This window comes from Taudactylus pleione, unplaced genomic scaffold, assembly GCF_031769625.1.
Source record: "Taudactylus pleione unplaced genomic scaffold, aTauple2 ptg000366l, whole genome shotgun sequence".
NCBI lineage: Eukaryota > Metazoa > Chordata > Amphibia > Anura > Myobatrachidae > Taudactylus > Taudactylus pleione.
In genome coordinates this window covers 6,295,176-6,367,264 of record NW_028284767.1, presented here as the reverse complement: position 1 = coordinate 6,367,264, position 72,089 = coordinate 6,295,176, and the positions used below count along the sequence as shown (strand labels likewise).

The 72,089-nt window shown below is 45.7% G+C and overlaps 2 protein-coding genes across 2 annotated transcripts in view; both read left to right on the top strand.

Moving 5' to 3' along the window:
* The window catches only part of MPV17L (MPV17 mitochondrial inner membrane protein like), a 26,072-nt gene extending 10,900 nt beyond the window's left edge, over positions 1–15,172 (top strand). The window contains exons 2-5 of the mRNA XM_088444565.1: positions 7,391–8,015; positions 10,101–10,171; positions 11,223–11,252; positions 13,961–15,172. Coding sequence (XP_088300691.1) covers positions 7,709–8,015; positions 10,101–10,171; positions 11,223–11,252; positions 13,961–14,161 — 609 coding nt within the window. The 5' untranslated portion in view covers positions 7,391–7,708 and the 3' untranslated portion in view covers positions 14,162–15,172. The remainder of the gene's footprint in view (positions 1–7,390; positions 8,016–10,100; positions 10,172–11,222; positions 11,253–13,960) is intronic.
* A 6,101-nt stretch (positions 15,173–21,273) lies between these two features.
* IZUMO2 (IZUMO family member 2) lies at positions 21,274–70,915 on the top strand. Its single transcript, XM_088444513.1, has 7 exons — positions 21,274–21,457; positions 42,513–42,587; positions 50,348–50,434; positions 52,607–52,627; positions 53,752–53,832; positions 57,830–57,953; positions 70,849–70,915. The coding sequence occupies exons 1-7, from the start codon at positions 21,274–21,276 to the stop codon at positions 70,907–70,909; spliced, it is 633 nt and encodes a 210-aa protein (XP_088300639.1). The 3' UTR covers positions 70,910–70,915.
* The last annotated feature ends 1,174 nt before the right edge of the window (positions 70,916–72,089 follow it).

Below are 72,089 nucleotides of genomic sequence, written 5' to 3'. Positions count from 1 at the left end.
CCTAGAGAACTCACTGAAATTCTTGAGTTTCCAGATAATAGATATTAAGGGGTATATTTACTAAAGCGTAGATTTTTACAAGTGGAGATGTTGCCCATAGCAACCAATCAGATTCTACTTAACATTTATCTAGCACCTTATAGAAGGTAATGTCTAGAATCTGATTAGTTGCTATGGGCAATATCTCTACTTCTAAACACCTGCACTTTAGTAAATATACCCCTAAGGCAGAATGGGCAATATTGATAAAACTTAAGGGACCCGAAAAGAAAACCCTGATAACTGTGCTGTTATCGGGTGATAACAGCCAGTTGATGCGCAAATCCGTAAACAGATTCGGTGTGTTAACATCCGATAACCAGTGTTAATGCCAGTTAACACGTTCATTTAACGGGCATTAACAAAGGTTTGGGGGGAAAGGGAACCTAATTTAATAGCCTCGGGCAATAAAGCTTTGATGGAGAAACCAATGTTTCATCTAAAGAGGCACCAAGCAGTATTTCAGCATGTAAATTCACTCAAAGTGGCGTGTCAGTCCTTGCACATTCATACGTGTGGATGTACACAAGGGAAGGGCTTGCAGTGGTATTAGCATAATTGTGTCATACTAACTTCCTTGTACAAATGCATGTAGATGGCACTTCACATTGGCAGAAATTAGGAGTGGTCTCTTTCTTAATTTTGATCAATCACTTGTTATAGCTGCTGAATGTAATTATCATTATCTGGTTCTGGTCTTATTCTATTCTTAGGCTATTTACTGCATGTTACTATATCTTAAACATTTGTATTTAAAATTACAATATCAAATATAAATAGTATTCCGATGATGTCCAGTGGTCATGTCATAGTACAGTGCTGTAAGTTCATGATGATTTCAGAGGGCGTGATGTGTATATATACACCCTGCAAAATGTACTTCGGGAATTGTATTTATTTGTTGAATTGGGCACATATATTTTTCTATAGTTTATGCTTTACAATCAAATGCATTTTCTACTTCAGGGTCCATAGGGTATCCACAGGATACCTTGGGGTATAGGTGTGACGTCAGTCATCGGGCACCATAGAGTTAAGCTTTCAGCCTCCCAGGATGCACTAGGCTCCCCCTCCTATACCCCGCCCCCGAGCCAAGGCACCTCAGTTTAGTTTGGTGCCCGGCCGGAGTCGGGTGCACCTGTTGGAGTGGGGGCTAAGAAGAGCCCCTGAAGTTTTCTGCAATGCAGCTGTGGCTGCACATCTGGATGTACAGCATGGACAGTCAGTCCTGACGTCCATGCTGTCTTCCCTACACCCCCGCCGGTACTGATCCGGGGATGCTGGTGAGCATCTGGGGTCACAGCTAGCGGTGACCCCAGATGTTCCGAACCATGGCCGGAATCAAGGAGGACAGCAAGGTAAGCAGCGGGGTCCCGCGGTGGGTCCCCGCTGTTACATGGTCCAGAGTCCCCAGGCAGGGGGCTCCCTGGGGACTGGCTGCAGCGTGGAGCCAGGTATATAACCTGCGCTTCCACTACCCCCCTGGGACAGCAGACCGCAGCAGAGCAGTAGCGCTGCGGCGTCCCGGGGGTTAAATGCATGCCAGGGGAGCGCGCCTTCCCTGTCTCACAGCCGGCGCCTCCCCCGCTGCACACAGCCCTCTCTGCACACTGCCGACTGGCCCTGTGGCAGCGCTCCTCCCCCAGGCCAGCCTCCTCTAAGCTCCTCGGCGGCCATCTTAACAACGCATGGTGAACGCTGCTGGAAGCCTGGAATCAGAGGCATCGTGGTCTGGGTCCCCCCGCACACCTCTCCTCCGATTTGGTCCAGGTCTGTGTATGCAGCGCTGTGTCCTACCAGACTCTGTGTCTGTGTAGTTGATTGATCAGCGCTGGTTAGTGCAGGAATTGAGTTTCTTTGCATTGTATGTGACTGTGCTAGCGCTACTGCCTGTACTAACTGTCAGCCTTATTACTGTCCCTGTTCTTTCTGCTAAAAGCCCTTGCGGTGCGGTGCTGCAGGGTGGTCTCTCGCCTTTTTAAAAAACAATTGGTGAGAGGGGTCACATACTTTGTACCATCATGTCTGAAAGTGACTTTCCTCTCTGGCTACAGTGTACTACGTGTAAAGTACCTTTAGCGGAGGGGGAGGGTAGCGCGGAGGGCCTTTGCCGGCAGTGTTTGTCAATGGCGCGGCCTATTACGGTTACAGCACCGGTACAGGAGCCGCCCTGGGCTTGTTTCGCTCAGGCGCTTACAACCTTAGTGGGCCAGTTAGCTCTGCAGCCCGCGTTTACGCAGATGGGTTTGTCCCAGCAATCAGTGGTGTCGTCACCCATGCAGGATTTCCCAAGACAATTGGTGGTACCCCGCAGTCTCCCTATTTCCCCTCTCCCGGTTTCTCAGGAGCCGGCGTGGGTTGACTCCTTGACGAGTTCTGTACAGCACTTGTCGGATGTGTTGCAGGGGGAGGCTGTGATGCGGCCACCTAAACGGCCGGTGGCGTCTCTGTCGGCTCCTTATGAGGATGACGAAGGGACGTCTGATGATGGGGAGATTCTGGATCCTTACGAACAGGAACCTCTCCATACTAAGGACGCAGACGCTAAGTCCAAGGTATATATTCCTGGACTTATTCGGGCAGTCCGCACAGCCTTGGTGATTGAGGACGAAGTTCCCCCAGCGGCTAAATCCAAGTATGCCTTTTTTAAGGATGTGAAGGGTGACGCCACAGTCTTTCCTCTTTCGGGTCAGTTGGTGGACCATTTAGAGGAGGCGTGGAAACAGCCTGGCAAGCGATACCAACCGCAGAGGCGCCTGGCGGTGGCTTATCCGTTCGCGGATAATTATTTTGCTAAGTGGGAATCCCCTCCACAGGTGGATTCTCATGTGACACGTCTTGTCCGTAGTGCCACATTGCCAATGCCATCCATGTCCTCCCTTAAGGATGCTACGGACCGCAAGGTGGAGATCTGCCTGAAGTCCGCTTATTCCCTTGCGGGGGGGCAGCGCGGCCGGCTTTGGCAATTTGCTGGGTTGCCAGAGCGATGGAGCGCTGGGCGGATTCATTGGAGGCGTCCTTTGATTCCGACTGTCCGGCCGAACAGGCGGAGTTGATTGGTAATCTCCGTGATTCGCCCACTTATATCAACGAGGCGGCCTTAGACATTAGTACCCCGGTGTCTCAAATTTCTTCAGCAGCGGTGGCTGCTCGTCGCACCTTGTGGTTGCGATCCTGGAAGGCAGACGCTGATTCCAAAAAGGGTTTGGAGGCGTTGCCCTTTAACGGAGAAGTTCTCTTCGGTCCAGATCTGGACAAGATTGTGGCCACGCTGGCGGCAGCCAAATCGGCATGTCTCCCGTCGACCGCTGTTCCTTCTGGTTCAGGACCATCGTCCTTTCGGTCTTATAGGGCCCAGGGCAGGCCCAAACCACAGTCTTTTCCCCGACAGGCTGGTCCCAAGAAATCGGCCAAGCCCCGGAAGCAGGCATGGAGTACCAGACGTCCGGCCCCTAAGCCAGATGACAAGCCTGCGGCCTGACGGTCCGGGCCTCCCTTTGGGGGATCCCAAAGTGGGAGGCCGCCTGCTGCAGTTCGCCCAGTGTTGGTCGGTCACCACGACAGACACTTTGGTTCTCGAGGTGGTCTCCCACGGTTACGCCCTCTCTTTCCGGCACAGACCCCCGGCTCGATTTTTCACCACGGGTCTACCATCAGACCGGAACAAGGCCACGGAGCTGCGGAAGGTCTTGCACACTATGCTCCAGGCTGGAGTTATAGTGCCTGTTCCATTCTCCCAGAGGGGCCAGGGTTTCTATTCCAATCTTTTTTTGGTGCAGAAACCCAATGGGTCGTATCGTCCGATTCTCAACCTCAAAGCTCTCAACAAGTCTTTGCGGGTGCCGAAGTTTCAGATGGAGACCCTACGGTCCATCATTCTGGCGCTGGAACCTGGGGACTACATGGTGTCATTGGACATACAGGAGCTTACCTGCATGTCCCTATTCTTTTGCGCCATCAACAGTTCCTCAGGTTTGCAATCCGCAGCGACCACTTTCAGTTTCGGGCGTTACCTTTTGGCCTGGCGACAGCACCGCGTGTGTTCACCAAGGTGATGGCGGTCATGGCGGCTTCTCTGCGGCTGCAGGGAGTCCGCATTTTGCCGTACTTGGACGACATTTTTTTAGTGGCAGGATCTCCGGAGCTCCTTCTGCGCCACTTGGACCTGACCATTGTGCTACTGCAATGGCACGGCTGGTTAATAAACTGGCAGAAGTCCACTCTAATCCCGTCTCGGCAGATTCTGCACCTCGGAGCCTTATTGGACTCGGGACAGCAAAGGATCTTTGTGACGGGGGAAAAGATCTCTGCTTTACAGTCGTGGGTGCGCAGTTGTCTGCACAGCCGCCGGGTGTCTTTACACTCGGCGATGAGGTTACTGGGCTCCATGGTGTCGGTGTTCGACATGGTGGAATATGCCCAGTTTCACTCCAGACCTCTGCAGCACCTGATCCTGTCCAAGTGGAACGGGCTGCCTCAGTCTCTAAAGTCCCAGATGATAGTGCTCACCCCGGAGGTTCGCCTGTCCCTTGCCTGGTGGTTGCAGACGACCCATCTCAGCAAGGGACGTCCGTTCTGGGTACCAAATTGGGTCCTGTTGACAACGGACGCCAGTCTTCGGGGCTGGGGAGCAGTTTCGGGTCCACGCTTGTTCCAGGGCAGGTGGACTCCGACAGAAGCGGAGCTTCCAATAAATATCTTGGACCTCCGTGCGGTCTTCAATGCCCTCCAGCAGGCACATCGGGTTCTCCAGGGTCGCCCAGTACAGGTCCAGTCGGACAACGCTACCGTGGCCTACATAAACAGGCAAGGAGGAACCCGAAGTAGAGGTGTCTCGGATCCTGGTATGGGCGGAGCGCAATCTTCCGGCCATATCAGCTGTCTTCATCCCGGGAGTGCTAAATTGGGAGGCGGACTTTCTAAGTCGCCAGGACGTTCATCCGGGGGAATGGTCCCTGCACCCGGACGTTTTTCAACTACTGGTGGACAAGTGGGGTCTTCCAGAGATCGACCTTATGGCATCCCGGCACACCAACAAGTTGCCGGTGTACGGGTCTCGCACAAGAGACGAAGAGGCGTCTCTGGTGGATGCTCTGTCCGTCCGGTGGACGTTCCGGTTCGCTTACCTGTTTCCTCCGGTTTCCCTTCTTCCACGGGTAATCCGGAAATTCAAACAGGAAGGAGGGACGCTCCTGTTGATAGCTCCCGCGTGGCCCAGACGGCACTGGTTCTCAGACCTTCAGGGTCTGTCCGTGGACAGTCCTCTGCGGTTGCCGCTACGACCGGACCTTCTGTCGCAGGGTCCTTGTCTTCACCCGGACCTGACTGTCTTTGACGGCGTGGCTGTTGAGACAGCCATGTTGAGGTCCAGGGGGTTTTCCAGCTCTGTAGTGCGTACCATGTTACGAGCTCGGAAACTGTCTTCCGCGAGGATATACCATCGCGTGTGGCATACGTTCTTCCAGTGGTGTCGACCGAGAGGTTATGCACCGCGGGAGTTTCGTCTGTGTAGGATACTCGCCTTCCTACAAGCGGGACTAGATCATGGGCTTCGCCTTGCTTCTTTGAAGGTACAGGTTTCGGCCCTGTCTGTCTGGTTTCACCGTAGGATTGCTACAATCCCGGATGTGCGCACCTTTATGCAAGGTGTTCTCCGCATTCAGCCGCCCTTTGTTCCACCTGTGGCGCCTTGGGATTTGACTGTGGTCCTGAGGGCTCTCCAGGAACCGCCGTTTGAACCACTGGGCTCAGTGGATCTTAAATGGCTAACAGCTAAGACTGTTTTCCTTCTGGCCATAGCTTCGGCCAGACGTGTTTCTGATTTAGGGGCTCTTTCTTGTAGACCCCCTTTCTTGATTTTTCATGGCAACAGGGCAGTGCTCCGCACTCGGCCTGAATTTCTTCCCAAAGTTGTTTCCCAGTTTCATGTTAACGAGGAAATAGTTGTTCCAGCCTTTAACTCACCTGGTCTTTCAGTGGGTGAGGCCACTTTGGATGTTGTGCGGGCCTTAAGGACTTATGTTGACCGCACTTCTTCGTTTAGGAAGTCGGACGCCTTGTTTGTCCTCTATGGCTTCCGTAAAAAGGGTTGGCCTGCTTCAAAGCAAACTTTGGCAGCCTGGATCCGTATGGCTATTTCTGAAGCTTATCTTCATGAAGGTCTGCCGGTTCCTCCTTCTCTGAAGGCTCATTCCACTAGGTCTGTGGGTCCTTCGTGGGCAGCTCGACATGGTGCCTCTGCAGTCCAGATCTGCAAGGCTGCTACGTGGTCCTCTGTTCATACCTTCGTGAGGTATTACAGGTTTGACACCTTCGCCTCTCAGGATGCTTCCTTCGGGCGGCGGATTCTCCTTTCAGCACAGGAGTGTCCCCACCCTTAAAGGATACTGCTTTGGGACATCCCCAAGGTATCCTGTGGATACCCTATGGACCCTGAAGTAGAAAATATGAGATATGGTAAGAACTTACCTTTGTTATCTCTATTTCTACGAAGTCCATAGGGTTCCACAGGACTCCCGCCCTGTCGCACCTGTGCTGCAGATGGGCTTTGTTCTGGTCACCGGTTTCCGTCTCCCTCTGGTGTGAGTGTGATTCTTGTGTGTATCCAGATCTTCTTTCTCTCTTCCTTCTCCTCCTCCGGCCTATGGCTTGGTAACTAACTGAGGTGCCTTGGCTCGGGGGCGGGGTATAGGAGGGGGACCCTAGTGCATCCTGGGAGGCTGAAAGCTTAACTCTATGGTGCCCGATGACTGACGTCACACCTATACCCCAAGGTATACTGTGGAACCCTATGGACTTCGTAGAAATAGAGATAACAAAGGTAAGTTCTTACCATATCTCATATTTTCACACACTATCAGCAATGTGGCTGACCAAGGGCATTCTGAAACCATATTAGTAGTCTTGTATAGAACATAAATGGAGGTTCTTTCATAACACTATGCAATGGCCCTAAGGAGCCTATTTATCTATTGATATTTGCCAGCTATATCACGAAAACATCTGTAATATTAATTATCCCCGGGACATATCTGTTGCGGCCCTCCATTTTCGACTGCAAAAGTTTCTATGGGGGTGGCTTAATTGCCGAATTTACTATTGTAGCCTATGAGCAACCTTCCGCAACATTTACCGGGAGAAGGATCCGTAGAAACTTCTGTCCCTGCATGTGTTTAATGGGGCATCCTGGAAATTCATAACTTCTTATTTCCACAACAAGTGGAGATAAGGAATTATAATTTTTGGGTCTAGAACCCCTAATAAATAAATATTACCCCTAGTGACATACATACACTTACTATATAACAGTTATGTTGTACATTCATTTTTGTTTTTGTCGGGTTTTTTTTAGGACTGAAGAAATCTCTGACTCTAAATACAAAGAATAATACGCAGCATTTTCAAGATTTACAAAGCCCTATATCCGTTTATTTTTTGTGGTCTATATATTTTTATTCTCGCTATACATTTATATAATAAGTAGACCTACTATTTATTTATTTTAAAAACGGTGTGGAATAGAAAATTCCTAATCCTTAAAGTTCAAAATAAGCTGCTCTGATTGTTCCTAAGCAGAACAAACAACTTGAAACTGAAAGCTGATGAGAAGCGAGCGTCTGTATCCGCGATTTGCAATACAGTTCTTCTGGTTACTTTTCTGTGAATAAAAATGCGGAGTCTTATACGTTTCACAAAAAGACATCCCTGGCTGGCCAATGTGTCAATTTACGGCTCTCTCTTTGCAACAGCTGATATTGTACAACAGCGACTTTCAAAAGGACCCAATGAGCCAATTGATTTTAGGCAGACTGCTAAAGTGGGCATTGTGGGTTTCTGCTTTCATGCCAATTTTAACTTCTTCTGGCTGAGATTCATAGAACGAGTGTTTCCAGGGTCTGCAGCCCGGAACGTCATAAGGAAGGTTGCATGTGATCAGCTAATGGCGGCTCCTATAACAATCAGCGCTTTCTACACAGGTAATGTACCTTTTAGAACAGTAGTGTATGCGTCACTTTGTCTGTGTGAGGATACATACATTTCAATGCTATTATATCACAGTTAACAAATCAATACCAACCTTTGTAGTGTCAGAACATGTTTATATCTGTATAAAAAACAGCATAGGTAAAGTCTGCTACTGTTATCCATGCAACATAAACAATAAAAACTTTGCAGTTAAAACAGCAAAAAATAAGTAACACCTGCAATTTTTGGATGTGATATGACTAATCGACATTCAAAATGTTGACACCAGAATGTTGACAGGTTCAGAATGTCTATATGGACGTTAGATCGACAACCAATATGTCGACATACAATTATTATTAGGTGTCAGTGGCAGAAGCCTTGGACTATGGAATAGAGGTGCCCCCTTCAGGCATGTCTAGGAGACTTTCAAATATTTGGAAAGCCTCCCAGAAGAGTAGATGGCGCTCCTGCATCCCAACCAGTACCTTGTGAAATGGGCAATATAATGCTGTGACTCGCGGGTCAGTAAGGGGGGGGCTGAGCCTAATGATGCACAGTGCTCGGCCCCCATCACCACAGCAGTCATCTGCATGTCCCCTCCAAGCTTCTCAAAAGAAGGGAGATTTAAAAGACCTGAACCATACTTGTCAACTTTTTATAATAGTTGCCATCTGTTTCTAATTACTAGGAATAGTCCAACATGTTAAAGATTTTTCCAAGGAAATATCACAATTTTTCAATATTTATCTCTAGTTCTGTTATTCTCGGATGTATGTACTGGGCACTTTTATAGGTCAGTATATCCTGACATTCTGTAACTGGGAAGAACAAAATCTGGCAAATTCCATTTTAACCACTTAGCTGATGATTTTCCCCCAAACTGGTCAGAAATAGTTTTTTTTTTTCTTAAATAAAGATTAAAATATATATCTTTAAAAATTAATTCAAATGTGTTACAGGTTGAGTCTCCCATATCCAAAATGCTTGGGACCAGGGGTAGTTTGGATATCTGAATATTGCGTTTTTTGGAATATTTGTATACCATAATGAAATGTCGTGGGAATGGGACCCAAATCTAAACATAGAATGTATGTATGTTTATATACACCTTATTCCAGGGGCGTATCTGTAATGGGTGCAGGGTGTAGAGCTGCTGGGTGCAGAGGTAAGGTATTACTTACCTCTCCGAAGTCCCGCGTCGGGTCTCCCAGCGCTGTCCAAATGCCGGAATATGGGCGCCACGGCCATATTTCCGGCATTTTGCACATGCGCTGTGAAGAGATCGCCAGGTAAATGCGCAATAGACTCTAGTGCCCAGAGTCTATTGATTCTGCGGTGGCCGGCCAGCCGCTTCAGTCGGCTGCCGGCCACCGGAGTGAGAGTGAGAGGAATGCACACGGGCCTACCCTCTAAAGATGCCCCTGCCTTATACACACTGCCTGCAGGTAATTCTATACAATATTTTCCATAATTTTGTGGCACAAACAAAGTTTGTGTACATACATGAAATTCATTTGTTTCATATACACCTTATACACACAGCCTGAAGGTCATTTTATGCAATAATTTTGTACCTTTTGTACCGGAATATTTGGATATGGGAGACTCAACTTGTATTTAAAAATATGCCTATGGGGTGTCTCGCTCCCTCCCATGTCCATAGGCCCCCATTGGATATTTACCTACCACCCCCCCCCCCCCCATTGACAATAAACCCTCCAGTGGCAATAGATTAATATTACCCCACCACCTTGGTGGTAAAAGAGAACCTGTTGTTTAACCCTATACCACCACCACCACCTCCTCCACCACCCCTAGTGTAATACATCACTGCCTGGGGGTCCGGGGAGCCAGAGGAGATGCTTTCTGTACATGTGCAGAACAGATCTATTCTTCAAAAACCGGGAGACACTGTGTGCAATGTGGTCACATGTGATACGACCTTGTCAGATGAAGCACTGCTGGCTGCGGTCTCATCACAGGCCACCACGCCACATAAGTGGTTAAGAATTCAGTTGCAAATTGATGGCTAATATCTGTTTTATATAGTTCTGTTTCATGTTTTATTCATTAAAACCTGTCCTCCGTTGTAGGTTTAAGTCTTCTGGATGGAGAAGAAGACATTTTTAAAAACTTAAAAGAGAAATTTTGGCCAACTTACAAGGTAATGAACTGTCTGTATTTCTTATGATCATATTATGTCAAAGTTCCCAACTACCATGATTTCCTAACTCTTAACTAACACCTCTAAAATCATTTTTGTTTTTACTAATTATAAAGAAAGATTATTTTTGTTTTTCAACTGCATCTATGAGCATTGAAAACAATGTATGTATTATTTTCCAAGCTAGGACGCAGATTCTCATGTATATAAGAATAGGCCGGTTGATTAATATTAAAAGTGCATATATGTCCTTTAGTATATTTAGTTTTTTACCGTTTTTGGTAGCAATAATAATAATTATGGAGACTGCGCAAATACTATTTCTAACTCCTGTGATATTATATAACTATTTTGTTCACACATATGTTTTTACTGTTTAGTCATACTTGCCTACTCTTCCAATTCGTCCGTGAGCCTCACTAAAATCGGGTGCCGCTCCCGCCCCCCCCCTCCACCCCCCGGAAAGGCAGGCAAGGCCACGACCCCTCCATCCCCCCCCACCCCCGCGGTTACACGAGAAACCCCCGCAGCGGGGGAGGCTGATGACGTGATTCACTCTTTTGGCCCCGCGCCCCTGCTTCACAGTGGCGGTAATCTCGGCATTGTGTAGCGAGGGTGGGGCCATAATGACGCGATCGCATGGCCACACCCCCGCTCCACCCACAAATGCCGAGTAAGCTGTCTGGCCGTGCCCCACTATGCCGATCACGCCCCCCTACTATGCCAATCTGTCTTGGAGGGGCAGCCAGAACGTCAGCAGGTATGTGTTTAGTACATCAACATGGCGTCTATTTTAGGGCAGCAAATTTATGCTTCTTCTAATTTATGAAGCAAATTGGTCATTTTAAGAAACAAGTTTTGTTAAGCAGTGGAGATATTGCTGCAGTAGATACAAACCTTTGTCTTCCAAAAAATCTACTCTGATAGTCCTCATTATTTTGGATACTTGACTCTAGTAATACTCTTATTTTATAAATAAAATCTAGATTTCCGAAATAAAACATTAAATTATTTTGATAAATGTTTTGTCTTCCATCTTTCCTCGTTACAGACAGGAGTGTTGTGCTGGACAGTGTTTCAGGTAAGACCTCATTGCTCAGGAATGCACACATTAAACTAAAATCCTTTCATTTTATATGTAGCCCATGCAAAAGTGTTATTCAGTTTAGGACACAGTATTATATGAAAGGGTAAAAAGCCTCGTAATAGGAGAAAATTTGTATTTTCACTGGTAAAAGTATTTTCATCTACCCCTCTATATTATAGTGTTGCCTTTGGTGACTAACCTATTTATCAAGCATTAAGTTGGTACACCATGTTTTGTTAACACCAGCCACTGGTGACATTACCAGAATACAGGGATTCAAAAAATGCTTTAACTTTTTTTATTGCAGTACTGTTTATTTTACCTCTCTCTATACAATGCTCTGCCCCCCTCTCTGCTGATCTGTCCCGTCCAATCCCGCCTCCCCCCAACTCAGTCCAGCAACCTCCTCCGCTTGGTTCTACCCCACTATCATACTTACCTGCTTTTTCTTCTATGCTAGGTCTGTCCCGTCTCACTCGCAGTAGGAGCCTTTGGGGCGCATGCCTCAGTTCCCACCGCACTTGCTTGTTGGAGACAGGACAGACTTTACACAATTATTAGATAGATATGCCCATATTGATTTGTAAAGAAGAAAAGTGCTTATTGATAATACAGATGTCACTGTAGCTTACTAGCGTGGCGCTCTTTCTTCTACTTGTATCTCTCGTATCTGCCAAGGTTTTCAAAACTGCTAATGCCTGGTTTAAGTTCATTGAATAATTCAGGTAATAGTCAATTGAAATAATAATCACTTCAGTCAGGCAGCAGTGAGCTACGGTGGTGACTGTATAATTAACAAGTACCAAAGAAAAAAATTAAATGGGTTACTTAAAACAAACACATTTTACAAATTCTACACTATGTAGACAAAAGTGATTGGACACCCCCACACAAGCGAAATGCATACCATTGCACACAAGTTCCAAATAGCCACTAATGTGGCGGTTTTGACAAAAACACTTTACAGGGAGGCCCATGCACTTGCAGTTCTACTGAATCAACAAATGTTTTTATCAGAACGACAATGTGACCTGTCATGTTTCCAGGGCTATGCTGAGCTGCAGGGACATGCAGCCAAGGTCTGCCTTCCCTGTCATACTCCTGAGATTTGATATAAAAATGATTAGGGGACTGCAGGAAGACGAGAGATGAGGCAGCGTCATCTCCAAGTGCCACTGAAGCCGGCCAATCAGGTGGCATGCGGCACAATCCGGGTCATCGTGACCCGAATCGTGCCGTTTACACTGCAGGGTGCCAATGGAACGTCCCGTGGCCAATCCTGTAAAGTAACCCGAGTTGGATCCCCGGGTCCCTGGACCCGGGTGAATCCACTTACACAGACAAAAATCCTGGGTTGATTCACCTGGGATTTTTAGGTCGGTGTAAAAGGGGTATTAGTTAGCCCTCTGTGTTTGCATGCAAGGACGTAATTAGAACTTTGAGGGCCACATAGCAAGATCTTAAAAGCTCCCCCCAAAGGTAAAAAAACACATACATTTGCCCCCACACAGAGTCCATTCATGTTATGCCAAAAAAGTAGTACCCCTTATACATATGTCATGCAGTAGTACTGTCTCTTGTACATTATGCCACAGAGTAATGCCCCTTACACATTTTACCACACAGTACTGCCCTTTACAGAATATGCCACATAGTAGTATTGCCCCACATAACACATTATTCCACACAATAGTAGTGCTCCTTACACATTATGCCACACAGTAATGCCCCTTACACATTATGCCCCCCCCAACAACTCACCTCTTCGTGTCCCTTCAGCAGCTTCTTGTCTCCTCCTGTGAGCCATCAGCAGCCAGCTGGTGTGGATTTGGGGCCAGGCCACCAGCTAATTACAGCTGGCGCACCAGAAGGCAGAAGCATATTTGGACAGACAGCGCAGACGCAATTTGAATCTGTCACCAGTCGCGAGCCAATCAGGTGCCGCCAATGCTGATTGGCTGCCGGTACATGAGCTCTGCTTGCCTTGCGACCGGCGGCGCTGTCTCTTCATGTCTGCCTGCCTATGTGCCAGCTGTAATCAGCTGGTGGGCCAGCACCAAATCAACACCGCTGCCACCCGGGCCCCCCTCGGCGGCCCTGACTGGACTGGCCCACCTTGTGTGCGTAATTGGGTGCAGGGAAGGGGTGGGTCACAGAGGCAGTTCGGGCACCATAGCAGCCACACTCCTTGCACCCAGGGTAGTTACGCCACTGTTTGCATGCATGTTAGCAAGCAGTGGGGTCATTTTCAGGATCAATGGAATGGGGTTATAGGCGAGGACACTGTAAACAAATAAAGACTGCAGGTGTACTTCAGGGTCCAGTCTTCAATCCGGGCAATGCCAGGTATCCCAGCTAGTGTTCAATGGTGGATGAACAAATGTGCATGACGAAGATCGACCAGGATGCCCATAACTTGTTGCAGTATTAGGTGGGAAGTTTTCGATCATCCACCCTGTAGTTCCTGGGCAGAAAATGTTTTGCAAGAGATGAGGAGTTGAAGCTTGTAGGCAACAACGGTTAAAAACAAAAAATAGAATTTTTTTTTATGGCCACATGGTCTGTACTTTCTGGATTACCCTCGTATATAATGAATATTAAATATATATTTCAGATTTTAGTTCTCCTTTTAAAATGTGAGATCTCCATTGTGTTATGGTATGTTACATTTTGTTTATTGTGCTTTGTATCTATATTTGCAGACAATAAATTTCAGCATTATACCACCATTTGTCAGAACTGCCTACATTGGGGTATGCGCCTTTCTGTGGACCACATTTCTATGCTATATACGTAACAAAGATGTTGATCAGGTCACTACACGATTCCTGCAGACCTTACCGATCATTGGTGGTAAAATGACGACCCAAACCGAGAACGAAGAGAAGAAATCTGCCAAGTAGTGAGCTGACTTGATCTTTTCTGCAGCAGGACTTGTATATCTCATTCTGCAGACGTGTACAACATTTGGGCCATGACCCCAAGTGTGGCCCTCATATCTGCACTTGTGGACCCTTGATTGTCTCATGCAATATGTTCGGAAACCACCTCCTGTGGGATTACAGAACAGCAGCATATTGTCACGTTAGGTCAAGTTAAAAATGGCTCAGCACCACAGTGATGCTGAATTGGTTTAGTAATTATGTCAATGGTGCTATTAGCATACTTTAAATGCGTTTAAAGGCATTTTAGAATGCTGAAATATTTTGACCAGAAAACCATGGCATTAATGAGCCAGCAATGATATGCACACATCTTGTGAATGGGGATCACCATCTTACTTAACTGACAAATCTTTCACAGCAAAACCAGTCAGAAATTGTTGGTGTTTATTTAAATCTAATATAGTTGAAAACGTTTTCTACAAAATACATATATTTTATTAAAAAAAATATATATACATAGGGGGTATCTTAAACCACCCCTTGTCCTCCCCCCCACCCCCATTGGCAATAGACCTCCCCAGTGGTCATAAATCCTAATTTACATTACCCCTACACCCCCTTAGTAGTAAAATAATCCCTGTTTTGTAAGCCAACCACCTCCCCTGTAAAAAGCCTGTTTTTTGCACCCGCCCCTCCTCCTCCCCTGTGACCAATGTCATGTTAAATGATTCCTTTGCTGCATGTGTTGTTCCCTATTCACTTTCATGTTACACTAAGTGTGTCATCGCTTTAGAACACCACGGTTTCCTGGTCAGAAGACTCTGGCATTCCAACGCACCAGTTGTCCTTGAGCTGGCCATTTGGGAACAAATTGTGAAGAGTAAACATGATTGTCTATACACTGAAATATTCATTCATTGTGCATTGTGTTTTGCAACTACTGTATTTAGTGGGCAATGTGTGCCTAAAACATTCAATTACTGTTTTAGGAAAAATAATTCAGTAAAAAAACTACTTCTAAAACCATAATTGTCTTTTCACTGTGTGTTTAAATATGTTCCTGTTACGCTAGGTCGTCTTGCGGGACAGGGATAGCTCACCTATTTGAGTTTTACACATTTTACCATTAGTCACTCAACTATCCCCACTTGTGATCTATTCTGATGTTAGAATTATTTTATCCTAGTGTTTGTGAAACGCCAACATATATTTCACATTGTACAATACTTAGAGGTGGATCACTACCATACATACTTCAGTACTGATTCTCATATCTATCCTGAGGCCTCAGCATTGATGTGGAATGATTCTTCACAGTCTGATATAACTAGTAGCCTAAGGATAGATGTTAGAGCACTACCTTTAGCACCTTTATGTTAATATAACATATATAACTGCCGGCTTGCAGTACAAACTATTGTATCGGATCTTAGTCTCATAGTGGCTGAATATCATGGACGTCTTTTGCGAGCTGCAACCTTGCAAGCTGTTTTTTGGGTTGCATAATTCTGATTCATATGTATTGTTATTGTGACAACTACTTTATATTTGAGATGAGCGGATGCATTTTTTATGCTAATTTGTACATTGGCATTAAAGTATTCTAAACCTGGGGAGACTTGAACCGACAACTTGCTCACAAGGAGCTGTTTGCATCTCTTAAGATATATAGGCCTGATTCAGTGCGGATCGCTATTGCGATCGCATCTGCGATTACACATGCAGTCTCACTGTGAAAATATGCTAATGATTGCAATCGCAATGTCGTCGCAGCACAACATAAGGACGCCCACTTCCCCTTACATCCATAATACTTAGCAAAGCAACAAATCAATCGGTAACATCGAGTGCCATCGCAGCCTTACGCACACTTGCACAAGGTCTGATAACCTCATCGCACGTAGTGAAAGCCCAAGCTGCGTATGGCATTGCAGTGACTAATTTATGCACGTCCCTGTAACAGCGTTCAAACGTACTGACACGCCTGCATTTTACCGACCACCCCCCAGTCACGACCCCCAAACGGTCACTTCCTGTCAATCACTCTGCGTAGTCACTGCAGTCCGATCGCAGTGAGACCTTCATGCATGCACATTGCGACGCATGCACAGAACGCAACAATCACCAAATTGCGTGCGTGCACAGTTGCGATCGGTAATGAATCGGGCCCAATGTCATTTTAAAAGAACATCATTCCCCTAGGATCATGCATGATTGCTAAAATGTAGTGACTCAATTTCAAGATGCTGCAAACTCTTAGGTATTGGAGAAGTGAATAAAGAACTGATTTCGAACGAACTGTGCATGCGATTGAATTTCAAACCATAATGTGCGAATACGCTGCAGGATGTGTACAAAGTCACAAGTAGGTGAAATTGAGTCGCATCTTTTGTGAACGGAGACTAATGTGAAGGAGGCGTTTCTGGGTGGCAAGTATCTAGACGCAAGGAGAGGCTGTTTCTGATGGGAGAGTTATGGGCGTGTTTCTGAAGCTCTGTGAAATTCTGAGTCGTGCTTACGGGGAAGGGACATCTGTTTTTTTTGTTTTTGCAATAACATTTTATTGAGTCCCAATAAGTCCCAAAAAAATCACCATGAAGGTGTCGTTCAAAGCAGTGGCATAAAGAATACGTACAATTTTAACAATTACACAAATACAGCTAGTAAAACCCAATGTGAACGAATACAAGTATAGTGGCAAATTTGGGTATAAGACCAAAATACTAAGTCAGGCAGATCCAGGTTCTTCCCGTAACATAGCAAAATAGCCGGACCATCAGCTGACCAACCTGCAGCAGACCATCTCTATTCCAGGGAGTAAAGAAACCCTCTGAAATGGAAGAGTTCTGCATTAGACAGGTAAGAAGAGAGATTGATGAGGAAATAGTAGGCAGGTTCCTAAGTTTCTTCCAGCAGGCCAATGTAGGGCCCACTGTGGGATGAGTGGAATGCGGGAGGACCGGAGTCCAGGGCAAAATCTCTGCTCACATATGAAGTAAAGCACCCTCAATTTGGACCTACTGCCTGGTAGAGGACGTTGTCGACCACGTAGCAATTCGGGCTTAATGAGTCATATATAATAATATTGTAAAATGCCGGATAGATGGAGCCTACCAAGAGACCTGCGTCTGCATAGAACCTGCAAAATTTATTACAGAGTGTGCACCTGCACTTTTTCCTTTTGTATGTGGGTGTATTAGGCCAGGAAGTCAGACTTTCAAGCAATTCGCTATCAACTTCACAAATAGTTTAGCGCCCACATTTAGGAAAGAAATTGGACGGGAACTAGAGCACTGGGTTGGGTCTTTACCCTCCTTAGGTATAACCGTAATATGGGCCTTTATGGCTTGTGGGTGAAATTGATGGGAGTCAGAATTTAAAAGCCTGGGCCAGCATAGAGACCCGCTTTTCATGAAAGTATTTATAATTGATACAGTAAATCCATCAGGTCCAATCACCTCCTCTGGCAACGTGGTCAAATTAATGCTTTATAAATAAGACAAAAATTGAGCGGAGAGACAGGACCAAGATGTAGAGAGAGGGGTCAGGTTATAAATCTTACTGTGGAACAATGAGGAGGAATGTACAATTGCTCCCTGATTAGTCTTCATCTTAGGGATGATGAGGGAATAGTGTTGTTTCCTCAGTGCTAGAGCCAGAAGCCTACTGTGTTTGTTCCCCCACTGACAGTACTTGTATCTACATCTCCTAAACGCTTGTTTAACTTTGTTGTTAAGTAGTTAGTTAAGCGCCTGGCGCATTGCCATTTCTATATACATATCCACTGTCCTGCTTTGGCCCTGCAGCAGCAGCAGCGGAAATCACAGGGAAAATGCCAGAGATCTGCGCATGGACAGCAGAGAAGTCATTTGGAACATGATGCAGACGCCATATTCCTGAAACCATGCGCAGGAGACTGGCACAATGCCAGAGTGGACTTCTGATCGCTCCAGCTGTACAGTCTTAACAAGTGATTGTTTATGCTGCAATTTTAAGGACTTCATGGTATTCAAAAGTGGTGACTTCGGGGACCCGGGGTTTTTTTAAGTTCAGACCATGACCCAGAATGCTCCAGGAAAGAGCGTCCGCTATATTAGGCGATGGATCTCTTGCAGCTAACATGAAGCTGGTTAAAGTGCATATACTAGTGATGACTGTCGCATCTTTTGATGCTAGACCAGTAGGTGGGATAGGCTTTCACTTTCAGTCGGATTGCCGTTTTAGTATATAAAAGTAAGTACAATACCGTAGCTGTACGGAAAGGCGTCCACAGGAGCGCCCGAGTCAGAATCAGCAAGGCATGGTATACAGTGCAAGCAATGGTATATGTTGAAATTTGCCCAATCATAATGCACACACCGGGGTAGATTTACTATGATGCGGTTTGTCATGCCGCCGATCACCTGTGGCCTTGGCCAGTAGTTTTAAAACAGCAATAGAAATTCATGTTAAATCAGACTTGTTTAGCAATAAAGTCTATTGCCATTCTAAAACTTTCAGCCAAAGCCGTGGAACATTGATGTGACATTTACATTTCAGATTTTCCACACACATAGGGCCTGATTCTCAGTCGCATGCAATCCGCACACAAGCCCCTTATTCACATAGTTGAACAATTTTCTTGGGACTGCACATATATAAAAATTTCTAAAAAGACCTATTGTGCATGTATAACACAGAGTCTACGCACGAAGGTGCTGTTACAATCGGTAAAGGTGATATCAGAAATTTGATAGAGAAGTAATGGGCAGTGGCTAGAAGCACACGCAGTATACTGTATGTCCGTCACATGGGCGTGTAATGGGAGTGTTACGGCGGTATCAATGCAAGTGGCTGCATTCACAGACGCATAGCTGCAACCATAGAGGAGACCATAGTCCAGTGTTGGCTAACCTTGACACTCCAGCTGTTGTGGAACTATATATCCCAGCATGCCCTGCCACAGTTTTAGCATGCCCTAATAGCAAAACTGTAGCAGTGCATGCTGGGTTATGTAGTTCCATAACAGCTGGAGTGTCAAGGTTAGCCAACACTGCCATAGTCAGACAAACAAACTGCATCTTCCATAGGGCTGGTGCACGTGTCGATGCTGCGAGTGATGGTGCGCCAATGGTGTGTTGTCTAAAGAAACACCTTGGGTATTACAGTTTCCAAAGACACTGAAAGTGGGCATCTCAGTACTTGCACATTCATGCTTCTACACCAGGAGAAGGGCAGATACCAGCATTTGCATATACCCACAGCCGCAACTCCAGCAACAGTCACAAGAGCGAATGCAGCTACAGCCATTACTTAATCAAGCACCTAGTATGCAGAGGTGTCTCCTGAGAAGGCATAGTAAATGCAGTGGTGTCATGATGGGGGTGCGGATCGCCTTCGGTGTCACCAAAGTGCCGGCTTTTCTGCAGTCACAGGAGCAGAGTACTGCAGTGTGACATTCTGCTGCACCTGGCTCCTGTCATAGAAGAGGAGCTAACAGTGCTGACAGCCCAGTCTGCAGGAGCAGCCCAGCATCTCCGGCGTAAAGTCATCGGGATCACCTGCGAGGCCACGCCCTTTGTTTTAGGCCATGCCCCTTTTCAGGTGCAGCCGCACCTCCGGTGCGCAGGGATAGTCATAGTGCGCATCGGGTGTCACCAGACCTGGGGATGCCTCTGAGTGGACGTACATAGATGTGCAATTTATGGACCATAAAAGCACACTGGTGCAATTCTTAGGGGTCTATTTACTAAGCAGTGTTAGGAGACAGAGTGAAAAGTGATAAGATGCCAGCCAATCAGCTCCCAACTGGGACCTTATCACTTTCTTATCACTTTTCACTCTGTCTCCTAACATTGCTTAGTAAATAGACCCCTAAGAGATTTTGCTCTGTGCAACCAGTGTTCATTGTTATTAAAGTATTCTGTATCTAGCCAATAGACAACATGGTATGGTAACTTATTTTATTTTCTATATCACTGACTTATAACTTGAAATAGTTTTCTTTAAAGTTATGGTACCTCATTTAATTTATTATATCTAACTTGCTGCCCTGTACATAGTTTCAAGCACACATTTTGTTGCTTTGGTCAAAACGAGACTGGGGGGGGATCCGGTCAATATCCCAACCGTGGGGATTCCAACGGTCAGTATGCCAGCACTGGAATCCCGGCGCCAGCATCCCGACTGCTGGAATCCGGGAGGTAAGTAGCGGCGTTAGGGGGTGGGTTACGTTAGGGTTTAGGCACTAGGGGGAGGGTAAGTGTTGCTAAGGGGGGAGGGTTAGGTTTAGGCACTATAGGGGGAGGTTAGGTTCAGGCATCGGGGAGGGTTAGGGTAGGGAGAGGGGGAGGGTTAGGATAGCGACCAACAGATGTCGGTATCCCAACCCTGTTGGGATGCCGGCATTGGGATTCTGACCGCCGGGGATCCCGAGCGCTGGCATCCCATAGCCATCCCGACAGTGGGGTATATTTACTAAAGTGTGGGTTTTTAGAATTGGAGAAGTTGCCAATAGCATAGTTAGATGGATTATATATATATATTAGTCCTGCTATCCCATATAGGAATGATGTTTTATATAATACCGTGTTTCCCCGATAATAAGACCTACCCCGAAAATAAGCCCTATGGAGTTTTTTTCACCATCCAAAAAAAATAAGACAGTGTCTTATTATCGGTGAAACACGGTATCAATCATAGTCAAGGAAAGTGCTACCGTCTGACTTAAATATAATTCACACCAAATAAGAAAGAGAAGTCTTTTTGGAAGTGCACTAGGGGATATACTGTATTTACTAAAGTGTGGGTTTTTAGAAATGATCTTGTCAATACCAACCAATCAGATTCTACTTAACACTTACCTAGCTCCTTCTAGAAGATAATAGATAGAATCTGATTGCTATGGGTAACATCTCCCCTTCTATAAACCCGCACTTTAGTAAATATACTACCTGTAGACTGAATCTATACGTGTCATTGTAAGTGCATAATCTTAGAGTAAAGTCACATGGTGTGGAACATTATGATGTCATAGACGGAATGTAGAGTTGCCATTGATGCAATAAAACAGAAGCCTCCTCTCTCTAATATACTTGCATCTCTGTCCTGGCATCATGTATTCCATCATTCTGTATGCCACTGTTATAACTATGGTTTCCGGCTGTTTCCAGTGTAGCTCAACAATAATAGACGTATTTTCCAAAATCAGAAAAGAAGCGTTACATACTCGGTTCAGAGACAGCAAACTGCGGAACAGGTGTGAGAAACTGGTGAAGGGTATAGAGAGCAATTTTTTTAAAGACTATGCTGCAAATCACTTTACAGGCTTTATTGGTAAGTATAATTAACAATATTTAGTGTCATATTATGTGCGATGTACAGTATAGAGAATATTGTGTATGTATAGATTAGAATTCACATTTGCCCCTGCCCCATTGGAGTTTAAAATCTAAGGCCCTCATTCAGAGCCGTACGCTCTGAGCAGAGCGCACGCTCTGAATGAGGGCCGGGCTCCATTTTCATGGAGCGTCCTCCTGGACGCTCGTATAGCTGTGGGTCACCACCCACAGGCTATACGAGCGTGCTTTGTGATGGCCGCGATGGTCGAGACCATCGCGACCATCGAAATTGCGAGCCGGAGCCTGCGGTTGAGGTTTTCAACCGCAAGCTCCGGAGTGATTTTGGCTCTATCAGAGCCAAAATCACTCCCACTGACATCACTAGTGATGTCAGTGGGCCGGCTTCTGACGGGAGGCGTTCCCGTGGGAACGCCCCCGTCAGGGAATCACGCCCCCGGCACGCCCACCAAAGGGGGCGTGCTGTCAATCAACATTGACAGCACGCCCCCTTTGATCGGACACAACGAGCGAAGGACTTTCCTTCGCTCGTCGCGTCTGGCGCATGCGCACGACGGAGCTCCCTCCATCGTGCGCATGCTCAGTCCATAACATCGACCCACTTGCGAGCGGACAGCCGCTCGCGAGTGGGTCTGAATCAGGCCCTAAGTTCCCTAGCACACACACCCAAGTGCCATGCCATGCAGTGCTAACCACTGTACCACAATATACACTTGTACCTTTGGTTCTGCAGCTGATGCATTGCTATAAGCACATTTTTAATGCTGTGTAAAAAAAATAATTGTAACTTTGATTCTATTCACTGTTTTGTTATGAAACCCTCAACAATGTAGTGTAAGCCTGTAATAGATATTATTATATATCCAAGCCTGCATGCTGCTAAGCTAAATATTATACTTCAAATTACAGGACCATGGGCCTGATTCACTACCGATCGCAACTGCTAATGAAATATCGATTACGCACGCAGTTCAACTGCGATAGTATGCTAATCCATTGCGATCGCTCTGCCGCCGCAGCACTACATAAGGTCGCCCACGTTACCTTACACACATCAGTAATGTTTAGCAAGACTGTGAAACCATTGGTACAATCGAGTACCATCGCTGCCTCGCACACATTTACACAAGCTCTGACCTTAGAAATTGCTAACTTCATTGCACGCTATAAGGCTTCAGGCTGCGTAGGGCATTGCAGTGGCTAATTTATGCACACCCCTGCAACGGCGTTCAAATGCACTGGCACACCTGCGTTTTGCCGACTCCCCCCCACCCCACCCCGTCACCTTCCCGTCCATCACTCTGCGATGGGACTGCATAGTCACTGCGATCGTAGTCCCGATCACAGTGGCTGGTTGGTGCACTTTGATGCATACGCAGAGAGCTACAATCGTCCGATTGCATGCTTAATCGCAGGCGTGCCAAACGGTCAAAACGGGCGTTTTAAGGGTGTGCATAATTAACAAAGCAGCGTCATCGACCACATCACTTGGTTGTTTCTTAGCCTGAACTGTTCACATGATTGCGGTAGGAAAATCCTACCACAAGCACTGCGAGCAGTTCAGATGCCTTTCGATGTACTCGATTAATCAAATAAATAGCGGAGATGACGTATGATGCGAGCGGCCAGGGGGCGTCTTTACAAAATAGCGAGTGCATGTTTCGTTCGCTCGCTCAGACATAGAGGCGTCAACAGACCGCAAAGAGCGAGCGCTCAATTTAAATAGCCGGCCCCTTTTTCTGAACGAGCGAGCGCAAATGGCGTCCGGCTCTGAATCAGGCCCTGAGTGGACTGGCTACCACTTGGCATTATATTAAATCCCAGGCAATCACCATCAGATGGTCCTTCTCCACTGGGGATGAGCCACGTACCACGTACCACACCTCTCTCCAGAGCGGACAGCACGCCTCTCCACCTCAGCACAAGGAACCGACCTCCAGAACTCTGGGACACGTGATTGAAGCGTCAGCAAGCCACGCTCTAATGCGTATCGTTAGTCACTTCGTCAGAGGGCTCTTTATATTCAACATTTTATATATATATATATATATATATATACATATACTGTGTGTGTGTGTATGTATATATATATATATATATATATATATACTGTGTGTGTGTGTATGTATATATATATATAACCTATATATATATATATATATATATATATATATACTGTGTGTGTGTGTATATATATATATATATATATATATATATATATATGTTTATAACTATGTACCCCATCAGTAAAGCTCATGTTGATGTCTCAGATCGTAAGTGTCTCTATAGTCCCATCGCGTATTTGCGATTACTTACCCAGGGAGGTGGGTGCTCCTATCTTACGTAGTTGTTTGAACCTTTTTTTCTGGAGCTGTATAATACTGTACTCAGCTTCCAGGCCTGACAGCAATAGGATCACTTCTCTGCTTTTAGCTAGGATCAAGTGTACAGCCATAGCCAAAAGTTTTGAGAATGACACAAGTATTGCTTTTCACATAGTTAGCTGCTTTATTATTATTATTATTATTATTATTATCATTTATTTATATGGCGCCACAAGTGTTCCGCAGCGCCTTACAAAGTACATAGACAAAAAAGTAACCATTGACTTACAATACAATACAATACAGGACATGGATAAACATTGCTATATTAGTGACATTAACGCCCGCATAAGCAGCCAAGTGTTGGTTGCCCTAGTGGCTAGTAAGAGATAAATTAAATTACAGTAGGGAGAAGCACAAGAGGGTAGAGGGCCCTGCTCGAAAGAGCTTACATTCTTTAAGGGAGGGGAAGACAAACAGGAGTGACACAGAATGGGGTGGGCCGGGAGAAAGGAAGATGTAGCAGCAAGTTAGGATGAGAGCTGGAAGGCTTTAATGAAGTAGTGGGTCTTAAGAGCTTGTTTGAAAGATGGTAGAGAGGTGCAGAGTCTGATAGGGAGAGGGAGGGAGTTCCAAAGGTGAGCAGCACGGGCAAAGTCTTGGAGACGGGAGTGGGAGGAAGTAATCAATTGGCATGAAAGGCGGCGTGTATTAAGTGAACGAAGAGGGCGGACAGAAGAGTGAAGGGAGATGAGATCAGAGATGTAAATGGGAGAGGAATGGGTGAGGGCTTTGTAAGTGAGTGTAAGAGCCTTGAATTGGGTTCTGAAAGGGAATGGGAGCCAGTGGAGGGCTTGCAAAAGAGGGGAGGCAGATGTAGAGCGTTTGGAGAGGAAGATGAGCCGAGCAGCAGCATTGAGCACAGACTGGAGAGGAGAGAGATGGGATTTGGGGAGGCCAGCTAGGAGAAGGTTACAGTAGTCCAGTCTGGACATGACCAGTGAATGTAAAAGGGTTTTGGTAGCATCCTGGGTGAGAAAGGGTCTGATCTTGGAAATATTCTTGAGATGGAAACGACAGGACTGTGAGAGGTTCTGAATGTGTGGTTTAAAGGAGAGGGAAGAGTCCAGGATGACTCCAAGACAACGCACTTTGGGGCTAGATGAGATAGTAATGCCATCTATTAATAAAGAAATAGTGGGACATGATGATATGTGGGAGGGTGGGAAGCTCAGTCTTAGACATATTAAGTTTCAGAAATCGCTGGGACATCCAGGAAGAGATAGCAGAGAGACAGTTGGAGATACGAGTCAGTATAGAGGGGGAAAGACAGGTGAGGAAAGGTAGATCTGAGTATCATCAGCATAGAGATGATAATGGAGGTCAAAAGAGCTGATGAGTTTACCTAGAGAAGACGTATAGAGAGAGAATAGGAGAGGTCCAAGAACAGAACCTTGGGGAACACCTACTGTAAGAGGCTGTGGGGGGGAGGAGTCGCCATGAGAGGAAACAGAGAAGGAACGGTCAGAGAGGTAGGAGGACAGCCAGGAGGGAGCAGTGTCACGTAGACCAAGGGAGTGAAGTATATGCAGCAGTAGAGGGTGGTCCACAGTGTCAAAAGCAGCAGAGAGATCAAGGAGAATGAGCAGTGAGTAGTGGCCCTTGGATTTGGCAGCAAGGAGGTCGTTGCTGACTTTTGTGAGGGCAGTTTCAGTGGAGTGGAGAGAACGGAAGCCAGACTGAAAAGGGTCAAGGAGGGAGTGGGAGGAAAGAAATGTGGTGAGGCGGTTGTAAACAATACGCTCAAGGAGTTTGGAGGCAAAAGGGAGGAGAGAGATTGGACGGTAGTTAGAGAGAATGTTAGGATCAAGGTTAGGTTTTTTAAGAATGGGGGAAACACGGGCATGCTTGAATGCAGAAGGAACAGTGCCAGATGAGAGGGAGAGATTAAGGAGGTGGGCAAGATGGGAGCAGGCAGAAGGAGAGAGGTAGCGGAGGAGGTGGGAGGGGATAGGGTCGAGAGGAGAGGTGGAAGGGGGGGAGGACTGGATAAGGGCCTTAACTTCCTCTCCAGTCATAGGGGAGAAGGATGTCAGAGTCTGTAAAATGGATGGGGAGGGGTGATCCGGGAAAGGAGGAGGTGGAGAGCTGGGGGACTGGTTGGATATGATGTCCTGACGTATGGAATCAATTTTAGATATGAAATAGGTAGCAAAGTCAGTGGCAGAGAGCAAGGAGGGGAAGACGAGGAGGGGGTGGACAGAGGAGGGAGTTGAAGGTGGAAAAGAGACGCTGGGGATTTGAGGACAGGGAGGAGATGAGATTCTTGAAATATGACTGTTTAGAGAGGGAAAGGGCAGCACTGTAGGATGACAGCATGAATTTGAAATGGAGAAAATCTGCCTGAGAGCGTGATCTTCTCCACTGTCGCTCGGCGGTTCGTGAACATTTTTGCAGGTATCTGGTGCATTTGGAATGCCAGAGTTGAGGTGTGAATTTGCGAGGGTGAGTAGTGATCGCCGGAGCAACAGAGTCAAGAGCAGAAGTAAGGGAGGCATTGTATAGGGAAGCAGCTTGTTCAGCGCAGGAGAAAGAGAGGATAGGGGAGAGAAGTGAGTCAAGTAGGGAAGAAAAGAAAGCAGTGTCGATGGCTTCAATGTTACGCTTAGTGATGGTGGCTTTCGGAGGTAGTGGAGGGAAAGGAGAGAGGGATAGGTTAAAAGAGAGGAGGTGATGGTCAGAGAGGGGAAATGGGGAATTGGAGTAAGCAGAAATATCACAACGGTGAGTGAATACCAGATCAAGCAAATGCCCACTCGCATGGGAGGGTGAGGAGGTCGATTGGGAGAGTCCAAATGAGGAAGTGAGGGTGAGTAGTTTGGAGGCAGCAGATTCTGTGGGGATATCAATAGGAATATTGAAGTCACCGAGGATAATAGAGGGAAGGTCTGAGGAGAGAAAGTGAGTGAGCCAGGAAGCAAAGTTGTCAAGGAACTTGGAGGGAGGGCCAGGGGAACGGTAGATGACAGCTACTCTGAGGTGTACTGGTTGGAAGAGGCGTATAGCATGAACTTATGTAAGGCATGGTTCTGATGGTATATGTTGGTATGAGTAACCAGGGGATAGAAGGACCCCAACACCACCACCATGGCGACCCCCAGGCCTGGGGGTGTGGGAGAAGGTGAGGCCTCCATAAGAGAGAGCTGCAGGAGAAGTGGTGTCAGAGGGTAAAATCCAGGTTTCAGTAATGGCCAGGAGATTCAGGGAGTTGGAGATGAAAAGGTCATGGGTGGGGGCCAGTTTGTTACAGACTGATCTGGCATTCCAGAGGGCACAGGATAGAGTGCCCTCTGGAATGAGACAGAGTTGATAGGAGAGATGTGAATGAGATTATCAGGGTTGCAATAGCGTGGAGATGAGAATACTTTGGGAGACCGAGGTGAATAGAGTGTAGGGATCATGCGTGCTCCTGTGCTAGGAGGGGACCCTGTAGGAAGTGGACAGGGAGGGACGTTAAGGAGACGTGAATGAAAGTGGGGCGAAGTGACAGGGAGATAAGTAAGGGAGGAAAGATTACCAGTGGGGTAGTAGGATCCTTGGGGGGTATAAGAGAAAGAAAATGGAGTAATGGGAGAAGAGGGGGAGGAAGACAGAGAGAGGAGGGGAGATAGGAGGAGGTGGAGGAGACCAGGGGGAAAGGATAGAGGTGGAGTCAGAGGGCAGAACAAAAGATTACTTAGAAACTGAGTGAAGGGAGGAGACAACATGGTCATGGTAAGGATGAGGTACAGTGTCAGCACAACAAAAATATATTATAGAGTTTAGAAAAAGTGGTAAGATGGGAGCAGAAATTGAATATTAGAGTAGAGAGTAGCAGTAGCTAGATCATGTAAGACTAGACCAAAGTGCTAATGTAAAAAGACATTATTACAGAGTTAAGCTGATATTAACAGTATTCAGTAAGATTATCTGTTAAGCACGGAGTCAGCACAAATAGTAGCAAGTGATGGCCAGAGTTTTTGTAGCAACCAGAGTTCAGTTTTGAAAGTCCAGGTTATGCAGTCAGCAGGAGTTTGTAGCAGTGAGATTTTAAAATCACCTTTGTTGATGGTTTTTCTCCAAATCTAGATTAGGTTTTTAGAAGTGCAGATCGGTTGTTTCCCTTCTGTTCCACTTCGGTTCAACGCTGGTGTAACGCTAGTATTAATGTTAAAATGCACTTTTGAATAGTGCACTTCTGAATGGAGCAATTCCAGCCAGGCTATTCCAGCCTCAGTATTATTAGACCTTTTTGTCAGATGTTACTATGGTATACTGAAGTAAAATTACAAGCATTTCATAATTGTCAAAGGCTTTTATTGACAATAACATTAAGTCTATGCAAAGATTTACTATTTGCAGTGTTGACCCTTCTTTTTCAAGACCTCTGCAATTCGCCCTGGCATGCCGTCAATCAACTTCTGGGCCACATACTGACTGATGGCCACCCATTCTTGCCTAATCAATGCTTGGAGTTTGTCAGAATTTGTGGGTTTTTGTTTGTCCACCTGCCTCTTGAGGATTGACCACAATGGGATTAAGGTCTGGGGGGTTTCCTCGCCATGGACTCAAATTTTGATGTTTTGTTCTCCAAACCACTTGGTTATCACTTTTGCTTTATGGCAAGGTGCTCCATCATGTTGGAAAAGCCATTGTTCATCACTAAACTGTTCTTGGCTGGTTGGGAGAAGATGTTTTGGTACCGTTTTTTATTCATGAATGTGTTATTAGGCAAAATTGTGAGTGATCCCACTCCCTTGGCTGAGAAGCAACCCCACACATGAATGGTCTCAGGATGTTTTACTGTTGGCATGACACAGGATGAAGACTTTTAGAGGATGACCTGGTGTCAAGAAGGGCAGCAAATAAACCACTTCTTTCCTGGAAAAACATAAATGACAGACTGATATTCTGCAAAAGGTACAGGGATTGGACTGCTGAGGACTGGGGTAAAGTTATTTTCTCTGATGAATCCTCTTTCATATTGTTTGGGGCATCTGGAAAAACGCTTGTCCGGAGAAGAAAGGTGAGGGCTACCATCAGTCCTGTGTCATATGTCCACTCCAGACCTCTGCAAAGGCTAATCCTCTCCAGGTGGAACAGGTTGCTCCATTGGATCAGAGTTCAGACGATGGTGCTCTCTCCAGAGGTTCATCTGTCCCTATCTTGGTGACTACAGACATCTCATCTAACCAAGGGTCGCCCCTTTTGGATCCTGAACTTTGTACTCCTAACAATGGATGCCAGTCTCTGGGGCTGGGGTGCAGTGACTGGTCAAAACTCCTTCCAGGGCCATTGGACATCGGTCAAATCAACCCTGCCAATCAACAAATTGGAAATTCAAGCTGTCTACAGGGCCCTTATACTGGCCCAGGACATACTTCAAGGAAAATCTGTATAGGTACAGTCCAACAATGCCACAACTGTGGCTTACATCAACTATCAAGGAGGCACTCGAAGTCGGGCAGCAATGACAGAAATGTCATGCATTCTGACATGGGCCAAGGGTCACCACCCGACCATTTCTGCAGTGTTCATTCTGGGAGTTCTCATTTGAGAAGCAGACTTCCTCAGCCATCACAAAGTGCATACGGGCAATGGTCTCTTCACCCAGAGGTTTTTCAACTCCTAGTGAACAGATGGGGCCTACCAGAGGTGGACCTCATGGCCTCACAACACAATCATATGGGTCTAGAACAAGGGATGTCGAGGCAACCTTTGTAGACTCATTGTCAGTGAAGTGGACCGTCCAGTTAGCCTACCTATTCCCTCCAGTCTCCCTTCTTCCTCGAGTTATTCGGAAGTTCAAGCAAGACGGAGGCTCTGTCCCGCTGGTGGCTCCAGCATGGCCCAGACGTCATTGGTACTCAGATCTTCGGAGTCTCTCCATCAACAATCTGTTCCTGCCGCCTCAACGTCCAGACTAGTTGTCTCAGGGTCCTTGCCTTTACCTGGACCTGGGTAGTCTTTCTTTGATGGCATGGCTATTGAGACATCCCTCCTGAGATCCAAAGGATTCTCTAGCTCTGTAGTCGCGGTCACGATCCTAAAACATAGGTACAAGCCCACGCCCCCTTTTAGCTCATGCACAACAAAACCCAATGTGGGACTTTAAAATATTTAAAAAAAAATAACTCATCTAAAATGTTATTTTATTTGCCCAATGTATTTCTTATTTTACATGGGAACTATCTCACTCCAACTGGGAAGTGATCATAGTACAAAAATGTAGTCAGGGCCGTCATCTAGGCTGAAGGGCCGTCAGCTAGGCTTAAGGGCCTAGGGGATGGCACCTCTGCTACCCCATAGCACCAGCATTTGGCGTTGGTAAAGATATCTTGAGAATTAGATTTAGTAACTTGTATTAGGTGATGAAAGGGAGGTCCTTTTATAAAGGGAGTCGTATCTTTATAGTCAATTAATATGTTTTTGGAATTCATTTGCACACTATGGAGCTGGTGTAAAGTGTGTTGTATGCACCAAAAAATGCAGGTGCAATTTGCAAGCACTAAAAAAGCCACTATTGTACGTCAGCATCCGTACTACATGCACCCAGTTTACTCCAGTCATGTTATATATACTTGTGCCCATGTTTATAGCACTTCATTTTGTGTCAGTAAAACTACAAATACTTCTCTAAAACTTCAGAAACAAAACCCTGCACCAGGTCCTATGTTACTAACCAGCTCAACTGTGAGATTAATTCAATCACAACTGTGACAATTTACAGAAAAGTCGAGTTAGAAGTAAACACATCCACACCTCTTATCTAAATACATTTTAATTAAACAAAATACATGCACTCCCAATATGCTGTGTTGAAAAAAACTTTATTAAAAACAGAAAAATACTCCTTCTGTTTGTGATTCAGTGTAGTTCAGTAGTGGAAGTGCTTTTCAGCCAACAAAGCCCATGGATATATTTAAAATAAATAAATAAATAAATAAAATAAAACAAAAAGAGACCCTCAGCCCACAAACAAGCATATACAAAAAGGCAACCTTATAAGAAAGGGCAATCTGTGGGTCTCATTATTGTTGAACTACACTTTCTAATGCCTAACATGGTGGAGCTTACAGAACCTTTGCAGCAGTGTATTCACTAAGCGTAACATTGAGGATATTGACACCATTTCTTTTTCATCCCAGCTTGACTCACTTCTCTCCCCTATCCTCTCTCCTGCCTTGAACAAGCCACTTCCCTATACAATACCTCCCTTACTTCTGCTCTGGACTCTGTTGCTCTGGCGATCACTATTCATCCTCACAGATCCACACCTCAACCCTGGCAACCTACTTTACATCTAAAATTGACTCTATGCATCAGGACATCATATCCCACCAGTCCCCCTGCTCTCCGCCTTCTCCTTTTCCGAATCTCCCCTCCCTATCCGTTTTACCGACTCTAAAGCTGGCCACACACTAGACCAACTTACATCCAACCAGCCAACTTGTTTATTGGTTGGAATGAAAATCTGGTAACATATGGGAGTAAATGATGATCAGCAATTTGCTCCTACATGCCAGAAAACAGATGAAAATGGTCGTTTAGACAAGTTTGTTAAATGTTTGATCTAAACTATTTGTTCAAACAACAGTTTTGGTTCATTTTCCAATGTTTGGGAGCAAATTGCTGATTGTATACCTTACCAGATTTTCATTCCAACCAATCAACTGGTTGGACAGATAATCTTTAGATGTGTGGCCAGCTTAACATTCTTCTCCCCTGTAGCTGGAGAGGAAGTCATGTTACTCATCCGGTACTCCCCCCCCCCTTTTACCTCCCCCCTTGACCCTATCCCTTCATGTCTCCTCCGCTACCTCTCTCCTTCTGCCTGCTCCCATCTTGCCCACCTCCTTAATCTTTCCCTATCATCAGGCACTGTCCCTTCTGCATTCAAACATGCCCTTGTCTCCCCCATTCTTAACCTCTCTGACCGATCTTTCTCTGTCTCCTCTCATGACTCCTCTTGCCCCCCCACAGCCTCTTACAGTAGGTGTTTCCCAAGGTTCTGTTCTTGGACCTCTCCTATTCTCACTCTATACATCCTCACTAGGTGAACTCATCAGCTCTTTTGACCTCCAATATCATCTCTATGCTGATGACACTCAGATCTACCTTTCCTCCCCTGACATCTCTACCTCTCTCCTCACTCGTATCTCCAACTGTCTTTCTGCTATATCTTCCTGGATGTCCCAGCGACTTCTTAAACTTAATATGTCCAAGACTGAGCTGGCACAACTATCTCCTCTAGCCCCAAAGTGCGCTGTCTTGGAGTTATCCTAGACTCCTCCCTCTCCGTCAAACCACATATCCAGAATCTCTCGCAGTCCTGTCGTTTTCATCCTAAAAATATTTCCAAGAGCAGACCCCTTCTCTCCCAGGATGCCACTAAAACCATCATACACTCACTGGTTATCTCCAGATTGGACTACTGTAACCTCCTCCTATCTGGCCTCCCCAACCCCCTTCTCTCCCCTCTCCAGTCTGTCCTCAATGCTGCTGCTTGGCTCATCTTCCTCTCAAAACCCTCTAAATCTGTCTCCCCTCTCCAGCAAGAACCCAATTTAAGGTTTTCACACTCACTTACAAAGCCCTCATCCATTCCTCTCCCATTTACATCTCTGACCAAATCTCCCTCCACTCTCCTGTCCACCCTCTTCGTTCAACAAATGCACGCCGCCTCTCATGCCAAATGATTACTTCCTCCCACTCCCGCCTCCAAGATTTTGGCCGCGTTGCTCCCCACCTTTGGAACCCTCTCCCTCTTCCCATCAGACTCTCCACCTCTCTACCATCCTTCAAACAGGCTTTCAAGACCCACTATTTCATCAAAGCCTCCCAGCTCTCATCTTAACTTGCTGTTACATACTCCTTCCTCCCTGCCTACCCCATCTGTGTCACACCTGTTTGTCTGCCCTCCCCTTTAGAATGTCTTACGAGCAAGGCCCTCTACCTTCTTGTGCTTCTCCATTCTCTACTTTCATCTACTTCTTACTCCCCACTAGGGCACCTAACACTTCATTGCTTTGCTCTGTTGCTTATCTGGGTGTTATGTTCGCAAATGTAGCAATATATATTATCCATGTTCCTTGTCCTGTATTGTATTGTATGTACTGTAAGTCACTGGTCAAACTATTTGTTTATGTACTTTGTAAGGCGCTGCGGAACACTTGTGGCGCCATATAAATAAATGATAATAATAATAAGGTAGCATGTATAGGAAAACAATAGTAGGTGCTGTGTTAAATACAAGTTATGTTTTTTTCTCTCGAACGTTAACATGTAACACCCTCTTGTGGCGTAAGTGTGTTTGACGCCTGGATACAGAGCAAGCTCAATACACGGCCAAGCAGAGCAGGCAGCTGCTGAGGTGTAGCCAGAACCGCCAAGCGCTCGGGTGGTTTCTAAAGCTGAGTGGCCACACCCCATTGGTTGACCTTTGAAGCAGTTATGTGCCCCCACTCGATGCCGCTGAATACATCATGTCGGGAGCTTGTGGTATATATATGTGTGCAATTCCTCTTACTTCCTATCTGGTCGGCACTGTAGTCTTCACTATGGGGTAGAGAGGCTGGTTCAGGAGTATAGGCATTAAACCCATCCCCCTCAACCGGACATCAGGTTTTTTTTTAGTGCTTTAGGAGTAAGGCACGTTTTAATAGCCAGCTAAGTTTTATTCTTTTATGCTGTTTTCATGTGCCTCAGTCCCTGTTTACAGGACTGAGGTGCCTACCAGAATGAGGATTTGTTAAATAGTGAGAGTAGTGTGCTCTTTTCCCTGAAGGCAGGGCTGGTGCAAGGCTTCTAAGCACCCTAGGCAAAACGACTGCATGCGGCATGGCTGACCGGAAGATATCGGTAACAACCGCAGGAGCAAGCAGATTGGGCATACACACTGAACGATCCGGCTGATATGTCGATCGGCAACGTTCGCTCCAGTCGCAATTTTCCTGCACACACTCTCCGGTACACAGCACCACATCAGACTGACTGGGTGACACTGCCGCTTTGCAGACAAGGGTAACCAGCCATCTCAGGAGAGGGTTTTTTGGTGTTTCACCCTCTCCCAGTCATGCATTGTGGTTGGCTTTTCCCCCATACCATGCTTGCCAACTCTCCCTGATTGTCAGGGAGACTCCCTGAAGTAGTACCAATTTCCCTGACTCTCTGAAGAGTCTAGCAATCTCCCTGATTGCTCCTTACCCCCATTATGAAGCTGTTATATAAAATAAAACCCAGAGATATGTACATTTAAATGGAACAATTAGTATCATATCCCTGCATTGGTTATTAGGCACAATGATCTCTATGACTACATGTATTTTTTTATAAGTGTGTTTTCATCAACAAGTAGATCTTACTAACTCATACTTGCCTACCCTCCTGGGAACTGTGGAACCCCCTGCACCCCCAGAAGTGTAGGCACTTCTCCCGAATTCTGCCCACTTCCTAGTGAAGTGGGCAGAATGGGGAGAATTTTCCAGGGGATCAGCGGGTCTGTGCGCAAGCGGTGGAGACTAATGACGCGGTTCTATGAGAATCGTGTGATTTGGCCCCGCCCCCTGATTAAATATGCTGCATTCGTGACAAATTCCTGCGACGAAGCGGAGCTTAAAGACGCAACCCATCCGGCCCACCCTCAACACCACTTAACTGCTTCTCCTCCCCGGGCTTCTACTGGGAAAGAAAACTAAAGCTGCATACACACGTACAGATTTTCTGTCCAACCAGCCAACGAGTTGATTGGTTGGAATGAAAGTCTGGTAACGTATGGGAGTAACTGAGGATCAGCAATTTGCTCCTAAATGCCAGAAAACAGATGAAAATGGTCGTCAGACAAGTTTGTTAAATGTTTGATCTAAACAATTTGTTCAAACAATAGTTTTTGTCCATTTTCTGGCGTTTGGGAGCAAATTGCTGATTGTCATTTGCTTTCATACCTTACCAGGTTTTCATTCCAACCAATCAACTAGTTGGTGGTTGGACAGAAAATCTTTACATGTGTATGCAGCTTAAGAAGTCGGCGGGTATGTACTAACTACTTTTGGGCCTGATTTACACTTGGATGTAAGTCAGTGATATGGCACGTCTCTCAGATGTAGCAGTAGACGTGCACCTTAATGTGCGCTCATAGGTGCTGCTTTCACAAGCTCCCTGAAATGCTTTTTCAAAAGTAGGCAAGTATGACCCTTACCTGTGGATGGCATGCAGGCGGCAGGTATCAGCAGCGGCTGAGGGACCTGTTTTAGTTTTTTTTTTTACTCCTTAGATAACATAGTAGCTAGCTGTTATTTCAGAGCATATAGGTGGTGTGTTATTTCTGGGGATTAAGACATAGGGGTGTATGTAATAGCCTGCGGACTGCAGGCATTTGTGAGTCCTGTGTGAGACTGCCTGATGCTTTAAAGTAGCAGTTATTTAAAAGGCAAAATCAACCTGGTTGCTACTTTAAAGCATCGGGCAGTCTTGCACGGGACTCACCAATGCCTGCATTCCGCAGGCTATTACATGTACCCCTTAAGGTGCCTACACACTAGACGACCTGCAAATGATACAATGTCGTGAACAATTTCCATTGAACTCTCGCTGGCACTCCAGGACACGATATAGTGCTTAAAAGTGTCCAATCTGATCAATGATCTAACGATCTATCGTGCAAATCATAAGATCGTGCACAACATACCATTTGCTAACCAAACAACTGACAATTATCTTTAAGATTTCTGCAAAATTTAAATAATGGGCGAGCCTAACTAGGGGGTATATACAGCAGTCGCCATTGTAGATCTGTGCACTTCTGCTCTGTGACTAGTGAGGCCTGGTCAGGGGCAGATTGGGAATGTAAAGTGGCCCTGGAATTTCTCCTACAGCGGCCCCATGTGCGCGCGTCTTCATCGCGTGCCCAAAAAGGGGGCGTGGTTTTGTGACAAGGGGCGGGGTTTTGTGTTTGTTTGCGAGCCATTCTCCCCCCATTTTGTCATGCAGTGTGAGAAAGAGACAGGGAGCAGTGTGAGAAAGAGAAAGAGACGGAGCAGTGTGAGAAAGAGACAGGGAACAGTGTGAGAAAGAGACGTGAGCAGTGTGAGAAAGAGAAGTGAGCAGTGTGAGAAAGAGACAGGGAGCAGTGTGAGAGAGAGACAGGGAGCAGTGTGAGAGAGAGACAGGGAGCAGTGTGAGAAAGAGAAAGAGACGGAGCAGTGTGAGAAAGAGACAGGGAACAGTGTGAGAAAGAGACGTGAGCAGTGTGAGAAAGAGAAATGAGCAGTGTGAGAAAGAGACAGGGAGTAGTGTGAGAGAGAGACAGGGAGCAGTGTGAGAAAGAGACAGGGACCAGTGTGAGAAAGAGACAGGGAGCAGTGTGAGAGAGAGACAGGGAGCAGTGTGAGAAAGAGACAGGGAGCAGTGTGAGAAAGAGACAGGGAGCAGTGTGAGAAAGAGACGTGAGCAGTGTGAGAAAGAGACAGGGAGCAGTGTGAGAAAGAGACGGAGCAGTGTGAGAAAGAGACAGGGAGTAGTGGTAGAAAGAGACAGGGAGCAGTGGGAGAGAGAGACAGAGCAGTGAGAGAGAGAGATGGGAAGCAGTAAGAGAGAGCTTGAGCAATGGGAAAGAGAGATTGGGAGCAGTGGGAGAGAAACAGTGAGCAGTGGGAGAGAGAGACTGGGAGCAGTGGGAGAGGGGAAGCAGTCGGGAAGCCGATGGATGGAATCCCGACCGTTGGCTTCCCGACTGTCTAATCCCGGCAAGAGCTATATGACAGGCATCAAAATCCAGACGCCTGTCATTTTACCTATGCCGGGATCCCGACACCTGGCTTGCCGATCGAAGGTAAGCCAGGCGCTGGGCGCGGTCAGCCGCGAGGGGGGGAGGGTTAGGTTTAGGGCTCCCAGGGGGGGGGACTTAGGGTTAGGCACCCCCCGGGAGGGTTAGGGTTAGGCACCCCAGGGGGGAGGCTAGGGTTAGGCACCCCCCCGGGGACTTAGGTTTAGGCGGTGGGGAAGGGGGGGTTAGGTTTAGGCACTTGGGGGGAGGTTAGGGTTAGGTACCCCTAAGGGAGGGTTAGGGGGAGAATAGGTTAGTCAATACTTACCTCTCGACGATCGGGATCTTTACTGCTGCCGGGATGCAGCTGTCGGGATTTGAACCGGTAGCCGGCGGTATTTCATACTGAATCCGTGGGGGAGAGAGACTGGGAGCAGTGGGAGAGTGAGAAAGGGAGCAGTGGGAGAGAGAGACTGGCAGCAGTGGTAGAGACTGGGAGCAATAGGAGAGAGAGACCAGTAGCAATGTGACAGAGAGACAGTGTTGTGAGTGAAGGACTGACTCACCCAGTTACCGATCCTATTGTGATCAATAACAGTGACAGCACAGCAGGGGCAAAGCTCTGGCCCAACGAGTGACGAAAGAAATCTGGAGGAGCTTGCCTGATAAAAGAATAAACAAACAGCAGGCCAGATCCTCCGTCCACTCTGGGTTTTTTTGCGCCGTCGCCGGGGCTGGTAACTGATCATGACGTCAAAGCCCCAGCAACAAGCAGTGCCAGAGAGCAGGAGGTAAAAGGAGTGAGGGCCACCCTCCTCTACTCGCCTCCCCCTGCTCTGTTATGTCCCATGGCTGCATCTGTACCCGGAAGTGCCAACTCAGGGCCCTGGGGAAAAACGTTTAATATATATATAAGAACAAAATCTGCGGCCAGCAGCCCCCTGAGCCGCCAGCCCATCGGGAAAGTTCCCGCTGAAGTCAGCGGCCATTCCACCCTTGGGCTTGGTGTATACTTGCTGAACACTGTACATTGCTATTGTGCTCTGCTTTGTTTTGCCTGGCTCAATAAAGTGCTTCTATACTACATTCTATCCTGCATTTTGTGGTGATGGATGCCTATCGCTATGAAGTTCTGCTAGCCTATGCTGGGGCTAAGGAAAGGGCCCAGCAAAGGAGGAGAGCATGCTGGACGAATGACTGACTGCTGCAGACTGATACTCGCTCTCACATGTCAATGCTGATGGAGATTCGGGAGATCAATTCAGATGACTACCGCAACTTCCTGCGCATGGATGACGATACCTTCCAGGAATTGCTGCGTCTGGTGACTCCCTACATCCAGAGGCAGGATACTAAGGGCCATCCTGCTGAGGAGAGGCTAGTGGCTACCCTGAGGTTCCTGGCTGCAGGAAGGCCCCTGGCTGACTTGAAGTTTGGGTCCCTCATCTGCCCTCAAGTTTGGACGACATCATCCCTGAGACCTGCAAAGCTATTGTGAAAGTGCTACAGTACCAGTTTTGTAAGGTCAGAAAAAACACAATACACATTAATTTCTTGTGAAACCATAAAAAAATATTAAACTTTTTTTTAATGTAGAAAAGATTAGTGTAAAAACACTTTATAATGTTTAAATATTTCCTGCCAACATGGCTGCATCTAATAAAATTGTATTTATGACAAGAATATAAAATTTGCTTCCAAACATGGCTGCATGTAACAACCAACTCTTAAAATGCATATTTATTGCAATTTATATGCGTATATAATGTAAAAGTCAATTATCAACAAGTTTTGTCAGTCCCTGTAGCTATGCTGCTCTAGGCTAGGTCGGAAGCATATAGCATAGAGTAGCTATTGGGAAAGATAAAACCTATTGATAATTGGGCAACAACAGTAATAAAATTTTTAGAATAAATTATCCATTTCTGGAATATGCATAAACAGTAGTAAAAGTATCAGTCCCAATAGCTATGCTGCGCTATGATCTATGGTGGATCTGAGGTCAAGAAACACAAAGTGTAAGAGCAAATTGTTGCCCCAGCATCCAACAATCTGCCCTTACGTCATGTGTTTAGTGATCATGTTCACTCAGTGTCAGAAGCACCATATAGCATAGAGTACCTATTGGGAAAGATAAAACTTGTTGATAATTGGGCAACAACAGCATTAAAAAAAATGTATATTGTTAACAAACGTAGTCTCCTCCTCAGATTCTAATAGGCCAGTGTCAATTCCCTGGGATGTGGTGGACGGGTAAGTGTGTGGAGGAGTAGAATGTGATGGGATGGGAACCATCACAGAGACAGGAGGGGAAGGTGGGTAGGAATGAGGGTCAGCTATAGAGAAGTTTTTCAGGCCTCATCTGCCTCATGGAGCTGCTGATGTGGGTTGCAAGTTGGTCGAAGTGGTCGGGGGCTTTTTAAGACCTCTTCAGCCTGCCTCAAAAAGTTGTCTAAGGACTGGGAGGTTTGAGGCTGCTTCCTATCCTGCCGATGCCTTCTCTTCTGTGGTGCTGGTGGTGGGCATGGAGGCCTCTCCCTCACTTTCCCCGATAAGGCTCAGGTCTGGCGTTCCCGCCAACTCCAGTTCTTGGGTGGGAGTCTGTTGATAAAAAATAAACAAAAAATTAATGATCATGTTTTAACCAATATTTAAATTTTTTCTAGTTCCCTACAACTGTGGAGGAGTGAAAAACCATTGCTGACATATCCACATAACCCCACCTTCCAACAGTGGATCCAACTATTCTAATTATAAGGGGTACTTCAGTATCGTCATAGCGGTTGTGAATGCCAATTATGAATTTCGGTTTGTGGATGTTGGGAAGAATGACCATACTTCGGATGGTGGGTCCTTCAAACAGACGGCATTCTATGAGAGGCTCCCCTCCAAGACACTAAACTTGCCGACTGTGGAGTAAACCAAGCATGCCCCAAGCGTTGTGGCTGATTAGGAGTTCACACTACATGAACACATCATGAAGCCATACGCGCAAAGGGGCCTGACCAAAGAGAAGTGGATCTACAATTACAGGCTTTCCAGTGCACGTATCTTCCAGGCCTCCATAAAACTGCATGTGGACAAAATAGACTGGGTGGTCTTGGCGTGCTGTGTCCTGCACAACTTTCTCAGGCGCAAAAGCACCCAGCAAAGGACATCAGGGACAGCTATGCCAGAAGACCCAGACCACCCTGAGGAGATAGTTCCAGTAAAGATTGTGAATTTTTTTAAAAAGCATGGTGTGTATGCGCTATGTCTCTACTTACCAAACTTGCCTCGGATGTCTTGTCGACATCTTCGTCCACCTCCTTCTCATCAGGACGACCGACCCTCGTTGAGGCTCTTGTTACAGAAGGAATTAAATTAAATTGTAGTACCACAAGGTGGGGTGGTACAGATCCTCAGATCCTGGTGAGAGCCCACTGCGTGCGTAGAGACTTGCAGTCTCTGCGGCAGGTCAGACCTGGTGTAAATGCTGTTCGAGTGGTTGATGTGCATCGATGGTACTGATGTTTAAACAGAAGAGCGAGAGTGGATGGATGTGAGAAAGCGGCAGTGGGCGTCTTTATGTCGGCGGTGCTTTTGCAAGCATTAGCATATTTTAGCAGCTGCATTCCGTGCAAAATCGCAGCTGCAAATGCAGTAGCGATTGCTGCTGAATCAGGCCCGAAGTCCTATGGGCTCCATTCTGCGGTTCCTTTACCATGAATTCCTCTTTGCCATTGTTAGAAGTCATTCTCCCCTGTCTGTGGGTGGCTGGAGTCCTTATCTCTTACCTTATCTGGGTAGCCCAGTAGGTCAGTACTTACATGTTCACTGGTCCTCTGCGCACAGGATGCCTTGGTCCCACACTACAAAAAGATTTGTTGTCTGCTTCCTCTACAGGGCAAACTATGGTGGAGCCATTTATCTTCTCTATCAGTCGATTTGAGGAATCTATTTTTATGTCCTACATCATTGGTCCAACACGGGATCCCATCTGGACAGACTTCAGCCTTTCAGATTAGATGTGCTAGTCCCCTCTGTGGTGACCCCATAACCTTAATCGATCCAGATCCCTTCTTGGTTGGAAATTGGATACTGGTCGCAATAGATGCCTGCCTGACAGCAAGGAGGCCTTGTTTCTATAGGTCTCAATTTTCAGGCACTATGGTCTGATACAGAGTCCATCCTTTCAATCAACATTTTACAGTTGAGGGCAGTCAGGAACGCCCTGTAATAGCTCAATATGTGCTACAGGGAAAGTCTGTTCACGTACAGTTGGACTATGCCAGTGCTGTGGCTTACATAGACAAGCAGTGTGGAAAAAAGAGTCGTTAGAAAATGATGGAGGTGTCTTACACCCTAGTATGGGAGGAACCTTGGGTTCCTGCCATCTCAGCCATTCACATTCCAGGTCTGGACATCTGAGAGGCGGACTTCCACAGTTGACACACCGTTCACCCCGGGAGAATGGGTAACACACCAGGTAGTGTTTAAATGATCCATGCATTGAGGATCGTGGGGGATGCCCTACATAGATTTCATGGCTTCCCGGTCAAACAAGAACCTTCCCTTGTATAGGGCGCTTGAGGGATCCTAGGATGGTCTTCGTGGCCACAATGACTGGTCCTTGGTCTTTCCACTTGGGGTAATTGTTTACACTGCTCTCCATCCTGGCCAGGGTACCGCCACTGTATTCTACGGCAGGGTCTCCCAGTCATACTCCTATTTCAGACTGGCCTCTTAGGTCATGGTACGCTCTCCTTCACGGAAAGCAGGCCAGGATTCCTTGCTGCTTTCCACTTCAGCAGGACCTACTGAGTCAAGGTCTACATCCAGATTTGTCTTGACTGGCTGGATGTCTTGGTTCCTGAGACCCAGATCTTGAGGGCTCGAGAATTTTCCAGACGGATCGTCCAGACCATGCTTTGGGCTTGTAAGCTAGTCGCTTCAAGACTTTCAATTTTTCTAGTGAGGATGTTGGGATCTCTCGGCTGGAGTTTTTAGACTACTGCATATTTGTCTTTCTAATAGGTATTTGCCATTTGGGTCCTTTTTCAGAGACATTTGGCCAACACACTGCGATCCATATCTGAGTTATCACTGTTTTTTTTTTCTATGTTTGGAATGGTTTTCTATTACATTTTGGTTGTTCTTTCTCCATGTGGATTTGCTATGCAATAACTGAGGTCTGGTGGAGGTGGGATGGGTTATATGGGCTAGAGGGGGGATGGAGCTTATATTAACCTTTTAGTGCCTATACTCCTGTGCCAGCCCCTCTACCCCATAGTCAAGACTACAGAAGGATTACGAGGAAGGGATTTTACAATGAGTATAAAAATCCAATTTTAATCTGCAACTACACACTGCATTGCTGTGTAGCCAAGGCACAGAAGACTTATTTTTGCAATCAACTATCACAAAGCTCAGTTGACCAGGGCCTGTGTGAATATATGTCTTCCTTGCCAATGTTTTCTGAAAGCTTCCCAGTTGTTGACATTGAGATGCGGGTTGCATAGAGCAGTGATTTGCATAATGGCAGCATTGGGCAGCAGAAATGTGGCCATGAAGACATAATTCACCACAAATTGTGTTATCAATCTTTGTATTGCCCACTTCACTAGGGAAGTAGGTTGACCCAGGAGGCATGCCTACTCTCTTGATCATCCGGGAGATGTGTTTGGTGGTGAAGGTACACTACAAGTGCAGCCTTAGGCAACTGGTAGGTTTGATGTAGGCCCAAAAGCTGGTGCAAGAATAAGGAATAATTATTTCTAACTAGAGATCTCTTCATAGACATTTGCTATATTTTGGACATTTACCTGCATATAATCAGATTCATTTGGGGGTAGTGACGAGAAAGAAAAGTACTTTGACCATTCTATGATAGTAAATCTGATTTATTTATTTTTTGTCATTTGCAGAACTACATCGATTCAACACATTGGTGGGAAATTTACAGAAAGAAGCACAATATTATTTAAATGCAAAAGAAAAAGGTATGCATTTTGTCATAAGTATATTTGTGTGCCAATCCCAGTATTGGGGTTTCATGCTTTGGCTATGATTGTGTTGACGTGAATCGGCTTTAAATCATAAGTCCACATCCAGCACAGTTACACTCTACTGCCATTACTACGAATGGAGAAGCCACTTAGGAGGTGAGCATCTGACCCGCACTGAGTAATAGTGACTCGGGGGGTGATTCAGCAAGGATCGCAATTACAGAGCTGCACGCAGGCTATAGATATATGATGTATACATGCAGGCAGCTTTGCAATTACGTCCTTGCTATTATGAAAAAATGCAGCAGGAGGCATATGATACGCCTTGCTGTATTTGCAATCCCAGCACTGCGACGGAGGTCGCAGCAGGGATCACCATTGCGACCATCGGTGGTCGATGCTTGCGATGGTGGACGGCGCCGTGCCACCAGCCAGCTGAGTAAGCCTCAACTTAGGCTTGCTGGCTTATAAGCTCAGGACACTGTGTTGGTCGATGCAATCCCCCGGACTTGTTACTCCTGGAAAACGGAACGTACGCGCCTCCATTTCCAGGAACGGCGGCTGACCCCGCTCCCGCACCGCCTCTTAAATGCCTCTGCCTGTCATTCAGGCAGAGGCATAGAAGAGTCTGCGTGCGACTATGCAGGACCCATTCTGCACACTCGCAGAATGGGTCCTGCGCAGTGTACCGATATTTGGGAGTCCGCGACTGCTGAATCAGGCCCTTAGTGTGGTGAAGCATAACTGGGTGCAGGGGGAGGGCCAGGCACTGGAGGTGGCCTGGGCCTGACGGCAGCCGCACCCCCTACTGTAGCATTGCTTATGCAAGTGATTAAGTTGCCCATGCCCAGGGCAACCTAGGCACTTGTGTATTACCTGTGTATAACCCTGCACTACTGACTTGCACAATTGTAGCAAACGTGTCTCCACAGCAAACGTGATTCTAAAACTGTGTATCCACTTGCAGATAGTGGAACGACAGTACAATTACATCATTGTAATTGTACAGTCGTTCCTCTTCCCCTGCAGTGCCTACACTGAATGATTCATCGTTCAGTTTAGACACCCTCCCTCATCCCTGAATATGTTCAATCAGTTATCGGCAGATTGACCAGCATGTTCAGGAGATGATTGATGTTGAAAACGACCAGCAGGAGCGTGCATCGCTGGTCGATTTCGACTGTTTTATGCCCGATTTCATGCACAATTAATGAGCGATTGAATGATAACGATATCGTAATCGTTCAATCGCTCATTTTAATTGGCAAGTGGATACGCAGCTTAAGCATTCAATATAGGCATAGACCACGGTCATTCAGGTTTGAAAATAGCCTAACCAATGATGACATTAAAATACAACCAGAACAAGCTTGGAGCAAAGTGAAAAAAGAGCACAAAAGCATATGCTAACATAATAAGGTAACAGAAAATATATAGGAAAGAGATATTAATTGAGTAGCAAAGTAATGAGGACAGTATATAGCTAAGCTGAATATTCTGTTAAAAACAAACAAACATAAATAGCCTTCCTATAGTATTTTACCATAGTAATACAATTGACACCAATTCCCATATTAAATTGCCAGGCATTTAGAGAATCGTGTGTGGGAGGTTGTTGGAATTTCCTCATCAGAGCAAGAAACAAAAACATGTGCTGTTATCTCTATCATTGTGCAATCACTTGTACTGGCATTAGGGACAATTTTGATGGCTGTTGAAATAGTTACATTTTTATTTATTTTTTAAGTTTTGTTTGTGTGTTACTGGATTAACCTTTATGTAAAAATGAATGATAGGGCGGTTCCAATGGGTGCCCAATCTCCGTGACCTAAGGAGAACTTGGGTCACAGAGATTAACTCAAAGGGAATATAATTGAAAACAGGAGTGTATCTCTGGTGCTGAGAAGGGTACTTTATAGATAAAAACTTCATTGTGACAATTCTGCTATGCAAAACTAGTCCCTTATTCTCCAGCAAGCAATATAGGACTGTTAAAGGTAGTGTGATCGTTTAAGATATATACTTACTGTAAGTGCCAAAAGTCATGGGATAGATGCCTAGTATTGTGTAGGACTCCCTATAGCCCGGCGAAGTGCAGCACCTCGACGTGGCATCGATTCCACAAGTGGACAGAAGACCTTTGGAGATATGTTGACCCATGCCATCTGGATAGCTTTCACCATCTCCCCGGTGCAGGATCTTGGGTGTAAATGGACCTCTCCACAACATCCCATATATGCTCGATTGGGTTCATGTCGGGCAAACATGGTGACCACACCATTCGTCGGAACCCTCTAGAAGGCTCTTTGAACCAATTCTGGACAACTTGGGACCGATGACACTGTGCATTATCCTGCTGGAATATTCCATAGTTGTGGGGGTACATGAAGTCCATGAAGGGCTGCACATGGTCATCAAGCAAAGCAATTTAGCGGTTACCAGTCAATTACATGTTCAGGTGGACCAACGGACCCAACACACCTCACACCATTATGGAACCACCACTAGCCTGCATGGTGCCTTGTTGACAACTGGGGTCCATGGCCTCATGGGGTCTGCGACACAACTGAACCCTACCAACAGCCCACAACTACTGGAACTGTGACTCTACGGATCATGCTACATGTTGCCAGTCCTCCTTGCGACATCACAAGCCTATGTGAGGTGTTCTGTCATAGTGTTAACAGGGGCACTCTTGTGGGTCATCTACTCCCATATACCATGGGAGCTAAAGAACACTGTACTGACCTACTGGATATGTATCTGGTACTTTCTGCATTGAATGTAGATGTGATTTGCACCAGTGCCGCTTCTCTGTTACCACTGCCAACTCTGTCCAGACGCCGCTGGTCTCGATCTGTAAGCCACCATGGTCGGCCACTGTGCTGTCCAAGGTGGATGGTAATACCTTCTATGATGTAATCTTGGTACACACTTGACAACGTAGATCAAGGAATGTTCAATATCCGCACAGTTTTGGAAAAGGTATGTCCCATCCGTTGGGCACCCACTATAATGCCCTGTTCGAACTCTGATAAGTTGCCTTGCCATGAGCAGCCTATCCGGTGTTTAAACTGACTCACAAGATGTCAGAGTACAACTGATGCAGGTCTGGGCATTTCCAAGATGTCACAGTACGATGACCCCACCTACCATTACCTTTACATACTGCTTTCCCATGACTTTTGGCACTTCAGTGTAAGTGGTCAAACACCCTTTTACCCAAACAGGAAATATGGGCTGCAATTGACAAGTAAGGGATAACTTAATAAAAATAGATAATAATAAAATTATTTATTAGTTAGACTAATGGCATCATAATACAACTTACTATTGTCATGGCTAAACAAAAATTATTCTGTCTCTCTCTTTCTTTTCTATCCATCTCTTTATATTTTACTGTGGTCAAGCAAATCATTAGAATGAGGTTGTTATTTTTGAAACTTTCAACTACTTGTCCTAGTGGGTGAGCCTGTACCCAACAAGTGGGCGGACAGACAGGATCAAAGCAGCTGGTGGTAGACGGGACAGAAAACTGCACTGGTTGCAGGGATAGTGCTAGAAGGAGAGAATAGGGCCCTACCTATGAGAGTATACAGTCTATGGGGGGAATTCAATTGTACATGAAAGATAAAGCAACCACAGATTCTGTTAGTATAATTAAAAATCACTCAAACCAGTAGCAACAATGTATATAATAAATTAATTATATCTTTATTAAGACAAAGCAGCCAATGCTTATAAATTCAATAAGAGCAATAAAACACACATGTAAATAATGAAATTGCATGTAAATAATGGTTCCTAAAATGTATGAATATAGAGTCCCGGACTTTTGAACAACATTTGGTGAAACCCTCTGAAGAATTCCTCCATACACAGATATATTTTGAACTGATGTTGATTAGTTTATCATCCGGTATAAAAGTTACAAAGTAATAAATGGGTGTCGATATTACCTTCCGTATAGTTGGATCAGACCCAGATCTGGGTATATGACCACAATGTGGATGATGGTTACCGTGGCTGAAGATGGCAGACCTCCCGATCTCGACCCAGCTGACGATGGAGATGCAGAGGGGAGTGGGTGGTCGCTCTAGTGCTCCAGGTCCGGCACAGGAGGGGCAAAACAATGTACTCCGTGCTCTATGAGTGAATGGGTCGTCTGACCAAGATGCACGTGCTCTACCCGGCCAGCGGGGAGACTTGGGAAGAATTGAATGACGCCGCTCTGAGGCTCCGTGTCAGGGGGAAAGGAACAGAGGGCTCTGCGTCCCGGATGGGTATGGAGGATATTCCACTGCAAGCTGATAGAATGGCTTGAAGCTTGCCAGGCACGGTGTGTAGACGTGCAGAGAGAGCCAGTGATGAGACTCCAGGAATCAAAAACCGGGTAGATGTAGCAAAATCAAGCACCAACACGTTTCAACGTCCTTCTGACGCCTTTTTCAATTGTACATGTTGTGCTGCTGGATATTGCTGCAGTACCTGGCTGCACACATATCAACAATATATGGTAGGCCCAGGGCCATAACTAGGGGTCTGCGACCTGTGCGGCTTCACAGTGTGCAGGGCTCTGTGGGCAGCACCGTTGCCACCACATGGCCCTATCTTCTGGCTTGCTGGGCGCCTGGAACGGCACTGTACATTAGAATTACTTCAGCCGTGGCTGCCTGTAGTGCCATCATATGCAAAGAGGCAGGGCCAGCACATGGCGCTTAGAGCCCTTGTTATGGCTCTGGGTAGGCCCGACATCGCAAGTCTTCCCTCATACCTCTATGGGATGCAAGGGAAAACTTGCAGTGCCGATGGATACGGTGTGCTGTTTCGGAACAGCACCTAGCATCCATCACACTGAATTGAGGGCCTGATTCAGAGCCGCTCGTAAGCAGCCGCTCGTTCGCTCCGAGCGATGTTCGCACATCTGCGCATGCATATGGGTCATAATGCGCATGCGCCAACCAGTCAGTGCGGTCGGAAATCGTGTGTTCGCAAAATAGCGAGTGCCTGCTAATTTGAGTGACAGGATGAGGCGTTTGTGGGTGGTAACAGGGGAAGGTGCTTGAAAAAGGGGAGTGGAGATCCGAACGCAGGCGTGCCAAACGGTCAAAACGGGCGTTTTAAGGGTGTGCATAATTAACAAAGCAGCGTCATCGACCACGTCACTTGGCTGTCTCTTAGCCTGAACTGTTCGCATGATTGCGGTAGGAAAATCCAACCACAAGCACTGCGAGCAGTTCAGACGCCTTTCGATGTACTCGATTAATCTAATAAATAGCGGAGATGACGTATGATGCGAACGGCCAGGGGTCGTCTTTACAAAATAGCGAGCGCATGTTTCGTTCGCTCGCTCAGGCATAGAGGCGTCAACAGACCGCAAAGAGTGAGCACTCAATTTAAATAGCCGGCCCCTTTTTCTGAACGAGCGAGCGCAAATAGCGTCCGGCTCTGAATCAGGCCCTGAATTCCAATATAGAAAGGGGAAGGGGTATATAAGGTGTGTAACCAGGAGGAGAGGGATTTAATTACAGGAGATGGACCAACTCCCTAGTGATTGTGAGAAGTGCTGAAAAAATTGGTGTTAAAAGTTATACCTTATCATAATGTCTTGAGTATTTCTGTCTGAAAATAACAAATGACACTAATAACAGTGCTTTAAATAGCACAAGTCAGTGCATGGTATAAATTATGCCAGTTGATATAGAAAACAATATATTGTCTGGCCCGGGTATTTTATTAAGAAGGGGAGATGGGCAATTTGTACAATGGTGAAAACCCTGACACAAAGCTTTAAATTCCAATACATTTTGAGTCACTATAGAGCTAACTAAATAGGGTACTATTAAGTAGTAAAAAGTAACAAAAAAAACCAGGACAAATGAGTGTCAACTGTAAGCTCATTGTGGAAGACATGTTTATTAGACATGTGACATTGTTTTGTTCCTGTCTGATTGGCTTGTTAATGTTTCATGCACTGTGATTAGCCCGATTTCTTCAGGAAACATAATTTATTTACTGAACTTTAGACAAAATTGGACTGATTTATAAATTTATTTGAAAATTGCTAAAAATGAATTGAAATTTTAGAGTTGTCTCCAATAGGTCGTATGAATTATGTCATATCTGCCAACATGTACACATGTGAAAACCAGACAAAATAGGATCCTGTACATTGCATACTGTGAACAGTGGGCACATACTAATATAACATTAATCCAGAAAGATTGTATTATTGCCAAAGTGAAGACTTGAAGGATCTTTTTCCCCTCTTAAGGCATTGGACTATGCCTTTTTTCCCCTTGTTTCAGCTAAGGTTTCTACTGATAAAGGATTGAATATGATGGACATATGTAGTTTGTAACCTAAACAAAAGTGCAAGAGTGATTACACAGGAATTCCAGCAGAACATTAACACTGGGGGCTCAATTACAATAATATGTTGAGCCAAGTAATAATATGCTGGGCCATATCTGATGCAAAGCAGATAAGGGTCAGCATAATTTGTGTGGCACTAGATATTAATCGTGGCACTAAGTATGGCTCAACTTTGTGTATATAGCTTGGTGTTGTCAATCTGGCACCACTGCTCTCCTATAGCATCTCCTCTGAGTGCTGTACTGGTAGGAGACCTGCATGGTGTCTCCGGTCAGCAGGGAGCTTAGGGAGCTCCCTGCCGTGTGATTGCAGACATCACAAGGTATTTGAACACCGATATGGGGTCCACAAATTTAGTTGACTTACTCGGCCTGACACAATTCTTTACGTGAAAAGTTAAAAGAAGAATAATAATAATAACTTTTATTCATAAGGCGCCACAAAGCATACACAGGCCATAAAGGCTTTACATAGAATATACATCACAGTAACAGAGCCTAACCTTACCCTCCCCCTGGGTGTGCCTAACCCTAATCCTCCCTGTAAGTGCCTAACCCCCCCCTTCCCCGCTGCCTGAACCTAAGTCCCCCGGGGGGTGCCTAACCCTAACCTCCCCCCGGGGGTGCCTAACCCCCCCCTACCCCTAGCCTAAACCTAACCTCCCGGGGGGTGCCTAACCCTAAGTCCCCCCCGGGAACCCTAAACCTAACCCTCCCCCCCTGCGACTGTCCGCGCCCAGCTTATCTTCGATCATTAAGCTGGGTATCGGGCTCCCGGCATAGGTAAAATGACAGGTGTCGGGATATCGACACCTTTCAATTAACCCCTTGCCAGGATTAGACAGTTGGGAAGCCAACGGTCGGGATTCCGTCCATTGGCTTCCCGACTGCTTTCCAGTTACGAATAGACTCTGGCACTTTGCCATGTGTGGGTTTCCGGGAACTTGGCACCTGCTGCATGTTCCTGGAACTTTCTGTACTGTCTCTGGGAAGATGATGGCCGCCCCATTTTCCCCATGATTTGTGCAGCATTGGCGCGGGACACCAGAGAGGTAAGTATAATACATGGGTGCAGCGTGGGCTCCAATGGGCCTGTGTGCACCGCACACCCTGCACCCATTATAGATACGCTGTTGCCTCCACAGCACTTCTTTGTGCCCCCGGCATGGCACCCTATAATTTGCCTTTGCTTCACATATGTATCAGTTTTATATTTGATATTATATTCCATACTTGTGTAATACTTTCTTTTAAATATAACTATCCCAAGAGAATGTTCTTCCAAAACAATCTTAAACAGTATGTTTAATATTTTGATTTGCATAATACATTCAAATATGCTTTTATTAATCTAGAGTGTTTCTTGTATTTCTTTGTTAGACCTAGCATACCTTGATTCCATGGTGATTCTAAGAGCAAACACAACATTAAGATTAAAGAAGGCTCTACAGGATTATGATGATAAAGGTGCAGTACAGTGCATAGGGTTGAATATATGGTTAATATTCAAATAAATACATAAACCATGAGCAGGGCCGTAGCTAGGGTAGTGCGGCCGGTGCCATCGCACAGGGCACCACAGGGCAGGGGGTGCTGTTTGGGCCTGTCAAATTTCTGTTTATTATCATTCTTGCTTGTAGCTTCCTCTTATTTCATCCCCAGCATCTCCTGGCATCTCCTATCTCTTCCCTGGCCCTTCCCCATGAAGCCATGGCTCTATTTTGGGTGCATTATGTCCCTTTGAAAAATGAGGGGGGCGGCAATGCCCTTTCTGGCACAGGGCACCAAAAAGTCTAGTTACGGCTCTGACCATGAGAATGGAAGAAATAAAAATAATATAGTCCTCCATGTTTCAGAAACACTGGGCTTAATAAATAGCTCATCCTACCACAGCACATTGTATAAGGCTATACTCACTCTGCACACACTGTTGGTGGAAAAATGGTCACACATTGTATACAGGGTAGCAGATTCCCAATCACAGCACAGCCAATGGCAGCACTTGCAAGAGACACACCCCCTGACAGGCCTATCTGTATCTGCTTCCGGGACTAGGGGAGGCGCTATTCTGTGCACACACCCTTACACATCAGTCTAGGCTTGCCTCCTCATCCCTCCCTCTTTCTACCTCATTGTTTCCACTTTTGTTTTTTTTCCCCATTTTTTGGCAATGTTAAGGTATACAGTACTGTTTCTACGTTTAGATTTTCTTCCCCCGGTCAGATGGAATCAAATCACCTTTTCAGTTTACAATTTTTTTCACTGTAGATATTTTTATCAGCTCTCCGGTTATGGAATTATCACAGCGTCTGTATAATATTGAACTGAAAAGTTTGACTAAGGGGCCAATGTATTAATAACCGCGTAACTGCTGCGATTATTAAGTATCCATAGTAGAAGTCTTTCACATTTGTGGAAGACTTCTTCGGGGGAAGTTGACACTGCGCACGTGCACAGTGTCAGTTTCCACCGCCGGCCAGAGGGCGAGAGATCAAAAGATCTCTCTCCTGCACCTGGAGCCTCCATAGGCTTACAGCAGTATATACCATCTGAAGATGGTGTAAACTACTGGGGCCAAACTCTGAAAAGCTTGGCTTGTTTGGAGTTTGGTACATAGACCTCAGGGGGTCATTCAGACCCGATCGCGAGCACAGGACGCTCGCAAGTGGGTCGATGTTGCCCCACTGCGCATGCGCACGACGGAGGGAGCTCCGTCGTGCGCATGCGCGAGACCCGGATAGCGACGGGCTCTCCGTCATTCCGGGTCTCGCACCAAAGGGGGCGTGCTGTCGATGTTGATTGACAGCACACCCCCTTTGGTGGGCGTGCCGGGGGCGTGGCTGCCAGACGGAGGCGTTCCCATGGGAACGCCTACCATCTGAAGCCGGCCCCACTGACATCACTAGTGATGTCAGTGGGAGTGATTTTGGCTCTGATAGAGCCAAAATCAGTCCAGGGCTTGCGGCAGCGAGACCCTACCGCTGCCGCAAGCCCTGGTCATGACCATCGCGACCATCATCATGGACGCTCGCATAAGCTGTTGGTGGTTACCCACAGCTATGCGAGCGTCCAGGAGGACGCTCCATTTTCATGGAGGAGGGCCCTGATTCAGAGCTAGCGCTCGGCTCTGAATCAGGCCCTCAGATCGTAGTCCCCAGTGATAATAAAGGGGACTGCGATCTGCAGTGCTAATTAGCACTTTGCCGGAGATTTCTGTGAAATCTTCTGCATTGTGCTATTAGTACATTAGTGCAATTTCTACTTATGTTATGAAAAAAATCTTAATACATAGGTTTCTAAGAAACAAATATCTGGTCCAGCATTTGCATTTATATGCTTGGCATTTGTTAGTTCAATTAGAGGTAATTTGTGGGCGTTGCCCACAATGTGCCCTTGCAATGGTGTTAGAATAACTGAAACAGCACACCAAATCCACCCCCTCCCCAAATCAGCCCTATTTAGTCAAAAAAAATAGCATATTTTACTTTGGGGCACCATAGGTGGATACAATAAATGCAGCCTAGGGATGCACTAGATCAAAGACATCACCGGTATCGTCTGTAAAGGGTTAATATTTGTGCTCTTCTCACCATTGTTTGCTAGCTAATTCTAATTGTAAATATTTTTTTTTCTTTACAGCTTGCTCAGAAACTGAATGCGGTAAGTCATTTTAACCTCAGTGTGGTAAGTGATTTTACATAAAATTATTTACTTACACTAAATTTGAAGGAAGGTGATCTGTATTGTCTTTGATTTAGTAGTTACATTCTAAGGGGCATAATCAATTGGCCGCAATTTTCTTTTTTCCCCTATGGCGCGAGATATTTTGGCCAGGCGCAAGGTTTTTCCTATTCAATTAGGTGTTAAAATTTCAATAGAAATTAACGCGGCTTGTTTCTTGCTGCTTCAAAGGCACATCTGCATGAAACTCGCATGCAAACACGATTTCACATGCAAATGGAAGGCTATAGACGGTCGGATCAAACATCGGACACTTTACATGGTCAGGATTGCAACTCACGGATTTACTAAGAATCGTGTTTGGGAACACGATAGAACACGGACAAAACCCGCAGCAGAATAGAAGAATCACACAGTAGTGCCTGTGAGCTGCATGTTGTGCTGAAGCACTGCACAGATCAGTGTGATCTGTGCAGTCTCCGTTGCGTTACAGTTAGAAAATAGGATAAACGGCATGGGATTCCCCTGCCATCACCTGTCAACAAAAGGGGTGGAGCATTTAGGGGGTGGGGTGGAAGCTAAACGGTGCAGACCATAGTCACCGTATACCGTGTCCTTTTACTAGTAATAAATAAAATACTTGAGATTAGAGCAGAGGCGTCACCGAGTCTGGTGATACCCGGTGCGCACCCTGACCATCCCTGCACGCCGCAGGCACTCCTGAAAAGGATGCATGACCTAAATTAAAGGGCGTGGCCTTGTGGGGGATCCTGATGACTTCACTCCCGGGTGGCAGCACAGCATTGCCGAGATGCTGGGCTGTCCCTGGAGACTGGGCTGTCAGCATTGTCGGCTCCTCTTCTGTGACAAGAGCCAGGTGCTGCAGGATAATGTCACAAAACAGCACCCTGCTCCTGTCAGTGCAGAGGAGCCAGCATTTTGGTGTCCACCACCCTCCTGACGCAGCTGGATTAGAGTGCTGGTAAACATTACATGTCGATGTTTAATTGAATATCATCTATGCGAATACTGGCCTAACATGTTCCACTATTTACTGTACAAGTTTTGATACGCTATATCTTTTATCCTTCCATCTGTTTCAGGTTGGCTGAAATTGAATGTGTTAAACTGTATCACATGTAAGAGTGTGCCACCATCGTGCTTAGGTCGCCAACGTTGCATGGGTATGTACAGTAGGTAATCTAGGTAAATGGGGAAAAAAATCTGACACATTCACGCGGAGATCTGAGGCATTCACGCAGAGATTAGACTCCTTCACACAGAAATTACACCGCTTCACGCAGAGATTAGAGTCCACACAGAGATTAGACTGCTTCACGCAGAGATTAGACTCCTTCACACAGAAATTACACTGACTGCTTCACGCAGAGATTAGACTCCTTCACGCGGAGATTAGACTCCTTCACGCAGATATTAGACTTCTTCACGCAGAGATTAGACTTCTTCACGTAGAGATTAGACTCATTTATGCAGAGATCAGACTCATTCATGCAGTATGAATGGATCTTTGTAAAGGCATCTTTGTGAGGTTGTTGGGTCCAGATATTGGGCCTGATTCATAGGTGCACACAATAGCAATGTTCATGTACTTAACTGACTATGGGGTCTATTTACTAAGCAGTGTTAGCAGACAGAGTGAAAAGTGATAAGGTACCAGCCAATCAGCTCCCAAATGTCATCTCACAGGCTGTGTTTGAAAAATGACAGTTGGGAGCTGATTGGCTGGCACCTTATCACTTTCTTATCACTTTTCACTCTGTCTCCTGACACTGCTTAGTAAATAGAATATTCTTAAAACCCCTATGGCACATGCATTACCCTTTGTGCCCCAAATGTGCTGTTGCGTACAGGAACGCTGGTAACAGGGATTGCTGGGAAAACCATGGGCGGTCCTGGCTGGTGACTTGGCGTTTGCCCGAAGTGAACACGCAATAATGGAGTGTCATGACTGTCAGTGAAAGCAGCTGCATTCCCAGATTCAGAGCCGCAGCCACAGAGGCTATGCTCAGATAGAGACCCTGCACCCAGAGGAGTAGCGTATAGCCAGGGTGCCCCGAGCATGTGCATGCTATGGTGGCTCCCCCCGTGCCTGCTCGCTCACTCAAGTGTTCCAGGGAGGAGGCGGGTCCATATGGGATTAAAGTAAAGAGAAGTAAAAATAATGATTAGGGACAGCCCCCTGTTCTGGTGCCCACATGTAGTGCCCCCTGTGGTGGTGCCCATATACAATGCCCCCTGTTGTATTGCCCATATGGCATATGTGATATGTACTGGTGGCATAGGTCATATGTTACTGGTGTTTGTGCCCATATGCAGAGCCCCCTGTTGTGCCCATATGCAGTGCCCCCTGTAGTGGTGCCGATATGCAGTGCCCCCTGTAGTGGTGCCCATATGAAGTGCCCCCAGTAGTTGTGCCCCTGTAGTTGTGTTCCCCCCCAGTACTTACCTGATCCATCGCGGCCGTCGTCCGGGCTGTCGTTGCCGCCCTGACTGGATCTAACTAGCTGCATCACTGGGAACGATGGCCTCTGAAGCAATCAGAGGCTTCCTTACTTCCGGTCACTTCAGAGACCAGCGATGACAGTTCAATGCTGGCACCCGGCAGGCTGTCAGCTTATACAGCTTCCGGGTACACAGCGCGCGGCGCCTCCGGACACCTTCGACGCCTGGAGCTTGCACTCCACTAAAATCGCCCTCCCTACGCCCCTGCCTGCATCTACCATAGGACTGGTGCAATTGTTGAAAAGTAGTATTTGCATATTATCGCTGCGGTGGCTCTGTAGAAACACGCAGCCATGTGCACCTCTAAATTATGCCATTGTCTGCTGGATGACTAGCATTCTAGTATTGTCTTTTGTCACTGCTATGTTCTTTTCAGTTTTCCTTCACTGTATGTTTTTTGGCAGGTTTGCAGGGAGTTGGGGCTCCCGATATGGTTTGTGGAGCAGGGAATTTGGGCGTACGATTTCATCATCCTATCTTAATAAAACATAGCATACAGTTTAAAAAATAGGTTGTCAAATTAATTCTTGGATAAGGATACATCAGCAACACTTTACTTTGCTCTAGTAACGCTGACAGGTGATACGGGGTTGTCTGGGTACATTTGTAATTTTTTTCTTTGCATCAGATTTAGGACCATCACTTGGTGGTAAATGTCATCCTCATCTGACTACCCTTTAGCATGGAATGAGAGTAATGCCGCGTATCCACTACGCGACATTACTGAGCAATTGCATGGTTACGAATAGTAGAACTGTGGCGTCCGTTCACCCTGCGCACAACCTAAAATGGGTGTGGCCTAATCACCATAGGCCACACCCCCTGAATGATGCTATTTGGGGGCGTGTCCGTATGGCACGCCTTCCGTTTAACGTCAGACTGGGGGCGAGCCCAGCACTCCTTCAGTAGCTGGGCTGCCCCCAGCCCTCTTCCTGCACTAAATGTGCACTAAATGGATGCCGCGCACATGCGCGCAACATCCATTCAGTTTCTCCGGGGTCCGGCACTGCCGCACAGCTGCAACGCTGGGGGTACCCAAACTCCCGACCGCCCGTGGGACACTTCGAAAAATGGGTCTGTCCCATGGGGTGGGCGGCCAGGAGACTTGCCCAGTTTTCTGAGTGGCCGGGAGCGACACACGATTTTTGGGAGCCTCTTGCCCATTCCGGGAGAGTAGGCAAGTATGATTTAAAGTCCTTAACAAAAATTCTTTCTTGCACATACTGAGTGACGATGTAGGTGTATCTTTTTATTTTTCAGAAGTTGGCACTTCAATCTTAGTTTTTTGCTATGTTTTCAGTGTTAGTGGTTAAGCTGTTGAACTGTTTGTGTCAATATTATACAGCTTCAAAGTACTTTATTATACATTACTAGTATTATGCCCGGCAGATACTCCTCCACTTCTCAGATGGATCTTAAATAGTCTTATACATATAGTACTTGTGACACAGTTGGGATAGGGGTCCCTCTCCTGGGTAGGTGGACTCCCTCTTTACACACACAGCAGCTGGAGAAACAGAACACAATTCTGGGGTTCTCGTGCAAGCTGGTCGGAGCCAGTCTTTATTGTACTGGACATATAAATAAAACACAAACAAAATCCTAGCCCGTCTGGGCTCTAACTAGACAGCAGGTTCCCTCACTAACAGAAGACTAAATAAGTTCACGTCCACAGTACTTACAGGTGGTATCACACAGTGTCTCAGAGCAAACTAGCCTGCGGGCCTGCTCTCCCAGGTATGAGACACCCAACCATAACAAAACCCAGCTTATCTGAGCCACTTTCAGGTGCAAGCCCTAACAAGCCTGCTACCAGGCTGAAAGGCCCAACACCTGGAGTGGCCTGTGGATGGAGCCCTCCATCTCCTCACATCCACACCCCCAGGACCCATTCAGGTTTTTCTCTAAAGCCAACATTTCTAGTCTGTTTTTCCAAACAGACTTCTCCTGGGGGTTTTAAAACACATAGGACAGGAATCTGGGACAGACATAGAAGCCATTCAAAACTACTCCAGTGCTTCTATCACATACTGTATATGCTGATATTGTTGAGCTTATTCATATTATGGAACAATATTGCTGGTATTTGCTCCTTTGCATAGGCGTGGGCAGGGGGCACGCAGGGTGTGCGCCCACACAACCACTTTAGCAACCCCAAACAGTACTTAAAGCGTCTGCTCCCTACATTGCAGACGGTCCCTGGGGCGAATCTGCCTCTTTTTGAATCCATAATTGCTGCAGTAAAAACGTTCTATACAGATAGAGGCAGTGGTCTATGTCCTGGGGGGTGGCAGTTAGTGGCAGTGGTCTATGTCCCGGGGGAAAGGGAGCAATAGTCTATGTCTCAGGGGGGAAGGGGTTGCACATCCCTTGTCCGGTTCCGGTGCGCAATTATGCTCCTCTGTGTACTGTTTGTAGCTCCTGCTACATTTCTTTCCTGGTCTCACACTGGCATATGTACAGAAGGTGGTCATCATCTATACTAAGGTAGATTTGACTTTGAACCTTTGGTCTCTCTCTCCATTCATTTATTTAAAATACAAGATAATTATTTTTGTAGAAATCTTCAATCTATTAGTTTTATAAAATATTTACGGTAACATAAAGTAAAAATTATATTTTCATATGTAAAACATATATTTTTATTATCTATTTAAGTGGACAAGGAGCCAAAAATAACACTGAGATACAATAAAGAGGAAGAAGAAAGGGCGTTGCTGGAGACCGGGTTGCTGGTTGTAGGGATTTCTGCCATCGCTGTGCTTATAGCATTCTCACTTCTGTAAGTACTCATTTTAGCATACGTGATGAGCTTCTCCTAACTGTCTTCTGCAATATACCTAGAGATGAACACCATAATACTACCTTCATTTTTCTTAGTTTTTCGGTTTTTTTTAAACACTATAATGGACTTGCTCCCCTCAGAAACCACGGGAGAAAGAGCAGAACAAAGGCCTTTCTAAACCGGTGCATGAGCAGGAGGGTCCAGGGGGCTAGAGGGGTACTATCCCTCACGGGTTGGCTATGATATGTTTATATGCTGAATGTCGACTCCATAATGTCGTCATTCGGGCTCTGTACATGTCCAGAATATCGATAGATGACATGTTTGACATCTACAATGTCAACACTGACATATCAACATTTTTGGAATGTCAACAGTACTATTTCAGCCTAAAATTAACCCTAATTGCAGCCTAACTGTAGCCGAAGCCTAACCTTAAGCCAAATTGATATACTGACATTGTTACTGTTGACATTGACAATGTAGACATCTTGAACTTGTAGACACTATGTCGATGTTAATAATATTTATCAGCATGTTATCTGTCGGTCGACATTCACAACATGTCAACATTCTGGTGTCAACATTTTGATTGTTGACATACTGAGTGGAATCCATCATGCACTACCTACATTTTGCTATGAGGCCATTATCGGGTCCTGTCTTTACCCCTTATTAACTTGCTTCAGTTATCACCCTGCAATCATTTTTCTTATTCCTGGTCTCACATCTCCCTCTCATATTGCTTTTCATTTTTCTCCTCCCCCGTTAAATTTGTTTTTGAAAAACTCTGCAATCTCGTACCTATGGTCCTGAGGTCCTTGGCATTTAGACACCGAACCGCCGGTGGTCCATGTCGATGCTCATCAGCCAGTGATCCATGCAGGTGCCCAGTTACGAGTAGCCCATGGTGACACACAGCTGTCAGTAGACTGTGGTGACACTAACTGTAAGGGGCCTAAAGTGATACTTAGATACCAACAGTCTGTGGGACACCCAGTTGCTAGAGGTCTTTGATGGTGCCCATGCCACCCCTCCGTCTGGGTAACACTGGTCTGCGATGACACCTAGCTCCTGACTTTTCCTGCACACAAAACAATATTACAGTTGACCTTGGTTTTCTCACTATATTTAGGAAATTACTCTTCTTTTATCTTGTCCTGTTCAAGAAATCATGTATCACCTCTTTTTTTTCAGTTTATTTTTATACACAGACATAAAAAAAAGTTCAGAAATCCAAGCACCATTCTCGCAGTCCTTCTGTGCAGACACTTTTGTGCAATAATTACAGGGGGTGTTTTTGCTGTGACTGTAAAGAGACTAGCAACATGCCAGTGCCTCTCACTGTAACCATAACCGTCAAACAATGACATATTTTAGCTGATTAAAGGGGGAATGTTAAATAAATACTTTCCAAAACCCAAAACACAGCTAAAAACTGTCTGGACCTGATTCTTTTCAATGTGGGTGGGACTTTACAGACTCAGACCCCTGGAAAACGTCCTCTTATTATTGATGATTAGTTAGGTACACAATTCTCCATCTGCTATACAGCTAGCGTGACATGCCATAGAAGCTTGGCTAATGGCTTTCCCAAGTAAGCAATAAATTAGGCGGGATGCCAAAAATAATCTGCAGATAATGGGAGAGAATACACAAGTGGCTATTATGAGAATGGAGTTTTGTTCCAGTTATCTGTACCATACGATGCAGAAGAAAATGGTATTGTAGGGAGCCTGAATCATACTCTCAGAGTGGAAGAAGCTTACTCATTGATGCAAATATGCCAGCCATGTACTAGTAAGAACCAGTCATTACAGTCTGCTATCCTCAAAAAGTATTTACTTGGAAATGCAACTGAGAAGACTCAAAAACTCCATGTGAGCTATGAAATGAAGGACACTGTATAATCACAGCCACTGGGCACAGCGAAAGGGTTTTCCAAAAATTCCCCAAAAAAACCTTGCGTATGTAACAGGACTGACTAAATAAAACCAAACGTATTGCTCTAACCCCTCAAAGAATGAAAAATACAGCATATATAATAGTAGGTCTATGCTGATACAGTAATCACAACAACTATGCAAGAGCTTACAGCCACCACCAAAAGTACAAAAGTGTTGATTTAAATATACTTTGTTATGCCATACCGCCACTTCAGTCAGTGCTAGCTTGACCTAGCATCACGTCTTGCGCCAGGGCATATGCAGCGTTAGTTTATACTTGTCACTGGCCGCGTGTGCCAAACGCAAATCAGCGGCCAATCAAAAAGAAGCATCAGCTGTGGCCATTTAAATTTGGAACCGGCTGCTAGTTAATCACGGCTTGCGGACCAGCAGCCAATCAGAAGCAGCCACGTAGCTGCTCCTGATTGGCTGCTGGTCTGCACAGTGATTGGTTCACGTCCGGAGCAAAGTTTAACATGCCGCTGCATTTGCCCTCATGCCCTGGTGCTGAGACCCGATACTCTGTCCCAGCGCCGACCAAAGCTGTGCCCCTGTTTGGTGCCAGGTGGCTGTGGAGAACACACTGCCAACGTGAAGGAGAGGAGGAGAAGCAGCTGTCTCAGAAAATGCTGATCAAAGATGTGCCCCTGATTGGTGCAGTGCCACCCACAGAGAGCCAACTGCCAACGGGGAAATGAAGAAGTAGAAAAGCAGCCTGTCTCTGTCAGTACAGACAACAGACATGGACTGAGAGGTACTGTGGGTGAGGTAGGGTGAGCACTGTGAGGTGTAGGGGGTGAGAGAGGGAAACAGTTAGTGAGAGGTGCAGGGGGTGAGCGAGGTGTGAGGTGCAGGGGATGAGAGAGGGAAGCAGGTAGTGTGAGGTGCAGGGTGTGAGAGAGTGAATAAGGTAGTATTAGGTGCAAGGGGTGAGAGAGGGAGGTAGAGGCTAATTCTCATTATCCATAAAGCTGGTGGGGGGGTTCTACAAGCCCCATTTCAAAATTCCCACTTCGAGCACTGCTTTTTATAATAAAATATAAATAATGTAATGTGATTTAAATAATGGACAATTTAAGCTGTAAGCTGAAATGGGGTACAGACTGTGAATAATGAATTTTCTTTGCACAGTGCTGCATAATTTGGTGGTGCTATATAAAGAAACAAAAATAGCAGCCACTGGGCATCTCTGAATGAATTCCATTGTCTGCAGCATTAATATAAATATGCTAGTGCACAAGGGAAAGGCTAAAACTAGCATTTGCAGGCAGTGAATAGACATTCTAATTTACATACAGTATTGCAGTGTATGGAGGTGCTCTGGTTATCGGCTTATCGGTCCTCCCGTAATCCGTGTCAGCTGCAGCCTATGGCCAGCATAACTCTTACAGTGTGATGTTTTCCTTGCCTGCATTCCCCACAATATGAGGCTGCACCTGTTACATGAACTCATGCTCTCACTAAAGTAATCATGAGTGGACTCAAGGCCTGATTTGGACACGGGATGAACAATGGAGGCAGTCACCTCCGGGTGCCAGTCCTGAAAGGGGCACCTCACCTCCATTGTCCCAGCGCCTGAAAACCCAACTCCGTTACTGATCTGACTGGAGCCAAGTGCCAATCAGCTTCAGTGTCAACCCTTTCATATTTATTGAATGGCAGAGGTAGTCTGGGCACCGGGGCTCACTGTGTCCAATCTGGACCTGCCATATTACAAGATTGCCCCCTGATAGTGAGTGGATTGTTTCCTTGGGCTGGCTACTCTTCAAAGACCAGTCTCCTGCTTACATTAGATCTTCTTTCCTCCCCTCACCACTCTCAGTTCCCCTTTCCCGCTCTCCCCCTCCCACAGCTCAAAATCCCCCTCACACCCATGGCACCCCCCTCCCCCATGGAGATTCCCATTTCCTGATCTCTCTCATCTCACAAAGCTCCAAACCCCCCATCCATGGCACAGGTTCCTCTTTCCTGCTTTCTCATCTCACACTGCTACAAACTCTCTACCACCCCCTCCTACGGCACCTGAGAACCCTCCATTCCCCCACACAGTTTCCCATCTCCTGCTCCCTCTCATCTCACAGCTCAAACTCCCCTCCCCATCCACAGCACCCTACTCCCCCCACCATCCACGGCACCTCCGACTGCCCTCCCCCACACAGGTTCCCCTTTTCTGCTCTTTCTCCTCTCACAGCTACAAACCCCCCAACCCCCCCTATCCGCAGCACCCCCTCCCCCACACCAGTTCAACTCCAGCAGAAAATTAACACTACCTCAGCCTGTGTGGGAGCTACAGTACAAGTGGATCCTGTTCTTCCACAATGAAGGTAAGTCACTATACAGTTAGAGTAGGGTTAGGATTAGGCTGCGGTTAGTGATAGGCTGCAGTTAGGGTAGGGTTAGGATTTGGGCTGTTAGGGTAGGGGTAGAATTAGGCTATGGTTAGGGATAGGCTGCCGCTAGGGTAGGGTTAGGATTAGACTGCAGCTAGGGTTAGGCTGCAGTTAGGGTAGGATTAGGCTACAGTTAGGGATAGGCTGCAGTTAGGGTAGGGTTAGGCTGCAGTTAGGGTAGGGATAGAGAAAGCCTGCCTAGTGAAACAGCTGTAGGCTATCTGTAACCGATTGTTAATGTCATGTAACTAAATTCAAAGTTACAATGTTGCTAAATGGATATATGCCCCAGCCATTGATGTCTAAGTTAAAATTATATATGCGCTATACATAGTGCTGAGACTAATTGCTATTGCCTACGATTATTGAAAGCAATGCTAAATATATGAGGCCTATGCTCCAGCTACTGATGTATAAAATGATACATGTGCTATGCGCAGTGCTGGGAATGATTGCAATTGCCTAAAGGTTCAGCTGCATTATTGTATACATGAATACCCAGAGCTGCAAAGGTTAACATTTTTACCTATAAAATCTTTTTTTTTTATGGTATGTTATTCACACACATATGATATAATGGGAACTACTGATATATATCACATGTAGTGGAAACCCATTATTACTAGGTGTGTTGACCAACTATATGCTAACATAATAACTAACATACTAGGTGTGTTGACCAACTATATGCTAACCTGCTGTGTGGGATTAAACCTTATAGCTAAGAGACTCAGAACTACAACATATATTTGTGTATACTGCAGAGCTAAGAAATATGTACTATAAGCATTGCATGGCAATACATAAGGCTAAGACATCTAAGCATAGGAAGAGAAGACACTGTATCAGTTTGGAATACTGACTATACACAATATTAGTCACTGCATTGTTTGCTACAATTTGCTACTTCCTTCTAGGAGCTGATGAAGGCATTTAGCCTTAAGAAATAATTATTTGCAACATAAATAACAGAATAAACTATAATAAGTAATGAACCACTGTGTTACTAAACACTGATCATATTGAAAGAATGACAAATTGAAAACGGTTTTGTTTTGCATATTTTATTGTACACATTAATTTTCATCTCTTTTGCACAATTCTATCTTTTTATATTTCACCATCTTAACAAATTTAATACAGTGAGATATTTTAATGCATACCTATTAAAAATATAAAATTTTAAATTACCAACGTGGGTCCCAGTGCACCCGTTAAAACTACTTACTTTTTTTCTTTGTATATGTGATAGGGTAGGGTAAGTGTTGGGCTACGGTTAGGGTTGAGACTAGAGATGTGCGCCGACCCCTTGTTTTGCGTTTTGGATCTATCTCCTTGTGCTTCAGATCTGGATTTGGTTTTGCCAAAACGCCCCTTGCATGTTTTGGATCTGTAATTTTCTAAAAAAAATCATAAAAACAGCCAAAATCACATAAGTTGGGTCTGTTTTTGTTCCTACAGTATTATTAACATGAATAACATTTATTTCCAGTCATTTCCAGTCAAATTTGACCACCTCACAGCTCACAATATTGATTTTTTTCATCTAGTTTAGCTAGCTGGCTGACTAAGCTAAGCTACAGCAGTGAGCTGCACTAACATGTGGCAGTTCAGCTTCCAACATGGCACAGAGTGGCATTGCAGTGTTAAACAGGATGGCAGTTTAATAAACTATACGACCCCTAGGAATTTAAAAAAACAAGATTGTTTTCCTTAACTAGAACTGCCAGCATCTGTGATGTTTGCTGGGCCTACTGGAAGTTATTTGTCAACAGGTGGTGTGCTTCAGGTTACCTCAGCCTGCTTTACGCACTGCATGTATCATGTAAATATGTATGTATGTGACCAATATACACAACTAATTTTTGCACTTTATTACACACATCCTGGCAAGAAGAGGCTCTGTGCTGCTGCTCATATTTGCCCACCCCATCAGAATTTACTTTAAAAAAACTGAAAGGGACATGCAGGAGATGCTGTCTCTGGCCGTTACAATTTCTGGACATTTATAAACCATAAAATTAAAATGAAAAATGTCAGGCAGCAATGCCCCAAACAGCACATAATGCAAAGAAAAGAGGTGCAAGATGGAATTGTCCTTGGGCCTCCCACCCACCCTTATGTTATATATATATAAAACGGGACATTTACAGTTTAACAAACCAATCACTTCAGCGACCAGGGCTGCTTGTGGCTGAAATGATTTGTTTGTTGGACCCCCAAAAAACAAGCTGCCAATGCGCAGTGGACATTGGTGGCAATGATCACATACACAAACTGGCTTTACATTTGCAACATAGGTAAGATCAGATCTCGTCATCATCATCCCCATCAGTGTGTACATCCTCTTCTTCACACAATATTAATTTGTCCCCACTGAAATCCACCATTATAGACGCGGGATGCAGTCAGGAAGCCGATGGTCGCGATACCGACCGCCGGCTTCCTGACTGTCAAATCCCGGCAAGTGTCTAATGACAGGCGTCGAAATCCCGACGCCTGTCATTAGACCTATGCCAGGAGCCCAACACCAGGCTTACTGATCAAAGGCAAGCCAGGCGCGGACAGCCACGCGGGGGGTGGGGAAGGGGGGGGTGGGTGAGGTTAGGAGCTCCCGGGGGGAACTTAGGGTTAGGCACCCCTTCCCCAGGAGGTTAGGGTTAGGCTAGGGGAAGGGAGGGTTAGGGTTAGGCGGAGGAGGTTAGGTTAGTAAGTAGAAAAAATACTTGCCCGTCGGGATCTTCACTGCTGGGCTTCCGCTGCCGGGATTCGATCTTACTGATTCCACAGACGCCTCTGTATTTTTTTTTCTTAATTGCTGGTAAAGGTCTTCCTCGTGGAATTTGTAATTCATTTTGATGAATATCATCTTTTCCACATTTTGGGGAAGTAACCTCCTACGCCGATCACCGACAAGGTTCCCGGCTGCGCTGAAACCTCTTTTAGAGTACACACTGGAGAGTGGGCAACTTAAGTACAGCAAAGCCAGTTTGTGTAAGGGACTCCAAATTGGCTCTTTTTCCTGCCAGTAGTGAGACGGACTGTCTAACATGCCTATTTGGATGCTATCCCTAAAATAATTATCCACCATTCTCTGAAAGGTGGCCGTATCAGACAAAGTTACGGTAGACATGTCACTAATTGTAGGCAGTTCTTTCAGACCCAACCAGATGTCATTAGGTTTTGCTGACTGATCTGCATCACCACCAGCAGTGGGTCACTTAGGAAAATTTAGTTTTTTCCTGGCAGCGGTACAAACTGAATGAGGAGATGTTGCCATGTCACATTCCGCTTGAGCTGACAATTTTTTCACCAACAGCTCTTTACATCTTTTCAGATTTATGTCCGTCGGACTTAACCTAGGATCAAGTATGGTCGCCAAAATATAGTGATCTGATTTCAAGAGATTGATGACCCTTGGATCCTGGCGAAGCGATCTACAAGTCTGACATACTTCTCCAGCTGCTTTTGCAAAAGTCTGATTAGGGCAATGACCTGACTCAAGCTGGCAGTATCTGAACTAACTTCACATGTGGCAAGTTCAAAGGGTTTGAGAACCTTGCACATGGAAATTATTCTCCACTGCGCTTAACTAAGGTGCATTCCCGCTCTTTTCCCTATGTCATAGGCCGTTGTGTAGCCTTGGATGGCCTTTTGCTGCTCCTCCATCAGCTGAAGCATATAGAGAGTAGAATTCCACCTAGTTACTATCTCTTGCTTCAGCTGATGGTAGTACAAATTCAACAGTACTTGCTGGTGCTGCAATCTTCAACACGCAGTTGCTGAATGTCGAAAATGTCAAGAAATCTTTCAGGTCACCGAGAGCATATCCTGCATGCCCCCGTCATTTAAAAAAAAAAATGTTGCACCACCAAATTAATTGTGTGAGCAAAACATGGGTCAAATTCGCCCAGATGTAATGCTCGCACAATATTGATGGCATTGTCAGAAATCACAAATCCCAGGGAGAGTCCAGTTTTGCAATGATTTTCATGAGTTTTTCTAAGAGGTTCTCAGCGGTATGCCTCTTAGTGAAACCGGTGATACACAGAGTAGCCTGCCTCTGAATGAGCTGGCATTTGTTAGATGCTGTTGCTGCTGTTTGCACTGTTGGAGGCAATACACCTACCCAGTGGGCTGTCACAGTCATGTAATCTTTAGTTTGCCCTGTCCCACTTGTCCACATAGTTGGACAGTGGGCACAACGGCATTTCTGAGGACATTAATACTTTTTTTTTTTAATGTCCTTGTACAGACTGGGAATTGCTATTCTAGTGAAGTGGAACCTAGAAGGGACATGGTAGCGGGGACACAGGACCTCAATTAACGGTCTAAAACCTACTGCATTAATGGCAGATACTGGATGCACACCTAATACCAGCATAGCTGTTATGGTGTCAGCAATCCACTGGGCAACTGTCTGCAGTGGTGTAAGTTCACCCCAGACGCCCGGAGGTAAGTTATAATTTGGTGCTTCCCCTGTCACAGCTGCTGACATTGTAATGTAGCAATTTGCATGAAGACAAGGCTATAGATAGACGAAGACAGCAGCTGATGGTCTGACATGGAGCTCTCCACTAGTGTATGGTGGTTTCTCAGGTGCCGTGAAGGGCCATGATGTTACAAGGTACATAGTTGCAGCCCTATGTGGGATGAATATGTTGTGGACAATGGAGGAGGTGCCCCCTTCAGAGCTGGAGCCCGGCGGCAGGTGCCTACATTGTCTCCCATAGTTCTGCCCCTGACTGTCTGCTGTTATACTTGTTCCCCATTGCAAAGGATTATTTGACAGTCAACTGTTTTGTTAAACTACTAAAAGTAATTTACTTCCTGGTCCCCTTCTGGGATAAAGATCAACTCACAGCAGCAGCAACTGGCGTAGCACTCAAAGATCCTTCTGAGGAATTACGGATAGGAGAGGAGTCAGTCATTCTTATGTTATTGGATGCAGGACTACTTCCAATCACGATTGAGGATGTTGATGATGATGCAGGTGTTGGTGGAGGAGATTGCAGGCGCTTGGATCTAACAGAGAGAAGGGAGCAGCCAGGTGACACTGGACTGATTGTTGTTACGTTTTTTTTTAGACAAAGTTTCTGATTTTGAAAAACACTTTTCAATTTGATGAATGCGCTGCAAGTGATGTTTCAGGGAGGAGGTTCCTAGATTGCTAATGTCCTTACCTCTACTCACTCATGCTTGGCAAAGGTTAAAGATGACTTGACAACTGTTGTCCGGATTTGGGTAGAAATATTTCCACACATGAGAAGTGGCTTCTTTTGTCTTTTGCCCCGGCATGACAGCAATGGGCTTTGCCATTTTCCTACCATGTGCAACAACTGTTGCCTGATTTACACAAACAACATCCTAGGCATCAACATCCTCATCATCATTGTTAGCGCCAACTACAGAAATATCATCCTCATCCTCCTGGTGCAATTCCACAGAAGCATCCTCGATTTCTACATCAGCATGTTGACTTGTGCTGCTCATCCCCACATTTGCATAGGGCACACAAATGGTGGAAAGATGATCCTCTTCAAGTACAGTATTAGAAAGGTCAGGCTCACACATAGCAACCGCGGACACACTTGGACTCTCTTTGGGGATCTGTGACTTTTTTGAGCACACAGTTGGTTCATGTGCCTTAGTGATTAAAATTTTTTGAAACTTCTACTGGGAGAAGGGCTTATATAATCATAATATGGGAACCACCAGTCATAAATAAAGTCCAAGGCTTTAGCCTTTCCTTGCCACTTCGTGTAGTAAATGGCATATTACCAGTTTTTTGTTTCTCTGCAGCTAACTTAGCTTTTAATTTTTTTTTCTTCAACACTGTAAAACATTGCTTGTTTGATTTTGACTTAAGCCCTTGGGCATCGGCCTTCGTAGATGACATTGAATGCCTTGCATCGTCATCAGCTGCAAGACTGGTACAGTATGTGGTTCCTGCTCTCCTCTCATTTGATCGTCCTCCATATTAACAAACTTACACTGCGGTCTGATCGTCAGTGTCACCGAACAATATTTTATTTTTACACTGGGGAAGAGCACCCCTGAATGAGGCAGCAGACCCTTGATGAACAACACAGACAGCACCCCTTTTTGATGGACAACAAAGCACCTCTGGCGATTGCGGACAGACCACATGCAGAGTCACAAATACGTGGACGATAAACTGCGATAGTGTCACCATACAATAATAGCGCAGTTAAGTTGCTAACGCACACACACAGAAAAAAACCTTTTTTTTTAAACTGGGGAAGAGCACCCCTAATTGAAATAACACCTGTACAACACAGCACCCCTTTATGGGCTGCAGCCCTAGCCTGATGGACAGGACAAGTGACACAGCAGCTGCAGCACCCACTAAAGGAAGACTCCCTTTATATATTGCAGCCTAAGCCCCTTTATGGACAACACAGCAGCAGCCTTCAGGCCAAGAGCCCGACTGGACACACACACTGAGAGACTGACAGTGACTGACTACATCTGCTAGCTTCTGTCTCTACAGCCGGAGTGGCGCCGTTCACGGGGACCTTTATATAATCCAAAACCCGCGATAATCTGATAGCGACAGGATGAGGTTTTGCCTCGTTTTGAGATCTGAGTCACACAGGAAAACCCGAGCCTAGCTCGGTTCTCGCTTCGGATCTGGAAGTTTGGGTGGGTTTGGTTCTCAGAGAACAAGACCCGGTCATCTCTAGTTGAGACAAACTTTTGGTATGGGGCCAACAAAGTTCTAGTTACGCCCCTGCATGGAAAGGCAGCCTGGCATGTGGGGGGTAGATATTAAGGTAATTACTGTTTGGAGGGGATCTCTTTAAAGTAAGTCACTGATGAACACAGTGGGGGGTTAGGAGTACATTACAGAACATACAGAAGGAGGAGTTTAGTAGCACAAAAAAAGAAAAACAATGGGAGAAGTGTCAGGATTTGGTAAGAACCAATGGGGGGGGAAAACTTAATTACTGATGGGGGGTAAGGAGTTTATTATAATAATTACTAATGAGGAAGGGGGGCGCCAACATCTATCTTGCCTCCGGGCGACTGGAATAAACTTGTGCCACTGTTCAGAGATGGTTGGTAATGCAGCTGCGGTTGCAACCACTCTGGTGGTTGTGGGAATATGCAGATGCTAATCTCAGCCTTCCCCTTATGCTCCACATTGCGATGGAGTGTACGAGCGGTGAGACTCCCACTTTCAGGCTCTGTGCTCTGTGGATTTTCAATGGAGATTGCAAACACTCCAACAGTGACCCAAGATCGGGTGCACCACAGACATTTGTGGTAGCCTAGGGTCTACGCTCGCTGCTGTCCTCTAATCCAACTAAACATGGCCTCTGAGGCTGTGGATTAGCGATTGAGAACAAAGTAACATTCCCAGACATGCCCATGGCACTCTCCTGATGCCCATGAAATGGCCCCTTTTTGCAATCACTTTAGGTGACCTCCCAATCTCCACCCTGAAATGCCCAGGTATGGCAAACCCCTTCTCAAGTGATATCGATGCCGTACACAATTGTGATCGCCATTTGGCACTTAGGTTCAAGCATGCGCAGAAGGGATTTCTCTGACCCTTTGCACATGCACAGTAGCAACAAAAACGCTCAACTGCGGAATCAGCTAACCTGTGTCCATCTCTCAGGCAGGCCCTCATTACATCCTTCCAAAAGATCAACCCAGTGATCACCTGAAATACTCATCAGATTGGGCAAAGGTTGTTCATTCCCCGTCCCAGGAGATAAAGATTTATTACCAAAATAAACTTTTTTTTATATAATAATAATAATAATAATAATGGAAGAAGCGAGTGGCTCAAAGTGTTATGTTACATTTACTGAGATATTTATTGTTAAGTATAAATTTGACATTTGACTTGAGTTGGACATATAACTTTTATCCACATTATATATCAGTAGATAGACTACCAACATTATCATAACATTGTTTTGTTAAGGGACCTATTCATTAGCAGATGTATTTCTGAGCGATGAAAGACAAAAGATATCCAGTGGCTGTGCTGAACGATATCTATCATGTACATGACAGATTTTGACGAATGATGAACGATATCGCATGACATCATTCAGGGAGTGGATTTTTTTCTCTTCAGTGCTTTGTAGCTGCTGCTAATATCTTTCATCGTTCCTCGTTTACCGCATATAAACTGCACGATATTGCTAATATCGTACAGCTACTGTATATGCGATAATTGACCAACATATTGGAAAGATGATAGATGCGATTTATCGGCCGCGGGAGTGCGCATCTGTCATCGTTCAGGGCCTATCCATTAGCAGATATAATGAAAGACTGAACGATATATCGTTCAATCGTTCATTTTATGTGCTAATGGATAGGCCCCTTAACTATGATCCAAGGTCATAACAAACACCTTCATCCATTAAAAAAAAGTCATGTTTCAGAGAATTGTTACATAACACCTTCAACCCTCCCCTTGTTACTTAGGGCTTTTCTGCAGTAGGACACAATGCACCTTTTAAAATCACTACTGACAGGTAATATTACAATATTTGTATATTCTCTTTTTAGGGCTTTCAAGTATAAGAGCAACATGAAACTACTTACTGACAGCAGACAGGAAAGCATATGAGTGATGGAACATTATATCTGTGCAGTGATGTAAGTGTGGGTGACTATACTGTGCTGCTTACATTCACAATTTGTTAATTCAATAAAAATCCATGACCACTCCTGCTCTTATTGTTGTGCTTTTACCTTATTGCATGGAAATCAACTACTAGCATAGGTGTAACTACCATAGGTGCAAGGGATGCAGCTGCCATGGGGTCCAGAGATGAGACGGCCCATCTCACTTGTCAAAGTTACATGTGTTATATACATTGGTCACAATTGGGTGGTTCAAATACCTAGTTACGCCCCTGCTTGTATATATAAACCTTATTTCCTGATAGCATCCCAGTGGCTGGCATACAAAATAGACCTTATTCTCTGGTGGCTCCCTCTTTCCCAGTGGCTGGCATACAATACAGACCTTATTCTCTGGTGGCTCCCTCTTTCCCAGTGGCTGGCATACAATACAGACCTTATTCTCTGGTGGCTCCCGCTCTCCCAGTGGCTGGCATACAATACAGACCTTATTCTCTGGTGGCTCCCGCTCTCCCAGTGGCTGGCATACAATACAGACCTTATTCTCTGGTGGCTCCCGCTTTCCCAGTGGCTGGCATACAATACAGACCTTATTCTCTGGTGGCTCCCGCTTTCCCAGTAGCTGGTATACAATACAGACCTTATTCTCTGGTGGCTCCCGCTTTCCCAGTGGCTAGTATACAATACAGACCTTATTTTCTGGTGGCTCCCGCTCTCCTAATGACGCTCACAATCTGCCTCCTATAATTACTGATGCTAACTTTCAGTTCATCAATCAACCCGTTTTGTGTATGACTAGTTCATATGGAGGATATCACTAAAATAGAAATAATTTGAACCAGGATGTATGCCATACTAGTCTACTCTGCCAGAGGAGGCAGCCAGAAAGTCTACAAGATAAAAGCAGTGCACTACTATTACATTCCCTTTCACCCCACCCACAGTGTGAGGGCAGGGAGCACACTAGGATGACAGAGAGGAGTCTATGGCAATCCTCTGCATAGATATCTATCATGCCTCTCTCCTCCAGGTAACCACTATCTGAGTCCCCATGTCACTGTGACCCCTCCTTAGGCCTAACAAGAGATACTGGGCCTGATTCAGAGCCACACACAGGGCCTAATTCAGACCCGCTCGCGAGCGCTGAGCGCTCGCAAGCGGGT

Bases quoted from the DNA above. Each gene is read 5' to 3' on its own strand.
- IZUMO2 (XM_088444513.1), top strand. From the start codon at position 21,274: ATGGTTTCCGGCTGTTTCCAGTGTAGCTCAACAATAATAGACGTATTT. The intron at 21,458-42,512 runs GTAAGTATAATT...TGTCATTTGCAG, and splicing joins TCACTTTACAGGCTTTATTG to AACTACATCGATTCAACACA. The intron at 50,435-52,606 runs GTGCAGTACAGT...TTTTCTTTACAG, and splicing joins ACAGGATTATGATGATAAAG to CTTGCTCAGAAACTGAATGC.